Source organism: Pinus tabuliformis, chromosome 4_2 (genome assembly GCF_031772625.1).
Source record: "Pinus tabuliformis cultivar Carrire ecotype Pingquan chromosome 4_2, CPIR1, whole genome shotgun sequence".
In the NCBI taxonomy this organism is placed as follows: domain Eukaryota; kingdom Viridiplantae; phylum Streptophyta; class Pinopsida; order Pinales; family Pinaceae; genus Pinus; species Pinus tabuliformis.
The window spans coordinates 735,345,102-735,417,190 of NC_142304.1; the positions used below are offsets into that span (position 1 = coordinate 735,345,102).

General features: G+C 37.1%; 1 protein-coding gene across 1 annotated transcript; it reads right to left on the bottom strand.

Annotated features, from left to right (window-relative positions):
• Window positions 1–23,027: 23,027 nt before the first annotated feature.
• On the bottom strand, window positions 23,028–27,323 carry LOC149171708 (uncharacterized). Its single transcript, XM_089426060.1, has 2 exons — window positions 26,442–27,323; window positions 23,028–26,237 (listed from the first exon to the last, which is right to left on the bottom strand). The coding sequence occupies exons 1-2, from the start codon at window positions 27,321–27,323 to the stop codon at window positions 23,028–23,030; spliced, it is 4,092 nt and encodes a 1,363-aa protein (XP_089282186.1).
• Window positions 27,324–72,089: the final 44,766 nt, after the last annotated feature.

Sequence of the window (72,089 nt, forward strand, 5' to 3'; positions counted from 1 at the left end):
TTGTAGCCAAGGAAAAACTTAATTTATGGTGGATGAACCAATATTTCTAATGGGGCTCCTACTCCAAACTGTTTGAGGTCTAATTGGGACTTCACATCATGAAGACCCCCCTTGGTTGATGGATTTCCCACAGTGTCAACACAATATTAATAATTAAAATATTAATTATGTTGATAAACATGTCCATTTCATAATAAGCTTTTCAAAATTTTAATTTAATTATCAATAATTATTAGGTGGATGATAGAAATGTAACCTCGATGGAATTTGTCAGAATATTCATAATAGTATGCACAAAGCAAAGGTTAATATTTCTTCCCAAATTACTTATGCTCTTTTAATTATTTTTTCTCAAATTAATTAATCAAAGAAAATGTTATATGCATTAATAAGGCATGACATTGGCTCATGGTATTGCAACAAAAATTATTTACAAGTTAATAATCTCCATGGTAAAGTGAGAGTTAATCTCTATGTTTAAGAATAGGTATAAGTTAGATATTGTGTATGTGGCATTGATAAGTCATGACATTGGCTCATGGTATTGCAACAAAAATTATTTACAAGTTAATAATCTCCATGGTAAAGTGAGAGTTAATCTTTATGTTTAAGAATAGGTATAGTCTAACTTATAGACGAAATGACTTTTTCTGGTTAATTTTAACAAAAAACCCAGTAGATATACCCTAGGGGTTTTTAGGGTGGTTAATCCATTTATGCATTCAAAAATGTATTTTAAACAACAAAAAATTGCAATCCTGGTTGAAATTATATTGTTTGATTGTGGTGAAAATGACTATTTCATCTATAAGTTACATTACACCTTAAGAATATTGTTTAGCTTATATATTAATTTGTTTTAATAATAATAATAATTTAAATTAAAGTTAAAATTTAATTAGTTTTTATGATTTTTTTAATGTATCCTAATGGAAATGTTTCTATACTTATCATGAATTTGTGTTTATATTCATTTACTAGTAATTTAATTTATATGATTATGCTAATAAGTAATAATATTTATCCTATATCTAATTTAGAGGATTTCAACAACACTAGTGTGATAATTGCAAAGTTGTTTTCTACATACAAATATTAGGCGAAAATCCAATTGCATTCAAATGCCTTCTCCAAAATATTAACTTTACAAAAGGTAATTATGAGCTTACAACTAATTGATATACTATCACAACCACATTAGTAATGTGGTTGACATACGTCAAAGACATCATTTAATAAAAACTACATATTTATGAAGCTAAAGCCCTCGGTTTCTTTGTATTTTTTTATTATTATTGAAACTTCATATCTAAATTTCGGTACAGTGAATACTAATACAATCCTTAAGCCACAATAAAAACTTCTCTCAACATCAAAAAATATTAAAATCGAAAAAATTTACTAATTACCACAAACACAAAATCTAACTTAATAAAGAAAAATTCAAAATCCACGAAATTATGTTTCTCTTGGAATCAATATGATGGGCTCAAATTTTACTTTTTTGTTCAATTCTTCAAGGCTCTCTAAAAAGAAAACTGATTGCAATCTCTTAGTTGAAAATTGAAAGTTCCAAAATAAATACTCATTAATTCTCTAGCTATTCACATAAACACTTCATAAAGTGATGATGCCATGATATTTTAGAACATGTTTCTAATGAAAGTGCCTTACCAAAAAAAAGTGAGTGTCGTTAGCGATACCTTGAACCATACCTTTGATAACAACAATAGTGGCAACATCCTTTCTCTTGACAATCCACAAAGAGCCTTCTTCCATGCTAGAGAGTTTTCCCACAATCAATAGTATGTATTCAAATATCATAGACAAAAGGGAATGATTGACTGCACATGGAAAGAAGACAAAAGGGCCTCCCGTTTGTAAATATGAATACAATCTTCAAGCCCTGATTGAAACTTCTATCGACATCAAAAAATTCAAAATCGAAAAGATGTTACTAGTATTTGAATTACCATAAACACAAAATACAACTTCATAAAGCAAAATTCAAAATGAAAGAAATTATGTTGCTATTAGATTAACATAGGGCACCAAATACATATTGAACCCTAAGTGGAGTTGTGATAACATGTTCGCCTGTCGATTGAAAATTGAATTGGAATTTATCCGAAATCGGAATTGAAACACATAGCGGAAGAGAAATTCCAAGAGAGTGGAATGGAGTGGAAGCATTCACTTAACATGTGGAAAAATAAAAAGTAATTAAATTTAATTTGATATTGTTACATTTAAAACTAAAAAGTTATTCAAAAAATTTTGATATCATCTGTAAAATTGTGTATTAGAAGAAGAATATTCCTTTAAGATCATATCTTTTCCATCTACTTAATAAAAAATAAAAATTCTCCAACCCCAATTCCAATATAGACCAGCCTTTGGCCTAATGAAAGCTAATATTATTATTAAAATTTATAAAGCCTAATATTAATATCAATATAATTATGCTAGTAAAATTTAATATAAACTTGATCTTAATATTAATATTAAATGTTCCTCAATCGGGGTGTGAGCTCAATATCATGAGACATGCCCTTGCCCAACGTTCGATATGAAAATCCCGAGGCAATCTTCTACCACCCTCCACATGCACAAATCACATGGAGAGGTAGTTGTGCACATGGAGCTATTTAATGCCATCCCCAAAGGTGGTAGCGATATTATCAAGGTGTTGACTTTTGGATTTTTCCTCGGCAAGTTTGGTAAGTTTCATGTCTCTGTGTTCTGTTTGATTTGGGTCTGGTCTGAGCTACTCATCATCCTAGCGAAGCAGTCCCTCGTGAATCTTCATCGGGTGTTGGTTTAGTCTCTATTGGTTCAAGTCTCCTCTCACGGGTATGTTTTCAGTCCCAATTCTTGTATCCCTGCTCCTATGGCTTGCTATCTTTGTATGCTCATTTTTGGGGTGAATGGTGATGTTTTAAATTGGTGGGTGTGGAAGGAGACATATCTGGATTTCGTCATGATTGTGATAGAATTGTGTGAGGAGTCTATTTTTTACTGTGTTCCCATGTTAATGGTATATGGAATCTTATTGTCACGCATGGGTCTAGTCTATGGATCGCTCCTAGTTCTTTTACTGCATCTTCCCCCAACACAAAGGATTTCTTTATGGTATGCATATAACTGGGTTAAGCCTGGAACATTCATGGTTTTGGTATTTGAAAGATTTTGTTTATATTTACAGCCCCAAGATTATCGATAAAATTTGGGTTAATGTGTGGTTCGAGGACTTTGTTTCTTGTTGGTCACTTATCGACAGTAAGAAATTGAATTGGTTCCTATTTCCATGCTCGTCCTATTATATGGTTTCGTTGGCAGGTGTCTTGTTCTGGAGCAACCCCCAGAAGCTTCTTTCTCCTTTGTATAGACTTTGTTCACGTCGGCTTCCAGGGTTACAGTGAGTCTATCACAAGTCTTGCAATGACCTCAGCTACATGACTCATGCTGCCTTTAGTAAAGGAAAGGTAGCCTAGGGATCTCACGGCTGAGGTAAACAGAGGAAAACATCCCTTGCAAAAAATTAGCCCAGTGCATCAGGTCATACAATCCGTGGGCATAAGTCGGCCTCCCAAATCATTAATGAACTGGCCAAGGCATACCATTCGGGGAGTTCTACCTCGGTCAAACAACTCATTGAAGAATGGGAAGATGAGCTCAAACAGAAAGTAGATATTCTAGAAATTGATATGGGAAATTGGCAAACTCTGGTGTCAGAACTCGGTCACTCTCAAGGAAGATCCACCCAAGAAAAATAAAAGGTCATTTATATTGGATGATGAAGAGCCTACTAGCTAAAGCCCTGGAGCAGTTCCCAACAGGCATGTCTTCGTCTTCTCATGGGTACCCAAATTATAGTAAGGAGTTTCAGAAGATTCAAGTCCAATTGTTCGAGCAAAATGGTCGCCTCAGTCGCATCGAGCAACATATTCAATGTTATCCCTCAAACTGAGTTGCGAGGCTCTATTGTGAAGGAGCCTACTCCTGTTGACTCAACTGAAAATGAATAATGTGTTGGTGCACCCCTTGTTTTGGTTCTTTGTATGCAATAGTCTCATACATTTCAAAATGTTTAGAATTATGTTTATAGTTTTCTAGATTGTAGGAAGTATAAAGACACTCAGACTTATTTAGCGTGGCTTGCTAGATTCATTATCTTTTTCTTTTGTTTGGCTTATCACATCATTAGATGGTCAACAAACCTAGTTTCCAATGAGTAGGATAAGGCCACCTAACCATCTAGAATGTCGATGTAACCTACTTTTTTTTGTTATAGAAAATTAATAAAAAAGACTTACCAAACTTACAATAACAAATATTAATATTAAATACAAAACCTAATATTATTATTAAATTTATCAAGTATAATATTAATATTAATATTAAATTTAAAATTAAAATTAATATTTATATTCATATTAAACTTAATATTAGAATTAATTTTAAAAACCTAACATTAAAATAAATGTTAATGAAGCCAAATATTACAACCTCTTATCCTCATAAGTGTTCAATTATTAATGAAATAATTTAAACACATGATTTTGTTACCCTTGATTTCTTTTCCATACAACCAACCTGCCCTTGGATGCCCTCACCTCTTGCTTCGGCCAGGAATGAAATTGTTTCTAGGCACTCTTGCTTTCGCACCTCTCTACCTTGACTTATAATTGATTACCAACCGCTCCGAGCCTGTACTTATGTTCGGACCTACAACGACAAACAAAGACCTTATCATTTGAGACTCCATATATTGATAACATCTCATTTCATCTTCAAACATAGATAATGGACCAATATAACATCTTCTTTCATCTTCAATCATCCTATTAAATATAACATCTTTCATCTGCAATCATACCATTAAATATGTAATTAAGAAAAAACTTAAGGTTCTTTAAAAGAAAAACATTAAAATACCTATTTCCAATAGGAAATATTTAGATTTAAATTTAATTTTTTTGAATTCTCAACATTAAGTAATATTTTTTTAATAATTATTAAAAAAAAAATTGTAATAATTATTAAAATTATAAAGCATATTAGTAGACATCTAACAAATTTAGTTTTTACTATGAAAAAAATAAAAACTATAAATCATTTTTTATATAATAAGATATCTCCAAAATATCCAAACTTAACTCAGTCTCACACAATTTATTTAAATAAATAATTATTTCATTCAAAATTAAAATGGTCTGCTAACATGGCCGAGTAGAAATCCTAGGTTGGGTGTGGCTTGAATGCTGTCTCCCCTTCTTTCAGTCGAATCTGTCCTGCCCTTCGAGGAAAAGAAAATCACACTCGGTTCTGACTTTCCAGCTTCGGCGAGGCATCCTGAAATTTATCGATTCTATTCCTCTCCTCGACAAGCAGAAGCTGGCTCTTGGTTGTTGCTCCACCAGTTGATCCAATCACTTCCTTGGCTAAATTGCCAGAGTAAAATATTTCCACGGAAGGGCTAACGTTTTACGGAAAGGTCTTTAATATTAATAATTTAAAATAAATAAATAAACTAAACAAATTATTAGTTTAATTAAATATAAAATTAGAAATACAGTTTAAGTAGGTCTGTTGAGAGTATGTGTTTCTTTTTAAAATATGAGAAAATTTAAAATCAGATAAATAAAATATATATACATTTTTAAACTTTCTTACCCAATAAAATAGAATCGAATAAAAATAACTTAACAAATGACAAAATTATGATATTATAAAGTTAAATTATGATATTATAAAGTTTAAAACTAAAAATTTATTCAAAATAATTTAGATATCATTGGTCAAATTAATATTCTAAATCACATCTCATCCCACCTTTTAATAAAAAATCAAAATTCTGAAGAGAAACGCCAATAGAATGGAATCGAATGGAAGTGCCGCTTAACAAGCGACAAAATAATGACATTGTTAGGTTTGAAACCAAAAATTTATTCAAAATTTTTTAATATTATTGGTCAAATTAATATTCCAAATCACATCTCATCCACCCATTTAATAAAAAAATCAAAATTCTCCATTCTCAATTCCAATTCCAATTCCACTTCCACTTCCAGTATGCCAGATATAATTACAAGCACCAAAGATTAAGTCAATTGGTTGAATCGCATGAGTCTGAACAAACAGATGAACTATATCCGTGAATTCAGGAGCATTACATAAATAGTTATTATAATATAAATAGAAAATATCAAATATCAAATATGTCGGTGCATGGGCTGTTCCAAGTTTCGATACAAAGCCATGCGCGGCCCTCTCGCAAAGCCTCGGCGGAGCAAGTCAATTCATGATGGTCAGTTGCAAAAAAATGAACTGGTATTTCTTGATTCTCTAACTGCCTTGTCCTAGATTACGACTGCGACGCAGTTAAGGCGGGACCCTAGTAATGGCGTCTCAACTAAGTGTAAGAAAAGACGTCGTCGGTTGTGGGCAACGAGCAGCTCACCACACGCTGGATTTCTTAAGATCCAGCTGCTGCTAGTGACCTATAAACCTATATATTGTAGACCATTTTGTGATGACAACGTGGTGTGGATTTGAAAGGTCTAACCTAAACCTAAGCAATTATTAAACCATGGATCTCTGTTGTATGTGTTGTGCGTTAGTCTCAGCATTTGCTTGCGAAGATGGCCGCCTACTCGCAAATTTCTCCAAATTTCTCCATTGGCCAATCCAGTGTGAAGCACGTTGAGGGAAAACTGTAATGTATTTAGTGAGGACAATTTTTTTTGTTGCACAGGTTTACTTATAGCTTAATATGATGGATAAGGTTTGTTTTATAGTTCAATATGATGTGTAAAATTGTTTGTCTGTTTTTAAATATGAATTGAAATTTTATGCTAAAATAAAAATTATGAAAAATATAAAAATAAATAAATTAGAATAATTAAGAAAAATTTTAAATAGTATTGATTCATAAAAAAATTATAAGAAAAAATCAAATCTCTTTAAACTCAGATTAAATATTTTTTATAAATAATATTGACTGATAAAAATATTTTTTATAAATAATATTGACTCAAAAAATATTATGATGAAAAAAATTAAATCTATTTAAACTCAACTTAAAATCTAGACTAATATATAAACATATTGAAAACCAAAAATTTAACTTTTGCTATTTCCTCTATGGTCATTCCGTTAAGCCATGCGCAACCTTCAACTTTTGTTTTGTTTAATCATTTCAATGTTTTGACATTACCAGTTTTGTCAAAACGTTATCGATGAAAAGTTTAACCGCGTTCTAGAAGATGTGTATTCCAGCCCGGAGTGAATTCAATTGTTTTGTCATCGTAAGAATTGGTTATATTGGTCACATACACCTGAAAATGCTGTAATCTGCTTGGTTCAGCATATATCTTTTATTTTTGAATATACATTAAAGGGTGATGTTTTCTTTTTTAATAATATATATACATAATTTTTATTTTAATGAAAAGTGTTGGGAATTTTTCTGGTAAAATTTCAAAAACAAAATACACTGAACATAGAGACAATGTTCTGTTTTTTCTCCATGACTTTTAACAAAGGGAAGCTTAAAACATTTCTGAGAACAGAGTATTACACACCCATAATATCTTTGTATTCATGTAAAATTCTTGATACAAGATTCATCTTTTCTCCATGACTTTTAACAAAGGGAAGGTTAAAACATTTCTGAGAACAGAGTATTACACACCCATAATATCTTTGTATTCATTAAAGTAAAATTCTTGATACAAGATTCATCCTCTTTCACTCAGAGGGATTCACCAAAACATTTCAACAAAATTACTCTGTCTCCTTTATAAAAAAAAATTTACACAGTTGTGTGTAAATTTTGTTTACATTTACTGCTGTAAAAACCTTTTACATATACTGCTGTAAAAATAAAAATCACATTATGCACTTTGCATATTACAAAAAGCTTCCAGCACACAAGCCATTACATGCTCTGTTCTATTTCATTTCATCTTCGCACAGTTGTGCGGATCTCCTCTCACAATACAAAGTCAACAACCAAAAAAAATTAATCACGCTGCTGCGTATTTTCAAATTACATATTCTCAAAAGAAATACATACTGTCTTCGTCTTCGCCTTCGCCCGCGCACTGCTGTGCGTTCTACTGCGTCATTTCAGAATGGTCAACACACCTTACATTACAATGAGCAACACTCTTCTTATGCACTGCTGTGCATCTCAATAACAAGAGACTCTGGTAATTTTTGTTCGCACGAGTTGTGCGTTTCATTCCCTTTTCATTACATTTGCAAAATGAATACAAAACATTACATATACCAAAAAACAAAAAAACTTAACAGTACGTTGACTTTCCCATACCTTTCGTAAGTTAAAAAAAACAATAAAATTAAAACTCTTACCAATACTTCTACGAGCACAATTAATTCATTAAATTACTTTACAAGCAGTCAACCAAAATTTTTACGGCACGTCAAAATTTATTTGTCGCAGGTCGGAGATGTCCGTCAACCGTTGATCTGCCCTCAAGAAATCGAACGGTCGAGGTGAATATCGGAAGGCCTTTATCTGTTGAACGTTATGTCCCGATGGAGAGCTGCACGGGAAAACGTACAGAGTACACGCGTCCAAAACTGATTGCATCGGATGAGTTTGTACGAAAACCACCTGCAAACCAAAAGCGGTCCGATAAGGTAGTGGTTTTCGGGAATGGTTTTATGGTCGTCGTTTTAATGCTGCTGCACGGCAGGTTGAAATTAATATTTCAACACTCCCCTTTAATTTCAACTGTTGGGCATTCAGTCATACCCAAACACTTCCTCAAAAATTCAAAGCTTTTCTGATCCAATGGCTTTGTCAAAATGTCTGCTACCTGTTCCTGAGTCCTGCAATGTTGTAAAACAATTTCTCCATTGTTCACCAATTCCCTGATGTAATGATACTTTGTGTCAATGTGTTTTGTTCTCTTATGAAACACTGAATTCTTTGATAATGCAATAGCTGAGCTATTGTCACAAAAAATCACTGTTGCTTTTGCCTGCTCCTGGCCTAAGCTCCTTAACATTCTTCTCATCCAAACTGCTTGACATGCTGCTGTTGTAGCTGCCACATATTCAGCCTCTGCTGTAGACAATGCTACAATAGGCTGTTTCTTAGAAGCCCACAAAATGGGTCCTGAACCCATGTGAAAAACATAACCGGATGTGCTTTTCCGATCATCTACACTTTCAGTCCAATCACTACAGTGTATCCATCTAAATCTGAACATTCTGAGATCGTATATAAAATTCCAAACCTTTTAGTACCTTTAACATACCTCAGAATTCTTTTTGCTACCTACCAATGTGCTTCCTTTGACCTCTCCATGAATCTGGAAATTAAACTAACAGCAAACATTATGTCTGGCCTAGTTGCAGTCAAATACATAAGGCTGCCAACTATGCTCTTGTACACGCTAGAATCAAAAATCTTGCTGCTGTCCTCTTTGCTGAGTTTTAATCCCATCACTGTGGGACTGATTGCTGCCTTACACTCTTGCATATTAAATCTGCCCAACACTTCATTTACATATTTAGCTTGTGAGATGAAAATTCCATTTTCATTTTGATCTACTTCTATTCCTAAGAAGTATTTCAACAAACCCATGTCAGTCATTTCAAATTCCTCTTTCATGACTGTTTTGAAATTTTCAATGAGGTAATCATCATTACCTGTAAAAATAACATCATCAACATATAGCACAACAATTAAAATTTTACCATCTTTTTCTTTGATGTAGAGGGTGGGTTCTCCCTCACACTTCTCAAATCCTTTTTCCAGTAGATAGGAATCTATCCTACTTTACCATGCTCTTGGCACTTGCTTCAGCCCATAAAGAGCTTTCTTCAATCTGCACACTTTGTGCTCTTGGCCTTTCTTTTCATAGCCTAGAGGTTGTTCAATGTAAATCTCTTCCATTGACACTCCATTTAGGAATGCTGACTTCATGTCCATTTGATAAACTTTCCACTTGTTTTGAGCTGCTATGGATAGCACTGCTCTCACGGTTTCCATTCTTGCAACCGGTGCGAAAGTTTCTTCATAGTCTCTCCCATACTGCTGCTTGTATCCCTTGACAACCAGCCTTGCCTTGTGCCTTTCTATCTTGCCTTCAGCATTACTCTTGGTCTTGTAGACCCATTTGACTCCAATGACTTCTTTACCTTTTGGTAGCTCAACCAAATCCCATGTCTTGTTTCTCTCTATGGCATTCATCTCTTCATCCATAGCTTCTATCCATTTCTTATCTTTAATTGCATCTTTGAAATGAATAGGGTCATCAACATCACAATACGAAGCAAACAAGGAATTCATTCCTTCATCATAAATATCACTTAAATTTCCGAATTTCTTACCTCTTTCATTCGGTGTGCAAGTGCTTGAAGAAGCACTTGAATTTCCTCCTTGTGGTGTGCTTGGAGAAGCACTTTCATTTATCCTCAAGGGTGTTCCTTGCTGTCCTTGTGTTGGCGCTGCTGTTTGGGGATGTATTTCAGCCAACTCCTCATCATCTTCATCATGAGACAAATAGTTTTAACATTCACTGTTTTCTCTATTCTTCCATCCGAAGCTTCCTCCTCAATGAATTGAACATCTCTGCTCACAAAAAACTTCTTGGTGGATGGGATATACAACCTGTAAGCCTTGGATTCCTCACTGTATCCAATGAAAATACATTTCTCCCCTTTGCTGTCCAACTTCTTCCTTAGCTGATCTGGAATGTGTGCATAGGCCACACATCCAAAAACCTTCATGTGGGTGACTCCTTGCTTTCTCCCACTCCATGCTTCTTCCGGCACTTTGTTCATGACTGCTTTTGTAGGACAACTATTCAAAATATATACTACACAGTGTACAACTTCAACCCAATAATCATTTGGCAAATGCTTTGCCTTCAACATGCTCCTCGCCATATCCATGATGGTCCTATTCTTCCTTTCAGCAACTCCATTTTGCTGTAGAGTGTACCTTGCTGTAAATTGCTTGTGTATTCCATTTTCTCTACAAAACCATAGAAAGTCTTTGGAGATATAATCACCTCCTCTATCAGTTCTCAGAACTTTGATATGCGACATGCTTTGATTTTCTACAAGTGCTTTGTAATTTCGAAATTTTTCAAACACTTCACTTTTGTTATTTAGGAAGTAAACCCAAGTTTTTCTAGTAAAATCATCAATGAATGTTAGAAAATATTGGCTGCTTACTAATGATGGAGTTTGCATTGGTCCACATAAGTCTGAGTGAACAATCTCTAAGGGTGCCTTTGCCTTTATGCTTTTCCCTGATGGAAAACTTTCTCTATGTTGTTTCCCCAATATACAACCTTCACAAAGGTTGTCCAGTTTCTCTATCAATGGTAATCCTCTTACCATTCCTTTTCTACTCAACAAATTAAGACCTCCAAATTTGAGATGTCCAAATCTCAAGTGCCGCAACCAATTTTCATCCTTTGGTATGCTTTGGAAAGCCTCTTGGGTAACTGCTACAATTACTTCTTTGTTTTTCAAATCTGCCCTTATTCTGAGAGGGAACATCCTGTTCCTTGTCATCTTCACTTCAGCAATACATCGTTTGCTGGGTGCTCTATCCATGATGGTGCATACATCATTCACAAAGAAAACATTGTAACCTTTTTGAACAAGCTGTCCAATACTCAAGAGGTTACATCTCATTCCAGGAACATAGTAGACATCTGCTATGGTTTTCTTTTCACCTTTCTTTGTAAATATTTTAACTTCTCCTTTTCCCATAACAGAAATTTTGCTATCAGTTCCTAGTGTGACTTGTGATTTCACATTCTGATCTAAATTGGAAAACAAGGCTATGTTTCCTGTCATATGGTTGCTACAACCGGAATCTAGAAACCATATATCTTCACTATTTGTTTCAGCCATGTTACAAGCTAAAAGCACATTATCTTGGCTGATATTTTCTCTAGTGATATGTGCACTAGATCTATTACTCATATCATGCTGCTTCTTCCTACATTCACTGGCATAATACCCATATTTTTTACAATAATAACATTGGACATTGGATTTTTCATACCTTTGTCCTTGAGCATGATGTTGTCCACTTTGTTCGCTGCTGCCTTGGCCTTGGTTCTGATTTAGATTGCTGCCTCTTTCTTAAGCATTTGCTGGACTGTTCCTTCCACCTCTATTTTGGCTTCTGCCTCTTCCTCTCTTGTTTCCTCTGCCTTGACCTCTTCCTCTTCCAAAGGACATCTAGGTCTTGAAGGCTTGCTCTAGAGATGAGTTTTCATTTCTACTCAACCTCTGCTCATGTGTTATCAGTGATGCATGTAGTTCATCAATTGAAAAGTTTGAGAGATCATTTATCTCTTCTATGGTGGTGACAATCACATGGAACCTTGAGGGTAGGACTCTCAATACTTTTTCCACAATCCTCCTTTCTTCAAGAGTCTCTCCATGAGTCCTTATCTATGTGACCAGACCAATTACATGTGTGAAGAATGAGTCAATATTGTTTGACTCCTTCATGCTCAAATTCTCAAAATCTCTCCTCAGCAATTGTAGTTTTGCTGTCTTCACTTTCTCCATGCCTTGATAGGCTGTCTTGAGAGTTTTACATGCTTCTTTGGATGTCTTGGCTGCTGTTATCCTTGAAAACACACTCTGGTCCACTACTTGATACAAAAATACAAGGGCTTTTGAATCCTTCTTCCTATTGCTCTTCAACAGATCTTTCCCTGCCTGAGTTAACTTATTAAACTCATTTTCATTTGCTGGTTCTTCAAAACCATCTTCAACTAATTCCCATAGATCTTGAAAAGCAAACAGGGCTCTCATGGTTATTTCCCAATAATCATAGCTTTTCCCATTAAACTGTGGGAGCTGGGTATTAAACATACCCATACTAGTGCTTGTGCTGGCCATTCCTTGTATTCTAAGCTATGCTTCTAAATCCTTGACTGTGTATTTAAAACACTGATTGTTTCTTCAGCAGTAACACAAAGAAAACTTTGAGGAATACCTGGATTCTTTTGCCTGAGACTTCACTCTGCTGGAGAAGTTGTTGCAGCAAAAAAAATCCTTCCTTCAGCTTCTTTAACACCTTCAAAGAGCCTGGATCTGCTCTGATACCACTGTTGGGGATTTTTCTGGTAAAATCCCAAAAACAAAATAAACTGAACACAGAGACAATGCTCTATTTTTCTCCAGGATCTTTAACACAGGGAAGCTTAAAACATTTCTGAGAACAGAGTACTACACACCCATAATATCTTTGTATTCATTAAATTAAAATCATTGATACAAGATTCATCCTATTTTACTCAGAGGGATTCACCAAAACATTTCAACAAAATTACTCTGTCTCCTTTATAAAAAAAAATTTACACAGTTGTGTGTAAATTTTGTTTACATTTACTGCTGTAAAAACCTTTCACATATACTGATGTAAAAATCACATTATGCACTTTGCATATTACAAAATGCTTCTAGCACACAAGCCATTACATGCTCTGTTCTATTTCATTTCATCTTTGCACGGTTGTGCGGATCTCTTCTCACAATACAAAGTCAACAACAAAAAAAATTAATCACGCTGCTGCGTATTTTCAAATTACATATTCTGAAAAGAAATACATACTGTATTCATCTTTGCCTTCGCCCGCACACTGCTGTGCGTTCTACTGCATCATTTCAGAATGGTCAACACACCTTACATTACAATGAGCAACACTCTTCTTATGCACTGCTGTGCATCTCAATAACAAGAGACTCTTTTAATTTTTGTTCGCACAAGCTGTGGGTTTCATTCCCTTTTCATTACATTTGCAAAATGAATACAAAACATTACATATGCCAAAAAACAAAAAAACTTAGCAGTACGTTGACTTGCCCATACCTTTCGTAAATTAAAAAACAATAAAATTAAAACTCTTACCAATACTTCTACGAGCACAATTAATTCATTAAATTACTTTACCGGTGGTCAACCAAAATTTTTACGGCACGTCAAAATTTATTTGCTGCAGGTCTGAGATGTCCGTCAACCGTTGATCTGCCCTCAAGAAATCGAACGGTTGAGGTGAATATCGGAAGGCCTTTATCTATTGAACGTTATGTCTCGATGGAGAGCTGCATGGGAAAACGTACAAAGTACACGCGTCCAAAACTAATTGCATCGGATGAATTTGTACTAAAACCACTTACAAACCAAAAGTGGTCCGATAAGGTAGTGGTTTTCGGGAATGGTTTTATGGTCACCGTTTTAATGCTGCACAGCCGATTGAAATTAATATTTCAACAAAAAGCTACTTGTTTTTTATTTCCATAAAAAAATATGTGTATTTGTATGAGAGACGATATCCTTTAGTAACCATCAATTGCGATTAGCAGCAGCTTAATGATACTTTGAAACTGAAATGTGTTTTAAAATTATTGTTGCCTATTACTAGCGCAGAGAGAAGTGAGCATAATTAGACTTGAGTGATGGGAACTCAATTTTTCTGTAATTCACATGATTCTCTCACTCTTTTCCTAGTCTTTTGTTTTTAAAGTTTGCAATTCACATTATTCTCTCACTTTTTTCATACTCTTTTCTTTATCACCTAAATGCATTTCGAAATTTATTTTAAAGTTTAGAAAATTGGTGATAAAATGATATATTTATTAACTATAAAATAATAAAATATTATTGATATATTTAAATTTCTAAAAAATTTATATATGATTTTTATATTTTTAAAGATTGTTATTTTCAATATAATTTTTATATTTTTATTCTGAAAGTAAAGTATTCTATATTATTTTTTTAGTTAATTGAAAAAAAAATGAATATATCTTTTTTGAAAAAATCTTATAAAATTAGTCTATATTCAAATATTAGCTTTTAAAAAAAAAATTAAATACATATTTTTTTCTTAGAAAAAGTCTATATGCAAATATTAGCTCTTAAAAATTTTCATGTCTAAAAAATTCTAAAATTGATTCATGAAATTTTTAAGATTTTATCAAAAATATTGTATTTGTAATTTTTTTAGCTTAAATTTATCTTATCAAATATTAAGAACTCATTTTTAATATAGAATTTGAAAAAAATTGTTTAATAAACACCACATCTATAATGGCTCTTTACATAGAAGTATTTCTTACTTTTAATTTTATTAATATTTTAATGTTATAAATACTTATATAGATTTTTTTAACATGTTTAATTGTTATTTTTTTAATATTTTAATAATGGCATGCACATATATATAACTTAGTAACATAATTTATTGTATATAGTTGGCTTAAGAAAAACATAGAAAATGGGAAAATCTCATAGGAAAAAACTCCTCTCGAAAAGAGAGACAGATGACAATGCTTAAATCCCACAACGATCCAATGAAGAAAAAGAACATAAGCTCACTCTAATTTGGAAGTACTACAAACATAAAGATGAGAGAAAAGAAACCTCAATGAAATTGATTGATCTCTCAAGTAGGTGTTGCACAAGCACAAGAAAGGAAAGCATAAATAACTTCCTCGTAAATGCTTAAGAGACAATATGTGTTGGTAAAGAACCAAGATAACAGTTTTGAACAAAAGAAATACCATCAACTAGCAAATGAACAACGACGCATGTAAGTATGGAAATCTCAATCAAGCAAAGTATGACAAAACTCATGTAGATGTCTTAACATTGTCACCATCACACTTATCAAACACAATAAATGACAATAACATTATATGTGATCATATAACTTCCCCCCCACCCCTTCGGAAACTCAATTGAGGGAGGAGGAGGAATCAAAAACTTGTATCGTCATCAAGTTCCTACACTGAAACATGACATTATAAGAAATGAAAATCAACAAAAAGTAATATGGATGTTTTATGACTGCATCGCTGAGGAGACACAATGGTATGAAGTCCATAAACATATCTTCAAATGATTCAATGACCTTCCATCAATCCAACCACAATTGATAATAATGATAAAAATTGGTCAATGGTTCAACCTTTCTCATTATTTTTAAAATGATCTAAATGCATAAGTACCATGATTATCATTCGTAGGTAAACTCATATGAGAAAAAGGCATAGAATTTTATGTTCTAGGCTCAAATATTAGTGCAAAAATAGGAGGAAAACCATATACATCAACAACTTTTTCTTCTACAACAACATTTTTAGCCATCTTAACAGTCTAGTTAGCACAATCAGTAGGGGGTTGCTCTTCTAGAAATGTAATCTAAACTCCACCTACAACAAAATACACCTTCTCATATACCTTCCCACATTCCAAACAATCATATCTAGGAAGTGAGGGAGCAACTAAAAAATATCCAAGCCATGATTTAGATGTCTGCATTTTAGACGCAATAGGAACATAATTTCCATGTCCATTTTTCCCAAGTATTCCTCTGATATATCCCATTTTGCTCAATAGTTAGGATCCAATACCGATAATCTGTTTTTCAAAGTTGGGTGTAATAAGATAAGGTGATGAGTTATAATCATCAACACTAGCCTTCAAACAATCAACATCGTGAAGGGTGGAAGTAGGTGAGTCTGGTAGCTCAACAACAACAATATCCTTCTCAGCATTATGTAGGAAATTGATTTACTATTCAATTTTTTTGTGTTCACTCCCACAAGTACTGAATAGTATCATTTTTCTTAGTCAACCATAGCAATAATGCACCATGATCTTCTTTAAAAGTTTGATATTAATAAGCATTTCCATGGAGGACTTCTTCATAAAGCATTTCTAGGGAGAATTTTAAATAAGCAAACTTACTTATTAGTTGACCATTTTGATGGTCTAACTTGCAAATTTGTTTCTTCAAGATAATATTTTCTAAATCATAGAGAGACTTATCTTCCTCCTTCAAATCATCAATCAGAACAGTACTTTTGTAAAATTCATATACAATATTTTGCAAATACTTCCACATGGTTGAGTCCATATTACAAACCTTCTTGATTTTCTCAATGATAAAACACTGGAACAATTTGAAAATGTTGCATTATTTGATTGATAGCTACACTAAACTACAAGTGAAGGATTGAGTTAAAAACTTGATTAGTTTCCTACTTTTCAAAAAGTTCCCACAATGTTTTTCCAATTTTGATAACACTAAGTTGGAAAATGTGTTTCCACTAGCCATGAAAACAAAATTATGAAAAAACAAGGCTGATGGATGAATAGATCTACAATTGGTTTATTTGATCACCACAAGGGGATGCAAGCTATCCCCTCACCATCAATCAATACCAAAGGAAAAAATCATCACATGGAAAGTATGAAATTGTAAACCTGTCGTTGATTCCTATAAGCCACCACTAAAAAAATCTACCAGTATTTAAAGGTGGCAATGCCAGCTTCATCTAAAGAAAAACACCACATGTTGTTACTTTTGAAGCCTGCAAATACTAAAATGTGAGCAATAAGACAACAGATATTTGTCAAAATTAGTTCTCTAAGAAGTGGCGATTGTTACTTATTTTTCTCAAACTCTATCCGCAACCCACAAATAAAATATATATCTCCATGACCTATGTGCATAGTGAAGACAAAATCTATTTAGTATTAGATATAACTTTAGGATTTTGTGCTCCATCATAGTGGGAATAATTTTCACCCTTTATAGCCCATTTTTCTTTGACCATAAATTCTTGAAATTTCAAAATTTTGCTGGGATGATCCATGTGCAACTAAAGAAATGGGTAGACAACTCGAGCTAAGGAAACAGCATGATTTACACCAAGTTTCAAGCCACGAGCCTCATAAACTATGACACCCATAGATTCCACAACAATGGATTACACCACTAGTTCACTCTAGAAATTGTCCCAACAATTGTAATGATGATAAGATCATTAGAGTTTCCTAGCATGCCCAACATCTTGATTGAGAAAGGCCAAAAAAAAAAAAATCATGTTCAAAATTTGGTTCACTCTAGAAATTGTCCCAACAATTGTAATGATGATAGGATCATTAGAGTTTCCTAGCATGCCCAACATCTTGATTGAGAAAGGGCAAAAAAAAAAAAAAAAAAAAAAACATGTTCAAAATTTGGGTTACCGAAAAAAAGCTATTGGTTAAATTTAAGGCGACTGGTTCTTGCTTCAAATATACAACCATACAACAAACACATCCTTTTCCTTTCATATCTAGTCATTTAGGAAACATATATACATATATGAATCCAAAAAAAGTGATTATGCAATTTTTGTTGGTTCATTAATTTTGGGGATAATTTTTTGTCACATTTTGGTGTTTTGGCCATAGTTTGATAGAAGGTGACTGATGGAAAGTCACGGAGAAGGAAACCAATGAAGGAGAAGGAATTTGCTAAAATCTGGCAGTTGCGAAAGATCGGGTAGGGAAATCAGAGCGTACACGGTCACAACCGAGATGAAACGTTTATTAAATAGTAGAGGAACCAGTGGCAACTGAGAAATAGAGAGCTAGCCAATAAGGAAAGAGCAGAGTATCTAAGGAGAGAAATAAGTAGTCTAGGGACTTCTCTAAAAGCCTCTTTTATCTGAGATATGGGAGAATCTAAAGAACTCTTAGCTCAAGATCGAGACTAGTCAAGCTACCTTGTGAAGAAAATCAACCTGTTTATCCCCTTGCGCTAACAAGCTAATCAACTCTTCAACCAAGCCATGGTGACTCTCACACGTGGATATCCTCGAAAACCAAATCTAGAAAATTGAGGATGAATTGGGTAATACAAAAACTCTTCTCTGTGACCTTAAGCCACCAGTACAGGGCCACAGCTCCAGTTGATCAACATAGAGGTAAAAACTCAATAGAATTTCCTCTTGATGACACGACTTGCTCAATAAATAGTTGAACTCACAACAAAGTTCATAGATCAATGCAAGAACTCTCACAGGTCCATGGGAGGCGACTCTTACTCAGTATGCGCAATTCAAAATTGTAGCTATACAATCTATCCCATAGTTCATTCCTTCATTTGAAGGAACAAGCCAAGGAGGAGCAACACTGGTAAAAGCACTACAACAACACGAAACACCAACATCGCCAGCAAATAATTGACTTGAAGATGAGTCAATGAACTGTGGTTGGGGCTTGTTGGGTCCTTCGTTTTGGGGACAATTTTTTGTTGCATTTTGTTTTTTTTACCATATTTTTAGCAAAGGTGACCGATGGAAAGTCGTGGAGAAGGAAACTGGGGAAGGGGAGGAATCCACTAAACTATGGCAATTGTGAAAGATCAAGAAAGGAAATCAGGGCACACACAATCATAACCTGGCCAAAACATTTATTATACAGTAGAGGAACCAGTCGTAACCGAGAAGCAGAGGTAACCAAAAAGGAAATGTTGAAGCATCCGAGGAGAGAAATCAATTGTCGAGGTGAGCCCAGTGTTTAAAAGGCCAAAGGAAAGCTAGAATTGGAAAGAGAAGAGAGTATACTAAAATGTTGTTGCGGAGTGTATCAAGCCCGCATGATTCTGTAATGACCTGGCCATAGGCTGGACTATATTCTCTAGTCCTACCCTGTTGAGAAGCCCTCTAAGCATGAATGTAATCATGTAATGCTAACTGAACCTAATGAAAGAGAAATTTGTATGGCTGTTTGATGGAATATTTGTGTTGGTTTTATGTGACCCCTTTTAAAATTTTATTTTGAATGCATTTTTGAATTCTCTATTCGTTTGAATGCTTTAGTTGTTATCTTCTGCAATGATTATTAGTTTAATGAGTATTTGTATCCTTGTGCAATTTCTCTTGACACTTGGATCCAATCCCTTAACCATGTAATTTTGTGGCGCGCTTAGGGTGAGATACCTTATTCTTCTTGAGTAAGGAGAAAATGGTAGTGCTATGCTAGACTATGAAGGACACTTCATTGGCCTCTGTGCCCCAACCCAAGGTCTCAACATGACCACAATTTTTCAGCAACAATGCTAAAAAACAAGTAACAAGAAATGAAAGATAAATACACTTTTATAAGTAAAACCTCATTAAGATTTATTAAAATATATCGAAAAGATTAAAAATTAAAATTCAACATGGAAGGAAACTCTTGCTCTGATACCATGTAAGAGTGTTTGATATTACCCAAAATATATCAAAAATACATAGAGAAGCCCTTCATTTATAGCAATGGAGGATGCTCAGCTTCAGTGAAAGATAACTATGACAAATAGGTAAATAAGAACTCCTACTTAAGACAACAACACAAAACACTTAGCTCGTTGGAAAAGTGGGCACTAGAAAATACCAACATTAATAATGCCATGGGATTGGATGAAAGAAACTCACATGTGTGATTCTATGAGAGTTGAAGACGAAAATGACTTTCTTTTAGATTGTCCATCCTATACTCACATTCAATCTGACTTTCAAAATATCTATCACACTACCAATATTTCAACCTTTTAACTCAACAAAACTATGATGACCTGGTAACACATCTCTCATTGTATTTTAGCATATAAATAATATATTAAAGAATTTTAACTAATCTCTTACCATTTTAAAGTTTAATAGCCCCTATAAATATTAATAAATATTAACCATCATTATTATTATATATATTTCACGTGTATAATTATATATATATATATATAGATAATTAATTAATTATAATTTTATTAAAGGCTCATAATAAATTTGTTTCTAACATTTTTCTTTAACATATTTTATATTTTATAATTTAAATTTTTACGTAATTATATATAATAAATTTTTTCCCCAAAAATTATTTATAATATATAGCATCGTCTAATTAATAGATAAAATTGATTTTTTTTTTAATCAAATTAATAACATTATCTAGAAATTTTTAAGAGTCATAATTTTAAATTGTTTCATTTGGGAAATTCAACCATCCAAAAGTTTTCAAGTTAAATTCATTTATACTTTCACAAAAATATTTTGAATAACTAAAAATCACACTAATATCACCAGATTTTGGGAAAATGACATTTTTATCTATTTATTAAATTATACTCCTATCAAATTTCTTAAATCAATTTATTATTTTTTAATTAATGAGATATTATATTTTTCACTATTAAAATATATTTTTTAATATCTTTCCTGCACTGAACTCTTTGCGCAATGATGGTTTACTTAAAACCATGTATAAAATCATACATAAATAAAATAATAATTTAGAACAGTTATTAATACGAATTTGTTTACACCTGTTGGAGACAACGGTTCCCTTTCCTCGACGCGCTCAGCAGTTTTTCTGATATAAACGGTTCCACCGACTAACGTTGTGTGGTTTTAGGTTGGCCACCATATTGAACTTTTGCTCTATGTAGCAATTTCCCAACGTGTAGTTTAGTTGGGCCCCACAAAAGTAGTGGGGTTTTCCCTTTTGTCCATGTACTAATTATGAAACAATATGGGTGAGCGTGACTAAACGTAGATATTAGATGATTCGAAAGGAAAATATCATTTTCAGTTGGTGAGCAAGTGGGCCCATCAACATCAATATTTATTTATATTTGAGTGGTAAGTTTGCATTATAAGAAGATATTTATAGTTTTGTTGGTTTCAAATAGTGATTTAAAAAAAAAAAAGTTAAAGTGTATATATGTTAATATAAATAATATTTTTTTTTTTCTACGTAAAGACTATCTAATTCATATATTAACTGTACAAACCAAAATTACAAACTGTGAGGCAAGTCTTCCAGGGCTTATGATAGCTCTCTGGGAACCAAAAAACAAAAAACTGATGATTCCCAAACTGGGAAAGCCTTCACAAAATTAAACTGACCAAGGCCTGATATAACGCTCCCACGCAGGGGCAGCACCAGACTTCATAAGCCAAACCAGAAGGTATATGACTGAGCAACCCGACAAAATTAAAATTGGGAATTGACCCATTGAACTTGAGACCCGACCCGTGTCCAAAGCAAAAACCAACAGGCGAATAGGTAAGCCACCACGTCCAGCCATCAAAACGAAAGCGCAAGAGAGAATTACCCGTGTCATTTTTGATTTTTTCGCTGAGTTGAGGAAGAGGGAAGGAACGCGAAGAAGGCGTCAGCTTCTTCTGCAAGGCTGGGATCCTCCACGATGTACGCCCAGCCTTCTCCCTCTGGTGTATCCCACATTTTGCGCCATGTCTCGTCTGAAATCCCCTGAGGGGCTGGTCCCACCGGAGGAAACGACCCATGCTGACCAGCCTCAGACGCTGGTGGCTCCAAAGCGGAGCTGTGTTCCCCTGCCTCCGGTGATCCTTGGGCGAGTTCTTTACCTTTGCCTTCTGCTTGCTTCTGCTGCAGGTCTTGAGGGGCAGATTCCCCATTTCCTTCCAGAGTTCTGGAGAACATAATTGAGATATGGGCACTAAGCCCTGGGTAGCTCTCCGTCCTTGGCAGTGTGAAAATCGTTGAGCCAAAGGAAGGAAGTTCTGATTTGTTCTCCTCAGCACATCCAACCTCCAAAAACTGGCTAATTGGAAGTGGAGTGGCTTTGGCTCTTCGATGGCAGTAGCAGCAACAGCAGTGGTGATGCTCATCCACTGCTGGAGCTCGCGAGGAAGAGCCTCTAGCTGGACCTCTTCTGCTCGGCTGTCTCTGACGGAGTCTGGCCATGGAGAACCTGACTCTGCTCTTGTTTGAGTGCAGGTGGGCGCGGAATCGAAGACTGAACCAGTAACCTCCCAACTCGTTCTCTGATGCCCAATTTCCCCTCTGAAACCCGCTCCTTGGTGGCTCGGTGGACCGATTCCGGTTCTCACCCTGCAGCTGAGCCAAGTGCTTCCGGCTACAAGACCAGCCACCAGAGAGGCTATGGCTGCGATAGCAATCACCAGACACCCGACGCTGAAGGGAATGGAGCTGCCATCGCCTCGGCTCTCTGCAATTCTTGCTTTCCTCACAATCACTCGACAGACATTCTCTGCACCCTTCATTGCTGTGGTTATGCTCTGCCTCAGGCTCTCGATACAGGCGTGCATTAAGTGCCCTGTGCAACCCCATAAACCTACCGCCCTCACCATCACCATTAACTTCATTAAACGCAGCAGAGGGATCGTTTACACGGCTGACGGCTTCATATGGGGGCCGTATCGTTTACACGGGGCAGCCCATGCATGGCATGTGGCATGCCCCTTGCTGCTGTCCTGCCACCCGCATCCGGGGTCTCTTTGTCCCTATGGATGAGATTCTCACATTCCAACTTCCTTTGATTGGTTGGGATAATGTTCAGGTGTCCCTCAAGGAAGGCCTTATCTGAATCAACCCCTATGTTGGCAAGAAGATCAGCCACTTTATTACCTTCCCTTTTAGTGTGATTGAAAGAGATAGCATTGTAGTTGCTAATTTCCTCCGCCATGCTGCTGAGTCTGGCCTCTAGTCTCCAACTATTGGCTATTTTCCTAGCTTTCGACCCATTCTGGATCCGAATAGCCATGTTTATTAGTATTTGGGAGTCCCCCTCCACAATCAGTGGTCGAAGATTATGTCTTCTAGCAGTAAGTATTCCTTGCCACATCCCTTCCAACTCTGCTGAATTATTGGTGTCCCAACCTAGGTTGCCAAAGTAGAGTTGTTGCAGAGTTCCTAGGTGATCCCTGATGACCCCTCCGAATCCTGCAGGACCTGGATTACCCTTGGAAGCGCCATCAAAATTTAGTTTGTATGAATAGAGAGGCGGGGCTTCCCAATTCACCTTGTCCTTGTCATTGTTATTTGCTGCTTGCTGAGAGGTTGGTTCTTGGTTCAATTGCAGTCCCCAGTTAGATAATATGTTTTTCTCATTATCATCCGTTGGGAGATCTTGTTGGGTCCAGGATTTCAGTGACAAGGTTTCTTGGATGTTGGCGTGCATGCTGTTCCATATGTCCTCCCTATTCAAGCTGCTATTTTTGAAAATGCGCCTATTCCGTTCCTTCCAAATGTTCCAAAGGAGAAAACCAGGAATTAGGTTCCACAGATGATTAAGCAAGCCACTTTTGTAAGGACTTTTAGACCATTGCCTTATGGTGTTTATTACGCTTCCTATTTCTCTGCAGCGCCTTTGACTCCTAAACTCAGTCTTCTCCCATAGATGAGTAGCAAGCGGACATGAGTCTAGAAGATGCTGTAAAGTTTCCTCATGCTGAAAGCAGTTGTGGCAAACTGAGGGTCCATGGAAGTTGCGTTTTTGCAATTTATCCCATGTGAGAATTTTCCTATGTCCCACTAGCCATAGAAAGTGATTGATTTTGGGCCAGGTTTTGAAACTCCAAATCCTGGACCATAGAGGATCAGGTTTGACTGGAGGGTCTTCCAAAAGATTGTAGGCTTCAGAGGTGGAGTAAGCGCCCTTGGAGAGGTAGCCCCATCTGAGGATATCATCACTGATATTGAGCTTAATTCTTCTTTTTGCCAATTCAGTTCTAAGGGCTTCTGCTTCCTGCGGCACGTTGGTGGTGATTATTTGGCTGCTGTCGAGCCATATTCTGAAGCCGCTGCCTGTGTTCGAACTCCAGAATTGGTGGACTTTTTCTTGCTGTTGCTCTTGCCTTTCTGGAATAATAGCTGCTGGTAGTGCACTGGATAATTTGGGGAGTTGGTTCCAATCATCTTGCCAGAATCTGGCATGCTGACCATTCCTTACTTCCCAGAAACTATGTTTCTGAATTAATTGATGGTGCTGCTTGGCCGCATTCCAAATGAGTGAACCTGGACTTGTGGGAGTAAGTCGTATAAGCTCTGCAGGAGGCATATTGTTGGTGTACTTGGCAATCCAAATTCTGGCCCATGGTTTGTCCGGATTTGTTAGCCATTGCCACCAGATTTTGGCGGTCATGATGATATTGCTGTGTTCAGGGTCTCGGAGTCCAATTCCACCTTTGTGCTTGGGCTTGCTGGTGGTATCCCATTTGACAAGCGCCCATTTATGGTTGGTAGCAGAACTTCCCCAAAGAAAATTGCGCTGTAAGTTTCTCAGCCTTTTCAGAACCCATTTTGGAGCAGCTAGGATTGAGAACAAGTAAAGGGGCATGGCTTGAAGGATGGCTTTGAGGAGCACTGCTCTGCTTGCTAAGTTGAGGGAGCGGTGTGTCCATTGATTCAATTTGCCTTCCATTTTCTCAATAAGACGTCTCCAAGCTGGCTGCTTTATGGTGGAGGCGGTGAGAGGCGCTCCTAGGTAAGTGGAAGGAAGAGAGGCCGATTGAAAACCCAGGATGCGAGAGACAGCCCGTTTGACAGAGGGAGGAGTATGGAAGAAGAAAATTTCGGATTTTGTGCTATTGATTTGGGTGCCCGAAGCATTGGAGAAGTCATTAAGCAACGATTTCAGACAGGAGGCTTCCTGAGCAGAGGGATGGCCGTACAGCATGGTGTCATCCACAAACTGCTGGTGGGTGGCAGCCGGGGAGTTGTGGATTGAGATACCCCGGATGAGATTATCGTGCCTGGCTTGCATGATGTGCCGACCTAGGCCCTCCGCCATTATGACAAATAAGAAGGGGGATAAAGGATCCCCTTGCCTGATGCCTCTGGAGGGCTTGAAGGGGCGGGAAGGCAGCCCATTGACGAGAATGGAGAAGTGAGAGGAGGAGATGAGGCTCATTATCCATCTTACCCAAGTGGCACAGAATCCAAAGGCTTTCAGCATGTTCTGTATATATTCCCAGCTGAGTTTGTCAAAAGCCTTGGATAGGTCCAGCTTGAGTAGCATGCCCGCTTTTTTGGAGAGCTTGAGAGAGTGAAGGATCTCATGGGAGAGCATTATACCGTCCATTATTTGTCGGCCTTCCACATAGCCTGATTGCTCAGGTGAGATGATTTGAGGGAGAAGGGGCTTGAGCCTATTGGCTATGACTTTGGTAATGACTTTATAGAGAACATTGCAAAGGGCTATGGGCCTGAATTTGTCAGGGGTGATGGAGTTCTCTTCTTTAGGAATAAGAGTGATGAAGGTAGAGTTTAACGAGGGTAGCATCCATCGAAGGGCGCGAGATTCCTCCACAATTTGCCAGATCTCTACCTTAGTCATATCCCAGAAAGCATGAAAAAAATCAGTGGTAAAGCCATCAGGACCAGGAGCCTTACCTTCTTTAAGCTGTGCCATTGCTTCGTCCACCTCGTGGCTGAGAATCGGGCTCATGAGCAGATCGTTTTGCTCTTCCGTTATTAGTCTTGGAATATTGCGCGTGATTTTCGCTATAGCTGCCGTCCGATCCCCTGTTTGTTCTTGGTGGACGTGTTTGAAATGATTAAGGAGGGTTTCCTCAATTTTCTCATGCTCCTCCTCTTTACCTCCTGCTTGGTTCTGGATGAATGAGATCTTGTTGTGCATTCTTCGTTGCACTGTGGTGTTGTGGAAGAATTTGGTATTACGCTCTCCTTCTTTGAGCCATCTCACCCTTGATTTCTGTTTCCAATAAATTTCTTCTTGTTTTCTTCTTTCCTCAAGTTGATTGTAGATGCGCTTTTCTTCTTCTAGTGTAGCCTCTGTATGCCCTGAATTGATGACCTCCTGGTGTAGAAGCTTGAGCTCCTGATTTAGATGTTGCTGGGCTTCGAAGATGTTACCAAAGGTCTCCTTATTCCATTGTTTGAGGTGACTTTTTAGGTACCTTAACTTCTGCTGGAGAATGAACATTTTGGTGCCTTCTGGAGGAACAAAGGAGGCCCAAGTAGTTTTGACGAAGTCCTTGAATGCCGGGTGGGTAAGCCAGAATTTTTCAAATCGAAATGGCCTCCTGGTGCTGCTCCCTGGTCTTTGCCATTGCAGGGCGATTGGCCAGTGATCCGATCCAGAGTGAGCCAGTATCTCCACACTGAAATCTCCCCCAATGTGCACTGCGTTGTCCGATAACAGGAATCGGTCCAACTTGGAGGCAATCTGTTGCTTCCCTTTCCTGTGATTGCTCCAAGTATAGGTACCATTACAAAAGGGCATATCAATAAGGGAGGCATTTAGGATGAAGTCCTTAAAGTGTTCCACTTCGGGTTCCAATCTGGTTCTGCCCCCTGTTTTGTCCTCTAGTCGGGTGATCATGTTGAAATCTCCCGCCACAATCCAGAGAGGATGTTGTCTATTGTTGCTGAGAGCCTCGATGGTGTCGAGGAGTAATTTTTTATTGCCTCCATCCTGTGGGAAGTAAACATTGGATAAGTTTCCATGTACCTGAGTGCCTATGATGTGAAAGGTTGCCTGAATAAGATGGTGGCCTGCATGAAAGTCCGATAGAGTTATAGCTTGAGTGTTCCAGGCTATGGCAAGACCTCCCGAGGCTCCTGTCGCATCCACGGCCACAGAATGGCATCCTGGCCAGGCTTTGGAGAGTATTCGCCCTAGAGTATCGCTATTACATTTGGTTTCTTGAAAAAAGCATATGTGCGGCTTCTCCATTTTTATCATGTTTTTGAGCATCCTGTATTTTGCAGGGCCGTTAAGGCCTCTAAGATTCCAGGAAATGAGCTTCATTGATAACTAGGTTGAGAGGGGCTGAAGTATTTCGTAAGCTTCGCATAGTGGCCTGAATCCACTAGGACTTCTCCAAGCTCTATTGTTCTTTGCAGTACTGTTTTCCTTCCTCTCTTTTTAAAATCCTTTGGGCGCAATCTGCCATCCCAGGTACTTCCCGCTTGAATCCCTAACTGCTGTTGTTGGTAGACTTTGGAGATAACCATCTCCAACTTTTCTAGGTCAGTTTCAGCAATGGATTCAAAGGCCCTTTTCCTGCATGCTAACTCTAGTTCATTGATGTCCAGTCCGTGAAGATCCACGTTTTCAGCTTCTTCCTCCATTATTTCTATGACACTGTTGTCCTCCTGTACAGGCTCTGAAGTCTGGGTCGATTTTTGTTTCCCGTCTATCTCCATAAGCTTGGGTATAATCACCAGATCCTCCTGATTTCTAGATAAAATGTTGGGTATGATGATAGGGGTTTTTATGATGGGGGGGGGGAGGAGGGAGGGGGGTGGCTTGAGGAGGATGGATGGTCAGATTTGCTGGGATTTTCCATGGGTCGATCTTCCGGAATATTGTTGAGGATTTCAAAACTGTTCTTGGAAGCTTGGTCTTTGAGGTTGTTCGGTTGAGACTTCTGCCCATTGGCATTCTTCCGGTGCGATCGCCTTCTGCTGGTTACCTTGGTGAACCCATCATGATTTGGCTTGGCATTGGGGTTCTGTGACAGATCTGGGGTATTTAGCGGACAATCCCTGAATAAATGCCCCAGAGCATGGCATCTTCTACAACGGAATGGCACATGTTCGTAGTCCAGGGGCTGGGTCCATTCCTCATCCCAGTGGGAGAGTGTTATCGACTCTGGCAGCGCTTCATTCAACCTTATAAAGACACATATGCGTGCATATGATATGAATCTGCGGGTTTTGGTTTCTTCAGCTGTCCTAATGTACTCTCCCACTCCATTTCCAATTCTTCTTAGTGAATCTTCGTCCCAATATTCATCAGGGAGTCCATATAACCGGATCCAAACTGGTGCCCAGGTTAGGTCTTCTTTATCTGGGTTGAATCTGGGTTTCCAGTCTCGCATGTACAGTCCTGCAGCGTTGAAGAAGTGTGGGCCTGTACCTAGCACCCTGAGTTTGTCTTCCACACAGTAGAAGATGACTGTGAAGAAGCCCTTCGGCCCTAGTTGTAGCTGCACATCTCCCTTTGGTTTCCATTTGGCAGCTATCCAACCAGAGAGGGCTCTTTCTGTTGGCCATAAACCTATAAATTTTCCTATAATTGCATGCTCTTTCATAAATTCTATTCTAGCATTTACCAGGTGCCCTTGTAGTTCGATTCTGGGCCTCTCTGCGGCTACAGGTTTGCAGGTGGCTGAGGTGGCCTTTGGCATTTCTTCTTTATCATTTCTCTTTTCGTCCCGTGGTTCTTTTCCCTGATCTGGCCGAGCTTCTGTATTGCTATTTCCTTGCCCTGTGGCCTGTTCATTGTTTATGACGTCTTTGCTAACCGAACCGAACATGAGATACGGTTCCTTCTCTGTCTGCATTGGGGAGGGCCCTGGCGCCCCCCCTGTGGTATTTCCATAGCGCCGGACCTGCGCAGTGCGGAGGCGATGCGGTTACTGTGCTTGGAAGGTGTCAGGGATTGCAGTAGGGGCTACAGTCCGTGGCGCCATCACGGGTTACAGAGGAACCCTAAATTCTTGCAGAGCTCGAGCCTCCAAAAATGTTAATATAAATAATATTAATTACATTATAATATTTTATTAGTTGTTTTATTTTTGTGATAAAATTTTTATGTTTATTGTTTCTTAGATAAATTAAGCTAAACAATAGGTAATAGCTACTATGTAGCCTTTGTTTATATTTTAGTGGTCATGAAGATATGTTGATTGTGTTAAGTGTTTACTTCGGTGTCATATATTTGAGTATTCCCAAAAGCATGATGTCGATGATGATACTATATAAGATGGAGCGAAATGAGTTGTCAAAATAGTATTTGAAATGGATATTATCTATGCTAAAATGTAGTTTTGTAGTATGAGTGTAGAACTTTTTATAATTAAGTTTATAGGGGCTTCTTAATTATCAATTATTATCATGTTATGTAGTATTTTGTAAATTATGAAATTAAGGTTTAGATCTCAGTGAATTAACTCACCAAAAAATGAAAAAGTATTTATAATTAATTAAAAGCTAAACATATTTTTTTTAAGTTTTGGTATAATTTAAAATTATTTTTTATTAGTGATTTTCTTTGAATATAAGTATATAGGCTAATGACTCAAAACCTAAAGTTATTTAGTAAGAGTGGAACTGTCATCCTTATAAACCATAAGCATGTCATTTGAAATGACCGAATTTTATTTACACATGAAGAAGTTTTTTGCATGTAAAGGTTTTGAGATTGTACAACAAATACTACATGGCTAGTCCTTAGTGTTGTAATCTTTTCATTATTTTGAAAAAAAAGTAAATCTCATAATAGGTCAAGAGGATCTTGGATATTAAACTAATATGAAGGCTACAATTTTATATTACATAAATAAATCTCATATATATATATATATATATATATATATATATATATATATATATATATAGATATAATACATTTACCATGAATTAGAAAACAATTACAGTTCTTTAACCAAAGCTACATAACCAAGGGCTAAACCACCACACACCACAAAATCACTAAAGGAAAAACCATGTGTTGAATAGCACAAAAAATGGATGTAAAAAATGACAATTTTTTTTCAAAGGAACTACACCTATTCCCTGGCATATGTGATTTTTTGCTCCACTATATCTAATGCAATGTACAACACATGGAGGTAATTGTGAAAATAATATAACGCATACCAAACATTCTTCCACTTGTTTTTCCATTACACACAGAGAGTGATAGTGGTACATGATAAAAAAATCAAGTAAATTTTTCCATTGTTTCTCTACTCCAAGAGAACTTCTCAGTGCCCATATATTCTATTAATGAGTGTGCAACATTCATCAATGTATCCATCTTCACCAACAACACTTTTTTTTCTTCAACCATATATTTCATAAAGTGATATTGAACATCAATATGCTTTATCCTAGAATGATACATTGTGTTCTTCATTAGGAAGATTACACTCTGACTATCATAATCTATTCTCATAACGTGTTTTACTGACCCAATACCTAAACAAAATCTCTATAACCATATTGTTTTCATATTTGCATGAGTGGTTGTCATGTACTTTACTTCTATACTTGAGAGTGTCACTATAGACTATCTATTTTTTATTGAATTGGTTTCTCCTATAATAGGTAAACACATACACTTTTGTTGATCTTATACAATCCAAATCTCCAACCTAGTTTGCATCAGTAAAGTCATGTATGTCGAACGCTTTGTAAAATCAAATGCTTCCTTTGTATTACACCCATAACCATTCATGCCACACAAGTACCTGAAAACCGTATTTACTTTTGTTTAGTGCTCCTTCCCCGATTTTGACATATGCTTACTCATTTCTCCCATTTCATGTGTAATGTTCAGTGTATTATATACCATTGCATACATCAAACTTCCAACCACATTGGAATATGGAACAAGCGACATGTCCTCTACCTATTCTTGTGTCTTGGGACACTTTTCTACATATAACATTGCACCTGTAGTAGTGGGAATCTTTACTAGTTTACATTCCTACATATTAAACCTATGTAATATTGTTTCAAAATATTTCCTTTGATTTGATTTTAATTTTCATGCCCAAAATTGAATTTGTAGCACCAAGATATTTTATGTGAAATTTAGAGACCATTTGAGTTTTTACTTCATGGATGATTTCCTTTCCATTTCCAATCAACAACATATCATCCACCTGCAACACTATATAAAAAATACAAACACCAACTAATTTGAAATACACATAGTAATCCAGTTTTCTCCTTGTGAAGCCAAGTCCCAATATATAAGAATCAAATTTTTAAAACCACATCCTTAGTGATTGCTTCCACCCATACAAGGACTTTATAAGTTGGCATACCAACTCTTTTTTTCCTTTACCAACAAAAACTTCTTGCTACTTCATGTAGATTTATTCTTGCAAATCATAGTGTCAGACTATTATCTTTGCATCCATTTGTTCTACATCAAAATAAAAAGCTCATATCGTATCAATAACTCAAGTGAGGGAGGAGGGGGAATAAACAACTTGTATCGTCATAAAATTCCTACACTGAAACATGACATTATGAGCAACAAAAACCAACAAAAAATAATATGGATGTTTTATGACTACATAACTGAGGAGACCCAATGGTATGAAGTCCATAAACATATCTTCAATGATTCAATGACCTTCCATCAATCCAACCACAATTGATATTAATGATCACAATTGGTCAATGGTTTAACCTTTCTCATTATTTTTAAAATGATCTAAATGCATAAGTACCAAGTTTATCATTCCTAGGTGTTGATGCCCCGAAAATCGTTGTATCAACATTGGGGGATAACCACCTGGTCCGGACCTTAATACAACTCCTTTTCTGTTTGGGATGGTGGCTCCGACTGGATATAATGGGACCAGTTTCCCAATAATGAATAAAAGGGGATGGATGAGTGATTGGTTTCTAATAAATGATAATGAGTGGATGACTTAATCTAACAGTGAAAACATAAATGACTATTCTATCCCGGGAAGCTTCTATTCTTTTAAGTGCAACGCTTGATGATCTATGTTCATTGATAGGCATATAGATGACTCTACACAATAAACATAGACATTCATTCACTTAATGATTTCTTTGTTCAAATAGTTGAACAAAGTGATTAACAAAACATTGTTACACTTATCCTTTTATATTACCGATACATGTATGATAAAAGAAAAGCATGTTGTAAACATCCAGTAGTGGAAATTGTAAAGAATGTTGTTAAAAACACATGCATATATCCGATAATAGCAAGAGTGATCAAACAACAATTCACATAAACAGAATGAACTCAGACATAGATAGTAGTACCATATGAGCTGCAAATCATTCCCAACATCAATCGCTATTTGAATTCCTTCTTCTGACTCAGAAATACTTTTAAATAAAGGTAGTAGTGCACATCCACATAAAAGCTTCGTTATCAAAATTGGAATAATTGGCCCAGTCTTTATAAAAAATATGCCTGAAGTACAGTAGTGCAACTTCAGGTTTAAGTCATATACAAAAACTTACGACCCTTTCCAATGCATTGAAAGGGTCTATAAATACTTGATTAAAACTAACTAACTATGAAATTAAAATCCTACTTAATTGGTACAACTTGATTTGGAGTATCTTCCTCATAGCAATTTAGCAGTCGGCAGCATGATTCATCACTTTGGTTGTTTGCCTTTCGACCTGAGTTGGCATATTGCTGGCATTGGTTCCACTTCTGGAGGTCGGTTGAGACAAGAATTGAGTTGAGCAGCATAAGTGGCATCTTGTATATCGGGAATGATACACCCGATTGCATCTCTCAAGCACTTGAGGGCGGCTCTCTGGATGTATGGTTTTAATAGGAACAACCAATAGGTGTCCCAAGTCAAACTGTTAATTCCTGCGATCAATCTCCCATTCTTCTCCAGCTCTTGATAACATGACTGCTCCAATGTTTTAGCCGATAGTAATTTACTTGGGGTACATTGAGAGATCATGTTAGATAAGTAGAGAGTATCATTAATCAATTCAACCAAATTACTTGTGGTTAACTTGCATATGGAAACTGCTCTCTCTGCCTTCATTAACTGGGACTGGCATTCCATAAATAGGATCTCTTTATGGGATTCTAAGATTTTTGGCAAATTAGCTACCTGTCCCTCATTAGTGTCTTGCCACTCAAGAAAATTGGTCAAGGTCTCATCGGCCTGCTCCAAGTCTGTTCTAGCATCAACCGATTTATCAATTATTGATGCTGTTATGTCACATAAGGGTTCTGCTTGAGCGATTTTTTGACATAACAACCTTATTTGTGTTACCAATGCTTTGTTAATCTGTTGTGCTTCTGCTCTGAACTCTGCAGGCTACGGAAGATTCTTGGACTTTTCTATTTGGGCTGATAATTGAGCAATTTGCTCATCTTTAGATTTCCCCATCTGTTCATGCACTGCTTTCAATTTTGCCAACGCTTCCGACAGCTCTTTCTGCTTTTGAATTGCACTTGAATCAATTCTTTGTTTCTCTTCCTGCAATTGTTTATTCAATTGATTGTTTATTTGTTGCTGTGTAGACAACTGTTGTTCGAGTTGCTCTGCTTTCTGCTGTGCCTCCGATAACTGTGCTTGTAGCGAGGTGATTGCTTGGTCCTTTTCTCTTAACAGATTAGTCACTTCTGATGCCTTGTCCATGGTGGCTGCCGAATAGGCTCCAGCATATTGGGATAATTTTGTAAGGTCAACAGAAGGATCAAACTCCTCTTTCCAAACCACATTGGCTGTCACTATTTGTTCAGGGAATAGGGAAGGTTGATCAGTCCTTCTCCTTTTTCGCTGTCGTTTTACTACAGCCCTATGCTTTGGGCTGTAAAAGACATCCAATGGAGGTATTCCTCCACTTGCAAAACGATTTAATCTGAATGATCCTTGGGAATTATCTCTATTCCTGTAGAAGGGGGTAGGCCGCTGGTTCCACTTGGAACCTCTTTTGATGTTGTATCCTGTGTGTTAGCCGCTTTAGATGTATCAGCTTCCTTTGAGCTCTCAAGATTGCTTATGATTGAGTCGAATTGCTGCCATTCCTGGAGCAATTTCGGGTCAATCTGGGCATCTACATTCACGTCTGTGCTACTCTGCTCCTGCTCTTTCCTCTGCACTTCCTCCTACTCTTTTGTTTGGATTTCTCCAGCAATTTCTGATGTAGCAGGAGGTCGTTGTTCACGCTCGCTTGATTGTGTCATCGAGGTTGTTGCTAACAGATCTAGAGGTAGAGTTTGCAACCTCTGTTCTCTAAGTCTGTTAAATTCAACTAACCCATCGTCATGGTATCTCATTCTGGCTAGTGATTGAACCTGGAATAGCGACTCGGCTGAGGAGAATAGGTCATCAAACTCATCATATTTATGGTCAAATTTAGTGAGTTTTTCCTGTTTAAGCGCATTGTAGGCTACTTTGTTTGGATCAAATCGCCTATTAGGAAGAGTGGCGAGATTCAGTGCCTTAATCTTATCTGCTTCTTTCTCTGCATGTTTATAGTCATGCAGAGCGTAAACACCACATCTTAGAGGAAAGGGAGGCCAAACCTACTTCTTTTTATTCCTTAGAGTCTGTGTAACTCCTTCGGATGTAATCTGATATGCTACCTCTCGAGCTAACAGTTTGTCGGGTGTATACAAAGGGAGGACATGAGGCTTGGCATGACTGCCGAAAACTCTTACATAGGTGAATTTTTCTTCTCTGAACCATCTCCCTATGGCTGTCAAGTCAATCTCCGCTTGTGAGGAAATCTTAGGAGCAGGTTTGTCAAAAATGGCATAGTGAATGGGTAACATAAAACCATTGCAAACTTGATATAAATGGTGTTTATAGTGGGCTTTCCATAACTTCTGGTGGTATATATGAATGGGCATGGGGTCTTGTGGAGTCCATCTCCACCCCAACATAGGAAATTCGGAATTAAAACACAGGGTGTCCAAGATGTAGGCACTATAGTAAAATGGGGGAATGAACCTTTCAGTAACGCGGGATTTGTTTCTGAATTCAAGAACTGCTGTTGCTAACTTATCAGACAGTATATTTCCCCAATCCATTATTTCACTATTGCATGCTGCTTCCATTAAAAGTACCATCTCTATAGTGAAGTTTGAGGAATCATGTAACCCCCACAACCTACACATCATTACTCCGGCATAACAATAAGGAGAACACAAGGAATCAACAGAGTACTTACCCGAAGACTCATGCTTGTGTTTTGCTGGGTTTTGTCTCCAATCCCGTATGGGTTCTGATTCAATTTCGTTTTCTTTTCTGAATTTCTCCAGGAATGCTTTGCTGTACTTCTTCTCCAGTGCAGGCAAATGGTAAATTTGCCTCAAATCATCAGGTTGAAATGAGCCGAAGACTCTCCCGTCCATGGTGCAAAATGTCCTGTTTGTGATTGGGATTTCTTCAATTGCCCATCTCACCACATCTGTATATGGGAAAAAATTTTCTTGGGCCGCTATCCGATGAAGGTAAGAGTCGGCTAAATCCTTTAGAGTAGCATCAGACTTCCAGGTCAGGTCTGCTGTGGCTTGCACTATTGTTACCTGAGGCTCTTCAGCTTCAATCAGATTGTAGATGCTCAGCCAAGTAGTTTTACTGAGTCCTAGACATGTGGTGTCCGATATCAGTCCCTTTTTGCTTGGTCCGGGATCGGCAATGTGTTGTCCTGTAACTGCCGAAGCGGAAGTTGTTCCAGTTTTCTTAGATTTCTTCCCCATTTGGCTTGAATTTGCTGCTTCGGAAGAGCTCTGCACAGGAGAGAAAATGAATGTAATGCAGAGAATTGGTGGCGCAAACCAAATATGAACGAGATATATTAATCAATGAATAATGGAGGATTAACTTAAGGTGGCCGCGGATACAATCTCTGAAGATATTTTAGCCTTACTGTTTCATTAAATGGTCGTTTAAACCTGTCAATCCTTTAAATGCTCATCATATCGTTTATTGGCCGAATGATTCATTTAAGCGTAGCTTTGATGTTTTGGCAGTTGAGCGTAAGTGAATCACTATCGGGAAGAGAAAGGCCTTTAATACTAAATAAACATAATATATCCCAACCTTATCAATCTTTTTTGAAATCTGCGCTTAGCTTTATCGCAATCGGCGATCGGGGGAATGCTTAAGTTGTTATATTGGTGTCCTTTCGAAATCCCCGATCGCCGATAGCAATATCGCCAATTTGCATCCGGAGTTTTAAATGAGGGCTTTAGATGCATGCATGGTACATCCCCGATCGTCGATAGCGATATCGCATCGGAGCGAAGAGGGGCCTTTTGTTATGATCGTTGGCCTTCCCGATATCCAATAGCCATTTGTGTATTGTCGCATCGGGGAAAACCAATGGGTCTTATGTTATGCATCCTTTATTATTGCGATATGCGATCGTGCGATTGCTTTATCGCAATAATAAAGGATTATTCATTCTTTATTATAGGACCGATTAAGTGATTTAAAAAGGTTTATAATGTTTTATTTCTTTTCGGACCTTTTTAATAATGATAAGTTGATACCAATTTAAATGAAAAGGGACCCATTTCATATTATAGTTTTGAAAATAAAAATTTTATGAAATGGGGGGTTGTTGTAGAGCACAACACTAGGTAAACTCCTCTGACACAAAGGTGTATAATTTTATTTTTTAGGCTCAAATATAAGTGCAAAAATATACAACAACAAATTTTTCTTCCAAAACAACATTTTTAGCCATCTTAACAATCTAGTTAGCACAATCAGCAGGGGGTTTCTCTTCTAGAAATGTAACCCGAACTTCACCTACAACAAAATACACCTTCTCATCCACCATCCCATATTTCAAACGATCATATGTAGGAAGTGAGGGGGCAACTAGAAAATATCCAAGACATGATTTAAATTTTTTCACTTTAGACACAATAGGAACATAATTTGGATTTCCATTTTTCCCAAGTATTCCTCTAATATATCCCATTTTTCTCAATAGTTAGGATCCAATACCAATAGTTCGTTTTTCAATGTTCGGTTTAATAAGCTAAGGTGATGAGTTATAATCATCAACACTAGGCTTCAAACAATCGACATCATGAAGGGTGGAAGTAGGTGAGTCTGGTAGCTCAACAAAAACAATATCCTTCTCAACATTATGTAGGAAATTGACTTACTATTCAATTTTTTTGTGTCCACTCCCACAAGTACTGAATAGTATCATTTTTCTTAGTCAACCATAGCAATAATGCACCATGATCTTCTTTCAAAGTTTGATATTAATAAAAAACAAACTGTCTTCTTAAGGAGGGGCAACTTCTTCATAAAGCATTTCCATGGAGGATTTTAAATAAGGAAACTTACTTATTAGTTGACCATTTTGATGGTCTAACTTGGAAATTTTGTTTCTTCAAGATAATATTTTCTAAATCATAGACAGATTCATCTTCCTCCTTCAAATCATCAATAAGGTGTGTCTTATTCTAAAATTCATATACAATATTTTGGAAATACTTCCACATGGTTGAGTCCATATTATCAACCTTCTTGATTTTCTTAGTGATAAAATGTATTATTAATATTATTAAGCAAAAAATGTATTATTAATATTTTTTTAGTTAACCTTTAGAGTTATCACTGCTTTCCTCCTACACTACTATCCTCCTATTTAAAAGAAACAAGCTATCCTCTAATAAATAATAATCATATTAAATGGATAATATTAATAAATATTTTTATTAAAGAAATTGATAATATTAATAAATTATCATTAAAATATAGAGAAATAAAATATTTTAATAATATTTATAAATTATTAAAATATAATGAAATAAAATATTTTAATTTTAAATTATTCCCAATAGCTAGTTTTCAAGCGAATATATTATATTTAATAACTCAACCCCTAAAAAATAATATTATATAAATTAATTATTTTTATATAAAATTATATGAATTGATATCATTAAATTATTATTTTATAATACCGAAATTAAATAATTAATTATTACATAACAACTAGTTTCTAACTAAATATTGAATAATTAAAAAGATAATTATGAATTCAAGCTTCTGTGATCTATATCAAGTTTTTGAGAAGTTTTTTTAAAATAATATTTTACCTTCCTCAGTAACGAATTTACCAATGGCTAATTTTTAACCGTTAACGACAAGGATGCATCCATGGCAACTATGCATCCATGCTATTTATTCATTGAGATTGATTGATTTCTCACCTTGTCATGAGGATGAACCACATTAGTTGGTTCGAAACGTCGACCAAATCTTAATGATGTGATTAATCCGAAAAACTTATATCTACATTATAGATCACAAAAATAAAAAATCTTAGATCTAACATCATGTAGAGATTTTTAAAAATCATAATTTTAAATTGCTTTGTCTGGAAAGTTCAAGCATCCGAAAATTTTCAAATTGAAATCATTTATATTTTTAATAACAAAAAATCACACTAATATCACCAACTTATGTAAAAATAACATTTTTATCTATTAATTAAATTACACACTTATGATATTTATTAAATCACTTTATTATTTTTTAATTAATTAGATATCATATTTTTTCACTATTAAAATATATTTTTCAATATCTTCCCCCAGTGAACTCTTTGCGCAAGGATGGTTTACTTAAAACCATGTATAAAATCATACATAAATAAAATAATAATTTAGAACAGCTATTAATAGATTTTTTTTTTCTAACCTGGCCCACCTGTTGGAGACAACGGTTCGCTTTCCTCGACGCGCTCAACAGTTTTTGTGATATAAACGTTTCCACCGACTAACGTTGTGTGGTTTTAAGTTGGCCACCATATTGAACTTTTGCTCTATGCAGCAATTTTCCAACGTGTTGTTTAGTTGGGCCCTACAAAAGTAGTGGGGTTTTCCTTTTTATCCATCTACTCATTATGAAACGATGTGGGTGAACGTGACTAAACGTAGATATTAGATGATTCGAAAGGAATCGGCGAGCAAGTGGGCGCATCATCAATATTTATTTATATTTTAGTCGCATGTGTGTATTATAGGAAGATATTAGATGATTCGAAAGGAATTGGCGAGCAAGTGGGGGCATCATCAACATTTATTTATATTTTAGTGGCAGGTGTGTATTATAGGAAGATAGGTGTGTATTATAGCAAGATAGTTGTAATTCTGTTGATTATATATATATAATATGGTTATATATATATATATAAAAGTAATATTAGTTAATTATATTTTTAAATTTTTGTGATGATATTTAACATTACAAATTTTTATTAATTGTTTTATTTTTGCGATGAAATTTTTATGTTTATTCTTTTTTAGTTTAGTTAAATTATATTTAAAGTATGTTACAAGTACTAGTTACTATGCAACTTTTGTTTATATTTTAGTGGTCATGAAGATAGATTGTTTGTACTAAGCGTTTAATTGAGTGTTTTATATTTGAGTATTCCCAAAATCATGATGTCCATCATGAAACTCTATAAGATGGAGTGAAATGAGTTGTTTAAATAATATTTGAAATGGATATTCTATGCTAAAATGTAGTTTTGTAGTATAATTGTAGAACTTTTTATAATTAAGTTTATAGGGGAGGCTTAATTAGAAATTGTATCATGTTATGTAGTATTTTGTAAATTATGAAATTCAAGTTTGAGAGCTCTACTAAATTAAGTCACCAAAAAACGAAAAAGTATTTGTAATTAATTAAAAGCTAAACAATTTTTTTAAAGTTTTGGTATAATTTACAGTTATTTTTTATTGATAATTTTCTCTGAATATAAGTATATAGGTTAATGACTCAAACCTAATGTTATTTAGTAAGAGTGGAATTCTCATCCTTATAAACCACCAACATGTCATTTCCAATAATCGAGTTTTATTTACACATGAGGAATTTTTTGCATGTAAAGGTCTTGAGATTGTACAACAAATAATGCATGGGTAGTATTAGTGTTGTAAGCTTTTCATTATTTTGAAAAAAGAAAAAAAATCTCATAATAGTGCAAGAGGATCTTGGATATTAAACTAATATGGAGGCTACAATTTTATATTACATACACACACACACACACACCATGAATTAAAACACAATCATAGTTCTTTAACCAAAGCTACATAACCAAGGGTTAAACCACCACGCACCACAAAATCACTAAAGAAAAATCCATGTGCTGAATAGCACAAAAAATGGATGCAAAAAATAACAAATTTTTTCCGAAGGAACTAGCCTTATTCCTCAAACATAGGTGATTTTTCTCCGCTACATGTAACACAATGTAAAACGCGTGGAGGTAAGAATGCAAATAATATAACACATACCAAACATTCTTTCACTTGTTTTTTCCATTACACACAGAGAGTCATAGTGGTACATGATAAAAAATTCAAGGATATAATTCCATTGTTTCTCTATTCCAATAGAATTTCTCAGTGCCCACATATTTTATTAATGAGTATGCAACATTCATCAAAGTATCCATCTCTACCAACAACATTTTTTTTCTTTAACCATATATTTCATAAAGTGATATTGAGCATCAATATGCTTTATCTTAGAATGATACATTGTGTTCTTCACTAGGAGGATTACACTCTGACTATCATAATCTATCCTCCCAACTTGTTGTACCAACCCAATACCTAAACAAAATCTCTATAACCATATTGTTTCCATATTTGCATGAGTGGTTGTCATTTACTTTACTTCTATACTTGAGAGTGTCATTATAGACTATCTATTGTTTTTCCAATGGATTGCTCCTATAATAGGTTAAGCACATACCCTTTTGTTGATCTTCTATGATCCAAGTCTCCAACCTAGTTTGCAACCGCAAATCCATGTATGTCAAATCAAATGCTTGCTTAGTATCACACCCATAACCATTCATGCCACACAAATACTTGAAAACCCTATCTACTTTTCTTTAGTGCTGCTTCCCTGGTTTTGACATATGCTTTCTCATTTCTCCCATTGTATGTGTAATGTTTGGTGTATTATATGCCATTGCATACATCAAACTTACAACCACATTAGAATATGGAACAAGGGACATGTCCTCTTCCTCTTCTTGTGTCTTGGGACACTTTTCTAAAGATAACATTACACTTATAGTAATGGGGATCTTTACTAGTTTACATTCCTACATTTTAAACCTATGTAATATTGCTTCAAAATATTTCCTTTTATTTGATTAGAGTTTCTTGTTTTCTCGATCTCTTTTAATTTTCATGGCCAAAATTAAATTTTCACCACCAACATCTTTTATGTGAAATTTAGAGACCATTTGAGTTTTCACTTCATGAATGATTTCCTTTCCATTTCCAATCAACAACATAACATCCACATGCAACACTATATAAAAAAGAAGATCACCAACTAATTTGAAATACACATAGTAATGCACTTTGCTCCTTGTGAAGCCAAGTTCCAATATATAAGCATCAAATTTTTAAAACCACATCCTTAGTGATTTCTTTGACCCATACAAGGACTTTTTAAGCTTGCATACCAACTCTTTTCTTCCTTTACCATCAAAACCTTCCTGCTACTTCATGTAGATTTCTTCTTCCAAATCATAGTGTAGGACAATTATCTTCACATCCATTTGTTCTGCATCAAAATCAAAAGCACTGACAATAAATAAGCAAACTCTAATAAAGTTGACTTCCCAACAAGATAACTCATGAAAGTTAATTCCCTATACTTAGGAATAATCTTTTGCTACTAACTAAGCTTTCTAGAGTTGCCACTCTTCCTTCTACATTCAAATTCTTCTTAAATAACCATTTTCTAGTACCAATGGTATTAATTGCAAATAGAAATTCCACTCTATCCAAAGCCTTATTTTTTAATAAGGTTGTCATTTTTTCAACCATGGCCTTTTGGAGGAGTTTTTCATCCTTTGAATCCACTACCTTCCTAATAGTTTTAGGATCATCATCAATAATAAACAAAGAAAAACTTGAATGCAAATTAGGTGGATTATATCTTCCCATTTTCCTTATTTCTTGAACTAATCTCCTCAATACTAGACCATATAGTTATGCTTCTTCTTATTCACGTTCTTTCATAGAATCTGAATCGCCATCTTTCAACTCAAACTGAAACGTTTCTTCCTTTTTTTCTCCCTTGGGAAAACTTCATGTTTGAGAATATCTTTGATTTCTATAAACACCAAATCTCTACTATACCTAACTTTCTTAGTTTCTAGGTTCTAAATCTTCTAACCTTTTAAACCATTTCTATAACCAATAAAGATATACAATTGATTTTTTCTATCTAGCTTACACCTATTCTCCTTTAGAACATGTACATAAGCATCATAACCAAATATCCTAAGATGTTTAAGAGAGATTTTATTATTAGTCCATACCTCCTGTGGAGGTTTTATTAACATTACATAAGCATGCTCCTTTCTTTCTCCATTAGTGTCCTATTCATCCCTTTTGCAACTCTTTTTCATTGGGTTGTGTATGGAGTAGTATTTTGTCTTGCTGTGTCAGAATTCTTTCAGAAATGTTAAAATTAACTCATGAGAAATTCCCCACCATTATCTTTCCTCAACACCTTAATTTTCTTCCCTTTCTTATTTTTCACAAGAGACATAAAGTCTTTGAATTTGTCAAAAACTTATCATTTCTTCGTGAAGAAATAAATCCATGTATTCCTTGAGAATTCATCTAGAGACATAGTACATAGATTTACACAATGATGGAATTGGCATAAGTCCAAAAACATCGTTATGCACCAATTGTAATATTCCCTCTCACTCTGCACAATTAGGGGAATATTTACTTGAATCTACTTCCCATATAAATAGTGTTCACATAAATCAAAATGGAGACATAAATTGGAAATAACTTCTACCATAGCATCAACATGTAGTACTTGATAGTTTTTTCTCTAGAGTCTGCATGAGTTTTTCATTATTCTGCTCCTCCCACGAACAATGGAATTGTTGCATCCCTCACTAACAATTATTGCCAACATATTATATATATTTTCTATCTGAACTCCCCACAGAAACACCATTACTCCTTGAACCATCATGTACACATCCTTTTCAAACATTGTTTTTATGCTTAAAACACTCATCTTGCTTATAGAAATCAAATTTCTAACCAATCTTGTGATGTGTAAAACACCAAGGAGTGTCCTAATCCTTCTAGCCATGAGCTTCAACTTGACTTTTCCTTATCTTATGATCTTGGTAGTTGAGTCATATCCTAAGAAAAAATCACCACCATCATATATTTCATACTCATACAACCACTCCCTATGAGGAATCACATGAGAGGATGCACTTGAGTCGATAAACAGTGACTCATGATCTACATGTGTACTTAAACAAGCCAAATACACACCCCATCTTTCATGTGAGGAGGTTATTTCTTCTATATAAGGAGCATCATCATATCTCTTCCCTTTTTTTGCAATTTTGGATTTACAATAATTTTTGTAATTCCCTTCTTTTCCACATTTCTAACACACCATTAGGAATTTTCTTGGATATTTAGATGTTCTACTGTATTTAGACCACCCACATGGACTTATTTATATTTATATTATGGGAGAATCATCTTAGAGACAAAAAATTTGTATTTTGACTTCCATATGTTTCTATTCATCTCCTTTCATAATGAGGACGAGACAATATTGTTGAAATTTAAAGTTTTTGCATTATTACCTATGGAAATAACCAAACTATCTCATGAATTTGGTAAAGAACACAACAAAATGATAAACTTATCTTCATTTGAGTTATTACTATCAATAGATAATAGTTGAATTACCAGAGTATTGAAGCAATTCAAATGCTCCATTATCGAGTCTCCATGCTTCATCTTCAGGTTATACAAGTTCTCCCATAGGAACAATTTCTTCAACTTGGTATTAGACTGACACAAAACCCCTAACATGTTCCCTAATGCCTTTTCTGTAGCTTCTCCCAAAACATTCAACAATATTAAATTTGAGAGACACAATGGCATTGTGTTCTTTGCCTTTCAATCCAACTTAGTTCAATATTCTATTGAAACATTTTTGGTGCAACAACAAGATCTATGTGATAAACTGACCTTTGCGCACCAATAAATCTTCCATTTTGATCTTTCATAACTCAAAACTCTACCCATTAAATTTCTCAATTTCTATCTTTGAATTACTTGTTGTTTAATTTCACCACACAATTGATTCTATAGATATCCCACTGTAATATGGTCTACCATAGGCGCTGGTTCGAATAAGATAATTATATTATATCTCATCCATATTGATGCTCTCAAATCATAAAAAAAAGAGGAATCATCTTAGAGGACCATTGTTATCAGCGTGTCCTAATTTCTAAAATTAGGGTTTTAAACCATATATAGGTAGTTTGATGCATTTCCCAAAGTTTTTTTGAGGTCAAAAAAATTCTCTCTTAAGAAAGAACCTTCTCCACTTTTCTACACTCAAACACCTTTCCAATGACACAAGAAAGACCTAAAATGGATTTTGTATGCAAAAGATGCATTTAGAAGTTGCAATGTCAACCTCATTACACATGAAAAATGGCCTAGCCACATGAACATGATGAAGAAGACTGTATAAGGGTCATAATTCTAACTCTAGTTAAGAATTGAAGGAGTCAAACCTAATCACCAGTATGCTATCAAATTGTGTTATAACTGGGTGCATTCTTTTTTAGTGCATTTTGTCCCATAGTTGAGCAAAGTAGCTATGAGAGGGAGAGAGAGAGAGACACTATCAAATTGTGTTATAACTAGGTCCAATATTTTTTAGTGCATTTTGTTCTGTATATGAGCAAAGTAGTTGAGAGAGAGAGAGAGAGAGAGATATTTTTCTATAGCATCCCATGAGAATCATGTCTCACTCTATTTTACTTGAGAGAGAGAGAGAGAGTGAGAGAGTTTTTTCTATAGCATCCCATGAGAATCATGTCTCACTCTATTTTACTTTTGAGAGAGAGAGAGAGAGAGAGAGAGAGAGAGAGAGAGAGAGAGAGAGAGAGAGAGTTTTTTCTATAGCATCCCATGAGAATCATGTCTCACTCTATTTTACTTGCATGCATTTCCATTTAGATAAAGCGAGAGAAAAGAAAATTCACCTTTCAACTCTATTTTCTATCATAAATCCAAGAATATAAGGAAAATTGAGTTCATAGTATAAACTTTGGAATATCAATATATTTTATCAAATTAGTTGTGAAAAAGTATTTGGTGAAATTTCCACAAAAAATTATAGATCGTATTGGCATCGAAGTGGTATCATTTGGGTATATTGTGGAGAGTTCCAGTGGATCTAGATAGATTAAGTACAAATTCATAAATCCCTAAACATTTCCAACAAATCCATTAATAACCTTTGAGATCTAGAAGAAGATATATTTCCAAGGCTAGAAGAGAGGGTCACATATATTAGCTATAATATGAGCCTCCTCATGGTGGCTCTAAAGAATAATATTGGAATAAGAGAATATCGATGTTCCAACTTAGAGGTTAGATAAAAGGAAAATTGGGGGATGAAGAAGAACTAGAGAAAAATTCTAAGAGAGAACCCAAAAAAGAAAAACCTAGTTCAAGTTCCATGAACCATTGATAGTCTCTATTTAAGATGGAAGTAGAGGTTGAGATCAAGTAGCATCAAGGTTATATTGACATTTTCAAATTAAATCCTCGGTTGTAGTAATTAGAATTTTATTTTAGTTTCCATCACATAGAGTAAGAACATAAAATTTATTTCACCTATTTGAAACTAGAAGGCCATGCCCTAACCTAGTGGGAAAGACACACATAAACACTAAGACTGAAGGAGGATCCTTTAGTAAATAAGTTGGAGTATTTAAAAACTCTCATAACGTCCCAATTCTACCCTATTACGTATGTAGAGGAACATTGGATTTGGTGGCATGATTTCATGTAGATATAGGGGTAGAGTGTACATGAGTACACCAAAAAAATTTGGAAGATGGAAATAATCCTAGGTAACTCTCCTAAGAACCTAGGCATACTCAAGTATTCTGAGCATCTACACTGCTAGCACTCTCTGATTTTCCTAGGCTAAGGAGGCAAATGACTGTTGTAAATAATACTGAGAGGGGGGGTGAATCAGTATTATCTACAACAATTTAATAAATCTTCCTTATTTGATCTTTGAATTATTTTTGCATGTCAGTACCATAAAATAATGAGCATGAACAAAGAAAACAGATAGTCACACCAAAGAACACAAGATGTAAGGTGGAAACCCAATGTGGGTGAAAACCACCTGCTGCAATATGTCTTTATCTTCTTTCAAATTAGAAACTCCTTTTACAATGATTTTGTACTGGTGCAGTCCTTTACCAGTACGCAGGCTGCAACCTGCAGAGAGCTACAACTCTCTCTCTCGTTTTCCAGTCTTCTCCTGGAAGGGAGCTACAACCCCCTACTTCTTTTCATAAAGCATCAAATGATCATCAAGTACATCACAGTTACAGTCCACTACAGTTATCAGATCAGTAATAACAGAACTAACCCAGAACACCTTATCAACAGAGAAATTCAATCAACAGAACATCTTAAGACAGAGACGCAGTTTTCCCTTCTGTGGCTTGCGACCAGACACAATTAACCTTCCACTCTGATGCGTCCACACGCAGAGATCCTTCTGCTGCACTGCGTGCCCACGCACTGTTCCTTGAACTGCACTGCGTCCTGTTGCTGTAGGGACGCACCCAGAAACACTATCGCGCCGCGTACTTTGCTGCAGAGACGCACCTAGAAATGCTATCGCGCCGCGTCCTTTTGCTCCAGGGACGCACCTGAACCTTAGTCGCCCTGCGTCCCAACGCAGATCTCCTGTTACTGCACTGCGTCCCGGACGCACCTGAACCCTTCTGCGCCTGCGTCCCGCCGCACCTGAACCCTTCTGCGCCTGCGTCCCGGCGCACCTGAACCCTTACTGCACCTGCGTACCTCCGGGCATAGATGATTTCAAGACTTCAAGAGTAACCCAAACAGTTAGATCTACAGATCTGATCATGCGCCAAAGAGATCTCAGTCTTTCAGAAGATTCGCCTTTTTAGATCTAGACCAGATCTAGCCTCATAAGATATTCAACCAAAGACATACACAAACCAAATGATCTCCTTTGCTTTATATAGGCAAGCTCCTCCTCAAAACATGGAACAATACCACGAGCCGACACCATAGTAACACAATACCGTCGGCTAGATACCAAGAGTAAAACACAAGAAACCCCCACGTGTGCTTTTATCTGCCTTAAAAAGTGTGCACTGGGTGGACGCACCTCCTGAACGGCTGGCCTGCGTCTCTGGACGCGGCTTCTGCATGGTGTACCTGCGGGTACGCATCTTCTGAACTGATTTCCTGCGTCCTTCTTTGTTTTCAATAAAAAGAGAGCCTTTCCATGGGAGTTGCCATCAAGTACAACATCTGTAACATATATAGCCATTCCTGAAACGTAATGCCAACAATCTCCCCCTTTGGACTTGATGGCAACCTCACAAAATTTGCTTCATTCTCCCCCTTTGACATCAAGGGCAAAGGGTATGCTCCCCCTAAGATCATGTTCCCCCTGAACCAGATTTGCAACAAAGAACCATAATCCTCAATGAAAGAGATAGAGACATATTGCAGCTATTTCCAAGATCTCCTTCTGACCATCCTCCATAATGCCAACAATGCATTATGTGCTCCCCCTGAACCTGTACCATCAATCAGAAAAGGTTCAACAATAAGATGATGCATCAACAACCCCCAGCTTTTGCCTGAGGTATTCAAAAGTGTCTCTGGGCAAGGGTTTGGTGAGAATATCAGCAACTTGTTCCTTAGAAGGAACATACTCCAACTTGACCTTCTGTTCAAGCACTTGTTCCCGGAGAAAATGATACTTGATTGGTATGTGCTTGGTTTTTGAATGCATAACCGGATTCTTTGAGATGCTGATTGCACTTGTGTTATCACATAAGATGGGGATAGGTGGTGTACAAGTGATTTGAAAATCCTGCAAAGTCTGCATCATCCAAAGGAGTTGGGTGCAACAAGATGCAGCAGCAACATATTCCGCTTCAGCTGTAGACAAGGCAATCGAACATTGTTTCTTGCTGAACCAAGATACCAGTCTGGAACCCATAAAGAATGCACCACCACTTGTGCTTTTCCTGTCATCCACGCTTCCGGCCCAATCTGCATCTGTATAAGCATGAAGTGTAAGATCTGTATCTCTAGGATACCATAAGCCATAATTTTGAGTCCCTTGAAGATATTTGAAAATTCTCTTCACTGCCTGTAGATGAGTCTCCTTCGGATTTGCCTGAAATCTTCCAACTATTCCAACTGCATGCATGATATTCGGTCGGGTACCTGTCAAATAAAGTAAACTTCCAATCATAGATCTGTAGGTTGGTTGATGTACTGCTGCAGATTCATCATTTGCACTGAGACTACATCCTGTGACCATGGGTGTACATACTGGTTTTGCATCTTCCATGCCATATTTCTTCAAAATCTGTTTGAGATACTTGGTTTGAGATAAAAAGATTCCTCCTTCTTTTTGTTGGATTTGCAAACCAAGGAAATATGTCAGTTCTCCTAGCAAAGACATTTCAAATTCTTTCTGCATGACCGAGGCAAAGTTTTGACTCATAGCTTCTTCATTGCTCCCAAAAATAATGTCATCTACATACACAACAAGTATTAGCAATTTGTCATTTTCAACTTTTATATAAAGATTGCTATCTGCTGATCCTTTTGAAAAACCTTGTTGATGAAGATATTTGTCCAAACGGTAGTACCAAGCCCTTGGAGCTTGTTTGAGACCATAGAGAGCCTTTTTCAATCTGCATACAAGATTTGGATCATTTCCAAGAATGAATCCATCTGGCTGTTCAATGTACACTTCTTCTTCCAAGTCTCCATTTAGAAAGGCTGATTTCACGTCCATTTGAAATACTTTGAAGTTTTGAAAACTTGAGAGAGCAAGAAACATTCGGATGGCCTCAAGTCTTGCAACAGGAGCAAAGGTTTCTTCAAAGTCTATCCCTTCTTGCTGCGCATATCCTTTACAAACAAGTCTGGCTTTGTTTCTAATTACTTCTCCATTTTCATTCAATTTGTTTTTGAAGACCCATTTAGTCCCGATAACATTCTTATCTTTTGGTCTAGGAACCAGCTCCCAAGTGTTATTCTTTTCGATTTGCTCAAGTTCTTCATCCATTGCTTTCACCCAACATTCATCTTTGCATGCTTCTTTCACATTTTGTGGTTCAGTCGAGGAGAGTAATGCCAAATAGCTTGAAGCTTCTGCAACTGTTCTTCTAGTTTGTACACCTGCTTCTTTTTGTCCCATAATCTGAGATTCTGGATGGTTCTTCTGAACATATCTGGATGGAGTCTTTTCTTCTATTCTTGTTTGCTCCTCTGGTTCTTCTTGAGGTTATTCTTCTTCATCATTTTGTTTTTTAGGGTAGCCTTCATCTTCTTCGATGTCTTCACGATGTAATTGCCTATGAATGTATCCCTTCTCATCAACCACTACATCAATGCTGTCAACAATTCTGCCAAGTCTTTTATTGTAGCATTTGTATGCTTTGCTATATGGAGAGTAACCAAGAAGAATGCCTTCATCTGCTCTAGGTTCAAGTTTGCCAAGCTGCTCATCAGTATTCTTGATATAGCATTTGCTCCCAAAGATTTTGAAGTGCTTTACTGAAGGAGTTCTACCACTCCAGAGCTCATGAGGAGTTTGAGTGCTGTTCACCCGGACATTTGTTTTGTTGAGAATAACAACCGCAGCATGTGCAGCTTCACCCCAGAAAGTTGCGGGAGTTCCTGATTCATCAAGCATAGCACGAGCCATTTGTTGGATTGTTCTGTTCATTCTTTCAACAACTCCATTTTGCTGAGGAGTTCTAGCTGTAGAGAATTCTCTCCTTATCCCATGTTCATCACAGAAATCGAAAAATTCATTTGAAGTAAATTCCCCACCTCTGTCGGATCTGAGGCACTTAATTTTGTGACCTGATTCATTTTCAACCAAGGCTTTGAAAGATTTGAATTTTTCGAATGCTTCATCTTTGTGCTTCATAAGTCCTAACCAGACAAACCTGGAGAAATCGTCAATGAATAATATCAAGTATTCTTCTCCTCGAGGTGTCCTTTTTCTGAAGGGACCGCATGTATCTGTATGTACTAGCTCAAGAGGCATGCTAGCTGATCCTTCTTTCTCTGGAAAGTTAGTCCGGGTTTGTTTTCCAAACTGACATGATTTGGATATGGTGTTGTCAGGAATTTTGATATCTGGAAGATCGCGAACTGCCTGATATTTGCATGCTTTCCTTATTTGTGAGAAGCTTAGATGTCCCAACCTTCGATGCCATAACCAGTGCTCTTCATCCTTGCTCAGATAGCATTGTTGTTGTCCTTCTTCAAATATGTACAGATTATTTGGAGTTCTTTTGCCTTTGAGCATTGTTTTACCTGTATCAAGATCACGAACAAGACATCCATTTGATCTGAATATAACCTCGGTTCTTTGATCACACATCTGGCTGACACTTAGAAGATTATGCTTCAATCCATCAACATACAAAACATTTCCAGCCTTGACCTTTTCTTTTAACTGAGCAATGCCTTTTCCTTTTATAGTTGCAGGAGTATCATTTCCAAAAGAGACTTTCTTTCCCTTTTCTAAAGTAGAATAAGACTCAAGTTTTTCTTTATCACCTGTCATATGCTTCGAACATCCACTGTCAATATACCATAGATTTTCCTGTCCCTCTGCATAAAATGCTATCCCACATCTTTCCGTTTGAGGTTCCTTTATTCTCCATGTTTTGGTGCTTGAGGCTTGTTCCTTTTTCTGCTCTTGTTCCTTTTCCTGCTGAAACCTGCTCCTGCATTCAGAGTCTTCATGACCAAAATTATTGCAAATAGAACATTCAACTTCATTTTCAAGAACCGAAAAGTTGTTATAGGTCCTTTTTGTAATCCCTGTCATACTTCTTTGTTTTTGAGCTTCCCTAGTCATGATTGTTTTATATGCAACACATTGAGCTGCTTTGTGACCAAAGTTATGGCAAGAAAAGCATTGTCCATTGAAGAAGCTTCTGCGGTTATTGAATCTACCAGCCAACTGATTGTAATTTCTATTTTCATCTATTCTTGAACCAAACTGAGAAGATTTTACCTATGGCTGGTTGTAGCTTTTGTTCACCCTTAAGATGGATTGCCCCTGATAGTTTCTGTTTGTAATACGTCCCTGCTTTACCTGATGATCTTCATTGTTCTTTTGCTCATTTCTTCTTGCCGCATCAAGATAACTTTTTGAGGTGGATGCTTGAGAGGTTTCTCCATTATAACCCAGACCTGTCTTGTTTAGAGGGGACCGCTGCACATTGATAATCTCATCCAAAGTTTCAGATCCTTTGACAAACTTAAGATTAATAGCTTTTGTTTTCTCAATCTCTTTTCTAAGACCAACAATTTCACCTTCTAGTTTTTCAAGGTGTTTTTCCTTTTCATCAATTTGAAATTGTAGAGTATCAATGATCACATTATTTTCTTCTATACATCTCTTGAGTCTAGTAATTTCATCATAAAGGTTATCCACATCTACAGCATCCATATAATCATCATCTTCAAATGCCATTAACAACTTATATTTATTACCTTGTTCATCTTCATCACTGTTTGATAAACCATCACTATCTTCATGGGTGTAGTAGCTTTTCTTATTTGCACCTTGTTTCTTGTTCCATCTAGCAGGTTCCTTTCCTTTATCCTTATAAGGACATTTTGCAGCATAATGACCTACTCTTCCACAAGCAAAGCATTTAAAAGGCAGCTTACCTCTGAACCTTCCAGAACCCCTTTGAAGATTTCTGACAAAATTTGATTCTTCTTCCTCTTCTTCTGGAACATGGCTTGCTTCATAATAATCTTCTTTGCCTGATGCCTTGAAAGCAGCTTCCCTTCTGTCTGATGGACCTCCCTTTCTCATTTCATAAGCAGTTAGAATTCCATGTAGCTGAGACATAGTGAGAATTCGTAGATTTTCCTTTTCTTCTATAGCAGATACTTTAGATTCAAATTTGGGGGACAATGATCTTAGAACCTTTTCAACCACTATAGCCTCTCTTATTTCTTCACCCAAATTTTTCATACAATTAACAATCTCATCTACCCGAAGAAAATAGTTAGCCACACTTTCATCATTATACATCTTGAGAGTCTCATACTGAATCCTGAGAGTTTGAAGTTTAGCACGCTTTACCTGTTCATCTCCTTCATAGCTTGTGACAATTTTGTCCCATATCTCTTTTGCGGATTTGTAGTGCATTACCTTCATGAATTCCGTTTGGGATATACATCCTAACAGAGTACTGATTGCTTTTGCATTTGTTTCATACTTCTTTTTCTCTGCTGGATCTGTAGGAGTAGCTGAAGGAAAAGCGTAGCCTGTTTCTACAATGTCCCAAACTTCTGTACCAAGAGATTGAAGATATGCAGTAACTCTTACCTTCCAATAATTGAAGTTTGTCCCATCAAAAACCGGTGGCCTGATTGATGCTTCTCTCTCGTAGTTGCTCATGATGAACGATCTACCTTCAAGCGATCAAGCTTCTCTGAAGGACCTGCTCTGATCCCAATTGTTGTAAATAATACTGAGAGGGGGGGTGAATCAGTATTATCTACAACAATTTAATAAATCTTCCTTATTTGATCTTTGAATTATTTTTGCATGTCAGTACCATAAAATAATGAGCATGAACAAAGAAAATAGATAGTCACACCAAAGAACACAAAATGTAAGGTGGAAACCCAATGTGGGTGAAAACCACCTGCTGCAATATGTCTCTATCTTCTTTCAAATTAGAAACTCCTTTTACAATGATTTTGTACTGGTGCAGTCCTTTACCAGTACGCAGGCTGCAACCTGCAGAGAGCTACAACTCTCTCTCTCGTTCTCCAGTCTTCTCCTGGAAGGGAGCTACAACCCCCTACTTCTTTTCATAAAGCATCAAATGATCATCAAGTACATCACAGTTACATTCCACTACAGTTATCAGATCAATAATAACAGAACTAACCCAGAACACCTTATCAACAGAGAAATTCAATCAACAGAACATCTTAAGACAGAGACGCAGTTTTCCCTTCTGTGGCCTGCGACCGGACGCAGTTAACCTTCTGCTCCGATGCGTCCACACGCAGAGATCCTTCTGCTGCACTGCGTGCCCACGCACTGTTCCTTGAACTGCACTGCCTCCTGTTGCTGTAGGGACGCACCCAGAAACACTATCGCGCCACGTACTTTGCTGCAGAGACGCACCTAGAAATGCTATCGCGCCGCGTCCTTTTGCTCCAGGGACGCACTTGAACCTTAGTCACCCTCTGTCCCAACGCAGATCTCCTGTTACTGCACTGCGTCCCGGACGCACCTGAACCCTTCTGCGCCTGCGTCCCGCCGCACCTGAACCCTTCTGTGCCTGCGTCCCGGCGCACCTGAACCCTTACTGCACCTGCGTACCTCCGGGCATAGATGATTTCAGGACTTCAAGAGTAACCCAAACAGTCAGATCTACAGATCTGATCATGCGCCAAAGAGATCTCAGTCTTTCAGAAGATTCTCCTTTTTAGATCTAGACCAGATCTAGCCTCATAAGATATTCAACCAAAGACATACACAAACCAAATGATCTCCTTTGCTTTATATAGGCAAGCTCCTCCTCAAAACATGGAACAATACCACGAGCCGACACCATAGTAACACAGTACCGTCGGCTAGATACCAAGAGTAAAACACAAGAAACCCCCACGTGTGCTTTTATCTGCCTTAAAAAGTGTGCACTGGGTGGACGCACCTCCTGAACGGCTGGCCTGCGTCTATGGACGCGGCTTCTACATGGTGTACCTGCGGGTACGCATCTTTTGAACTGATTTCCTGCGTCCTTCTTTGTTTTCAATAAAAAGAGAGCCTTGCCATGGGAGTTGCCATCAAGTGCAACATCTGTAACATATATAGCCATTCCTGAAACATAATGCCAACAATGACAAAGGTAACCACAAACCACTTTAGGCCAGAGTCTAGCTCTTCTAGCCTAGAGAGGGATCTCTCACTTACTTTACTAAAGAAATAAGATATTAGTGTAAGTAGTAAGCTCAAAAGGGCTTTGAGTTTAGAGATCTATTGATGAGAAAGGGAGGAAAATCATTGGTCATAGAGTCATTATCAAAATCTAATTTAGGTCTAGTGAGATGATGGGAAAATAGAGGGTTTATCCATAGGGGCGAGGTAGGCAGCTTTGGTGGTGTTTTTAGATTAAATTGTTGTAGTAGTTGAAATAATAAACAGTCTAGGATAAACAAATTAGAGAATCAAACAATAGATGAATTCTATAATGTTGTTCTAAAGCTGGAAACATAAATAACTTGGCAAACTAATGAAAGCATCATTTAGGATGAATTTTGAATCAATCATCTGGTTTTTTCCAAGAACGAAAGAAGTACATTAAAGGTATGAAAACACATAAGATAACTCAAAAATAAAAGGAGCACAAGCCACAAAGATTATGACACAAGAATCCCAGCAAATCACTTGCTATTTCATTCATTCACTCGCAAAAAATCTTCAAAATTATAGTACTCAAGAAGTTTTCTCTCTAAATGCAACCAATAGAACCTTTACAATTATTTTCCTATCCTTATACACCATCCATGATTCGATCTCCTATCCTAGGTGGTCAAATTCATTCACTAAAACTAATTTTATTTAAATACATTCAAAATCTAGTGCATATACTTAAAAATAAGAACTATTTTCCCTGTAGCCAATCCAAGTTTAAAACATCACTAACTTAAAATACTGACCAATAAACATCAAATATAATCCCTAGGATTATTTTCCATCTATTTACATGCTCCAAACTATTACTAGAGGTAAGACATTTGAATTTTAAGACAAAATATGGCTAACTATCAAGACTCCTAGTGCCCTTAGGTAGATTCATAGCAAAAAATGTGTCTTCCATGCTTGATATGGTTTCAACCTCTATCCAACAAAATGGAGCAATTGGGTATACCTGAAATGCCCCCATGATGGTGGTCATCCTCTTGAGAAAGTTTCAAAACACCTGTAGAACTCCCTTTGGCTTGTACCCGACTTATGCAGTGTATTGTATTTTTTCGCAGCGCCTTTACAAACTAAAAACCTGATGCCCTTTACCTCCATGTGGAATGCTGGAAACCTCAGAATAAGTGTAACACCTGCCTTCCACATTTACCCAAGCAACCATCTAGCTAGGGTAAACATGTGACGAGAAGCCACTATGATAGGAAGTGGAACTGAGGGAAACACACCATACAAACATTCAACATCAGCTCCTAGACCCTCAAGAACAAATCCAATACTTTAGACAACTTGTCCTTGGGTCCCACTAACTTTTGGACAACTTAAGCCTTAGCCGCTCTCATGCGATAGTCATGAAAACATCTATAAACCAAAAGTCGCTCTCACAGGCTTGTCTTCCAGTGACCAGAGACTAAATTTGTCATTGCTATGGCAACAACCATGAGATTTGAGCCACTTTTTCAAGGACTAGAGCCCAGGTCACTACCTAGAATTGAACCATCTCTTCAGAATAGTAAAATAACATGGAAATGATAGTATTAAAGGAAATACTTGCTTAAGACCTTCACTGCCTACTATCAAACACTTAGAAAATATGCAACATACAAGTGTAAATAACAGATTCATCATAAAGCATTGTATCCTTATCAATTTCGTTGTCATTCCATCCATTAGGTCATAGATACATTGTTAATTCATTTACAAGTAAAAACATGATGAGCGCCATACATAGTTGTTGTCATAAAACATATACATAACCAACATAATAGGGACATAAATATCAATGAAATCACAACCATATACACCATATATAATCCATCATACTACTCATTGAAATACGAGGAGAAATAATCTTTCATTAATTATGAAAAATCCAAACCCGGGATGGGACTTCCAGGTTCCACCCGACTATAGAATGGTTGAGCCAAATCTCTCTTCAACCATTCACCACCGTGCTATATTCCAAGCATGAATGTGGTATCTCATAGAACAAATCAATCAAAAACCATCTAGGGGTTCTAGAGGCCATCCATCTCAACCCATCAAACAATGATTCTACCTCACAGTCGGACATCACCAAAACCATCATCCGATTGGTCTCTATCCCAACCTTCTAGGGCTCCAGATTGTTTGTTCCAATTCGGATCCTAGGACTAGTAACTCAACCCACGACTGTTGCTAGGCTCTAGAGTGTTTGTCCAACCGAGGCTCCAAGACTAGTAAGTCAACCCAAAACTGCTACCGGGCTTCTAGAGCATTTGTCTAACCAGGGATTCTAGGACTAGTAACTCAACCCACCAAGGGCTTCCAGAGCGTTTTTCCAACCAAGGCTTCTAGGACTAATAAATCAACCCAAGTTGTTACAGAGCTTCCAGAGAATTTTTCCAACCAAAGCTACATGACTAGTAACTCAACCCAAGCCATTACAGGGATTCTGAAGCATTTTTCTAACCAAGGCTTCAAGGAACTAATACCTCAACCCAAGCTATGGAAACATGAGAACCAAGCATAAAAAAACAAGGAAATAAACCCACAATATTCATGGCTATCCAGGAAATGGCAAGGCTAGGCAAATCCACTATCAATCTAGACAATCCTCCATGCCAGTGACAGATCATAACCAAGAAACCACATGCATGCCAAAACTAGTGAGGAAAACATACATGAACCTGAGTACCTGCAAGAAAAATTGTTGTAGTTTCTGATCCCGATGCCCTCTTGTACTTTCCTTCTCTTCCTTTGCCTTCTTGATCCAAAAATCCAAGTATGCCACACCCTCCAAGAGTACTCCAAGAAAACTCTAAAGTATCCAAGAGTATCAGAGAGAGAGAATAGAAGAAAGCTCCACAAAACCCGTCAAAAGCTTACCAACTGATCCTCAGAAGCCTTTTTGTGAATGAGGACTCTATTTTCTTCATTTTCCATTATTTTCCTTCATTTTCCTCCTCACATGCAACCTATGACCTTTCACCTCAATTTTCTACTAATTTCCATTATTTTCATAAATAAATGCCAATTAATGCCTCATGCCTTTCTAAAACCTTAACCATTGCCTATTCCAATTTCATTAGCCATAATAAACCAAATAAACACCTATTAGGATGTTTCCCCCACCATTCACCTTGGAATACATGTCCAATCACAGTGGCCTTATATATTTTTACATGGATTTTTAACCAAGGATGGTACAACAACTACAAGAACCTTCATACAAACCACTCATGACAACAAAAACCTTAAACTTCACTACCCCATACCTATCAACTTTACATATGGAAACCACAATAAGCTCCTTACTGCAATTCTACTATTTTTCATCAAAACTTATCTTTGAGCCAAAAATGAAGTTTTTAGAGCTAGGTTGAAGTTTCTTGTTGGAGTACTAGCCTCTACCAGCAAGTCCAACTTAAATCTCTTCCTTTTTCTTCTAGATTCTCTGACTTTAGTAACATTTTCTTCACCAATCTAAGTCTTCTTTTCAGGACCAGGTTTTACATATATAAATTCTTCACTTTCCTATGTAGAGGCAAGGTCCACTTCAGTTTATGTTTAGCATTATCAAGGGCTAGAAAAACAACCTATACATGTCCAAAAAAGCCAACTTATCCTTATAGTCTCTCTCTTCAATTTGATTTACATGATATTGTATTCTTTCAATTTGTTCTAGTGGGTCCTCAAACTTATTTTTCCCATCAAGGAACCTATGATCTGTCTTGAGAGTTACCTCTATTTGCATTTTCTCTTTGGTAGCAAACCTAGTTCTAGACCTCCTTGGCTGCTCAACTACATTTTTCAACTCTTCTACATCAATAGCCATTTTACCATTGTTTTCAGTAACATGAGCCAACGTTTCCTTTGAGGGATTTTCTCTTCTAGGCTAGATAGCTTCTTGAGACACTTTACATCTAAGCTACATGCTCTCTTATTGAAAATAAGTTATGGTCACATGTGACTTGTCTAACCGATCGTGTAATCCTTTGATTTGATGGTCTTTTTCATCAATTTGCACCTCCTTTTCATTTCTGTATGATCCCATGACTTGAGTTGGTGATGATGGAAGAGCCACAAGTAGTCTCTTAGTAGCAACTTTTCCTCTTGGTATCCTTACCACCTTCTCTATCTGAGGGTAAACTTGTAGTTTCTTAGCACTTTTCTTAGCATCCAGTTTTCCTTGGGTCAAAGGTTTCTTGATTGAGCTTATTGTAGGTGAAATTTCCTTAATCGTCACTAAAGGAGTGTTTTTCCTAGTCCATTGACTATTTGAAGACTGTGCTGCCCAACTTGAAGAGACTAATAAATCCTGCCATGTCTCCTCTCTCTTTCCAAGCTCCTTCAAGACCAACAACTTAGTCAATGAAAAATGAAATAAGTTGGCTTCCACATGACATATTTTTGTCTGCTCGATCAACCATTTTACATAAACTCCTAAACAAATAATAGGGAAGCCTCATAACTTTCTTGCCAGTGAAATGAATTAAGAGCCTGATGTGGCAGTGATGAACTCTACTTAATATTCTGTCACATGTAAACTTTGGATTACCTCTAGAAGCTTTCCATGATGGTCCTGTAAATAATTTATAGGAATAAATGAACCATACCTTTTCCTATGTTTAGGCTTGAGCAAATCCATAAAGGCAACCAAATCAAAATCCATTCCTTTGAACCACTCCTCTCCACCTAAACGAATCTCAATGTCCTTAGATATTGTGTGGACTGAAAATGGAAAGGTTAGGCTTCCCATCTTTGCTTTTAGATCATAACCCTGAATTTTCTCACAAAACTTCATGCACCCTACTTGTTTAAAGACCATCTTAATGGCTCGATACAAATTAATATTTATGATTTCCTGTGGTTCATAATGCACAATAGCTCCTCCTTTGTGTTTTTTATCCTCACGAGTTGACATAATTGTCACTTTTGTAGCAATGAATTATATAGGGTTATGACCACTTTGTTTGAGAAAAAATGGAGGTGTTATGGCTTTCAAACTTTGTGATGAGGTTTTCAAAAAATATCAAGAAAATACACCACGAATCACATGCAAACTTGTCTCGAGCGAACCCTTATAGGATCCAAATCTTATACTTGTTGGCAATTAATTAAATTAGGGACAGTAATAGCGCTATAGGCCTGAAATGTAGTGCAGAGGAAAATTGAACTTTAAACACCTTTAGGCATGGGTTTTGGAAGGAAATAAACTTTGATACAATATTAAGACCAAGGCATAAATTGCATGCAAGGATTACACAATGGAAAAAGGTAAATTGGCAGCTTAGAAAAAGAGGTGTGACCCACTGTGTGGATTCACAACGCTTCTAGATGAAAACACAATGCTGGATTAGGAGAAAACGTAGTGCACCAAAAACAAATCGTTGAATAAATTTTCACTTTTATAGGTGTTGATGAATTATGCTAGTTTCTATTTACAAATTGATAGTTTATTTTAAACTAAGGAAAAATAAAACCCTGAGTTTGCACCTATAAAGAGAGATTTAACACTGACATGCAAGAAGGTTAGGGATGTCTGAACTCGTAGCACTCCTGCCACTATTTCGCAGTGACCAAATCAACTGAAGCAAATCTTGCAAGTTGTGAAGAAAAAAGTGTTGTGGGATGAAGAAAATAGATCAATTTACATGCGTAATAACCTGAAGTAGGAAAGAAAGCGTTGATCATGATTTCTGATGGATAATCGTGAATTTGCAGTGATTTCCAGATTCACAGCACCTGGGAAGTGAGAAGGAATTTGCTCATAACCGTTACCTCCTTTATTGAGATCACATGATTTCCTTCTTGAAATGACATCCCAACCGACATCAAAGGCTCCAAATCTGTGTCGAACCATTTCATGATTCCTTTAATGTAACATTGGCTATTTTTTTCGGTGGGCTACTAATCATGACTTAAAATGAGACCAACAACTCCTAATGACCAAAGACTTGTAACATGATCATGTACCTCCTTCTAAGTGACTCAAGAATTTTTATGATTTCACTTTGTAAGGATAAAGAATAATTTAAACATTAGACTCGGTTAAATGAAAAACTTTCCATGATACACAACCTAGACCTAAACTTCTTGGAACAATAAAAGTCAAGAGATTATGACTATCATTTTATAATTTGACCTTATATACATAGTAATATTAAAATTACCAAGATCCCTAGATATAGGACACTAACATAGGCTCCATTGGGGATGACATTCTCCTTGTGAGGTGCCAAGAACAGTGTAGAATGGTAGCCTTATCCATTGGGTGTTTTATTTGACCTTTAATCAACTAAAACTGACTTGACTAATCATAACTTGACTAACTAATAAATTATTACCTATGGTAGAAACTCATTAGAAACTCACAGCCTTCACTCTAGGCTTCAATCTATGATGACAACCACCCACACCTGTAGGAATGAAATAAAGATGATATATAAAATGATGTTGTTAAACTAGTTGGACTAAGGTGAAGTAATGCTTGAGTAGTTTGCCATTAACAGGCCCTCCAACAAGTAATTCCCCTATTAGATCATTCAACATATATGCATTAGTTCCAAGAAAAGCTTCAATTTTGTAATGCCCCTTCCACAAACTGTCGATTTTTCCATGTTTTCCCTTTTCCTCATTCCTAGCATCCCATTTCAACACAAGGTCATTAGTTTTAAAGTCATTAACTTTCACCCTCCTATCATGAATTCTTTTGATCTTGTCCTAGATTAGACGATTTTTATTGTAGACTTCTTCTCTAGTCTTATGCAATTGTATCATTTGATTTATCCTTCTCTGCACATCATTTGATTCTACTTCTGTTTCCTGCAATAATTTCAGCACTAGAACCCCTAGGGAAGTAGGAAAAACAACATCAACTCCATAAACCAATTGGAAAGGTGACATTCCAATGGATTTTTTGGTACTTACCATGTCTTCCCATAAAGAATTGATTAACTTCTATGCCAATATTTATTTTTCTCCTATAATTTTTCTTTTTGTGATATTGACTAAACTCTTGTTAGAGGACTCCACAAAGCCATTGCCTTGTGGATAATAGGCAGTAGAATGTCCAAGAACTATATGATATTTATTGCAGAAACCAATCATATTTTTAGATTTAAATGCAACAACATTATCAGTAATGATTTTAGGAGGACAACCAAACCTCGAAAGAATATTACCTTCCATGAATTGGATAATTACTGAGTTTGTGGCCTGCCTAGTCAAAACTATTTCTCTCCATTTAGTGAAGTAATATGTGGTTGTTAAAATCCACTTGTGTTGAGATGAAGAACTTGGATGAAGTCCAATCCCCAATGATGTCCAATCCCCATTGCTAGAAAGGTAACTCTACTGAAATATGCTTCAAAGGCAAAGTTAAAAGTTTCTTCTTCCCTTCAAAAATCTGACACTGATGACAACTAGAGACCCCTTTTTCACATCAGAAAACGTTGTAGGCCAGTAGAAACCATCTATCAAGATTTTATATGTTGTGGTCTTTCAAAAACTATTCCCTCCACAATCACATTTATGAAACTCTTCCATTATCCTATCTGCCTCATATTCTAACAAATAATTCAACAATATTCGTCATGGGTCTTTCCAAGATAAAGGCTGCTCTAGAATGAAGAATTTAACAGCCTTTAATTTGAGAAATCTCACCTTTGTCTTAGTCAAACTAGGTGGAGCTTGTAAATGCTACAAAACATAAATGATATATATATACCAGGGAGAATAAATGAGCCTTTCTGATACCGGTTGGAGTAATTATTTTTCATTGTCTTGAGCAGCAATGAAATTGATGTCTAATGCATGCAAATTTGATTCAACCATCAATTTGGCTAACCCATTACCATTTATAAGTTTAGTGGGATTGATTTCAATATCATACTACAACATAAAAGCTACCCACTTAACTCTCTTTCCTTCTGGGTTGGTCTGAGTGACAATGTCCTTTACCACAACACTAGCAACAAAAGCATTGATGTGAGAATGTAAAATGTACACTCTCAAATATTTTAAAGCCTTCGCCAAGAAAAAATCTTGCTTTTCTATGATGTTATATTTCAAAGAAACATATCATAAACCCATACTAAAAAATACTATGGGCTGCTCATGGTCCTCTCAGATTTTTTCATTAATACTATTGCAATAGTGTGCTCTAAGGCAAAAGAGAAAATAATGAAATATTTTGTGTAGTCAGGACTAGCCAAAATAGGAGCACGAGTTAAGGCAGACTTTACCTCATTGAATGACCTTTTTGTTTCAAAAATCCACTTCATCTCACCTGTATTTCCTCAACATATTGGTGATAAATCTTAAAATTTTAGCCAAATTTGGAATAAATAGCCTCAAGAAGTTAATTCTCTGAAGAAAAGACTACACGTCCTTCTTATTTCTTGGGATATCAATCTTTTGAATTTCCTTAATCCTGTTGGGGTCAATTTTGATGCCATCTTTTGAAATTATGTGACAAGGCAACTTACCCTCCTCCATTCCTAAAAAAGACTTTTTGGGTTCAAAGATATTCCATACTTCTTGAATTCTCAAAGACAATTCTCAAATGTTGCAAATGATCTTCTAAAAATTTAGAAAACACAGTAATATCATCAACGTAAATAACAATAAACTTAACCTTCTCATCTGCAAAAGAAATTTCCACAACCCTTTTGTCGCACGGAATAAGTCGATCTTGCGGACAAGATAGACCTTCCTAGAATCTAAAGAAGACCTAATGACAAGCAAACCAACCAGACACTATCTTTCTCTAAATATGCTTTGACAAACAATAGCAAACAACTGTTTTTAGGGCCTACCTTAGGTCCAACGCAAGCTTGTGGATGCCCTCACTTCTTTGATCCAAATGAGCTCCTTTTCGGGAATCTGCAAACACAAACAAGGCAAACAAATTAAATAGCACCTGAAAAGCCAATTGCATAAAACATATTTAACATGAAAGTCAAGGAGTCCATGAAACAAATAACATAAGATACTTGTTGAGAAAAATGAGTTTGATTGTATTAATTCAAAAGAAGAAGAACTTTACAACCTTTGCCTTGACACTGTACAAGCTCCTCCCAGGGTCCAGCAAGAAGTCTCCTCTACTTTGACAAGTTTCACTCACTCCCCAATGAAGCCAAAAGGATGTGTGATCTCTCCTCTTAAGCTCAACTAGGGAGTCTTGATTTCACCAGCATTTACCCTAAAAAATGTTCAGCTTCTAACCTCCCTAGCAACCAGCCCAATACCTGTATTTATAGTGCAATGGAGGGAGGTTACTAGGTCCTCCTTCAAAGGGATAAAGCCCTCCTTCAAAGGGATAGCTCCTCTCATCAAGGGATTAGCTCCTTCTCTTTTGGGATGCATGAACCACCTCAGAGCGAACAATCCACGTCAAAATTCCTTCTAGAAACCTCTAGAATTAACCCGAAGTGAGTTTTTTAAGATAAAACTTGTGCCTTTTGACTTTCACAGGAGTCCACACCTACACCGTTAGGGACAGAGCGGGCAGGTCTGCAGTTTTTGTACACAGAAGGTGCGGGACCGCAGGTGACCGTGAGAGAACGTGCGGAACCAGAGTTACATTGATTTTTAATATCTTTCTCTCATTTCCAAAGCTTGATTTGAAGATCTGAGGTCTGAGACTTGCTTAGGAGGACAGTACAAGTGAGGATAGACTCATACTGACTGCAAATAATCATGGTGACGATATTTTTGTGTAACAGATTGCCCCCTAAAGTGCGAAGTCTGTAGTAGATGAGGATTTCTTATCATTTAGGAAGAGTGAAGTACTTTATCATTTCGAGGATCATCTTGTGGAGAACCCGGTTGGAACCTGTAAAAACATTCAATGTAAAATATATATATGAGATCATATCATTGCTGAGGTAGGAATTCCCATGCTCAGATCAAAACTGACTAGAAAACTAACTACTACTCTGATACAGGAATGATCTTGTAAAACATCACAAGTATAGATTCATGTGGACACAGTATGGATGCAACCATCTGTTTATGAATAGTCCATTATATAATGAATACAAAATTCCTCGCAGCCTGGATTGTGGAAACTAGATCCAGGGTCTTCATTCCTACTTCCCGAAACAGTACGATTCTATCCATGCGAATGAATGTGTTGATGTCGAACATGGTAGAAACCACTTGATTACCAGTCAATGATGTAAACTGTTAACAAGTGTGAGAGAAACCACCAGTGATGTCAATGGCTCTCAAAGTACCCAGTACAATCCATGAGATGCGAATAAATGTGTTGATGTCGAACATGTCACAGAATCCTTTGATCGAAAGTCAATGATGTAAACTGTCGTCAAAGGCGAGAAACCTACCATTGAGGCATGCAGACTTCAAGGTACTGACGATTCCTAGATCATCTTTCTAGATAATGAGCTAATGTCGTTAGAAAGCGATCCATCGTAGGCAAGCCCACAACACGAAATCGTAGATCAAGTTGAAGAAATTTAGTTGCAAGGACTGACTCAGGGATGGTCAAGATGGATGACAAATATTTTTCAAATGAATGGCTTATTGGTAGTGACCTCTTGAACACATAACGACACGACAGATGGCTTGGTGACAATTGACCCAAAGTTAATACCCAGAAACCGGTTGAAGACTTTCAATGTGGTTTGATCAACTGTTAGGCAAAGGATTTCCCAACCCAGGCGAATAAAAGTGTCGTGTTCAAGAGTGGTTACAAAGTATGACAAACAGGCTCATTTTTCTCTCTTTTCCCCCACCATTTCTGGCAAGTACCTCTTTGTTTTTAACAAGCTTGAGGAGGATAAAATTTGCTTGATTATAAGCTCATCCTCTGGATGAGTCAAACTTAGTTTAAATTCGAACCCTAAGAAGGAGTGGTTCGTTCCTGTTTTTAATTGAACAGGTCCTTTACTGTGAAATTTTAACAAGTCCAGTATAGGAAAAACTCGGCGTTTTTCAATTTTAGAGAGTCTGAAAAAACTTAAGAAAACTCTAGGGTTGATCTTTTTCGTAAATTTGTGACTCCCAAGCCCGAAAAAGTATAAAATAATACTTGAGAGAACCACTTGATCTTTTACGACCAAGGAGTACTTTTCCTCATTAGTGCCCTCGACCCGAAAAAGTAAAAAAGCGATCAATGACACGTCGTTTTATAACCAATATCGAATTTGAAACGACAAAAATCCAGCAATCTTTTCATGTTTTTACGGTCGGAAAAGAGATGTAAGTGGACCGTCTTTTAATTCCACTTTAACGAGTATAAAAGAAACACTCGGAAATCTTTTCATGTTTTAGGAGTCAGAAAAGAGCTTAAAGATGACTCTACATGTTTTTCGGTTGAAAATGATAGATTTCACCTAAATAATCCTTTATTCTGCACAAAAACACAACATTACTCATACCTGTTTGAAATGGATAAAAATGTCGCAAAATACCCTTTCAAAGTGAAACATAAAAAAATTTACAATTTATTTACTCAAAAAACTTATAAAAAGGGCCTTTGTCAATTCATTTTTACCGTTTGAGTTTGGGTGAGAAAATAGTGCTTTTGCTCAGAAAACTTCCCGTGAAGATTGCGGAAAATCCAACCGTCGGAATCAAATGCCGTCTTCTCCAGGTAATCCACATCATCCCACTCTTCATTTTTAACCATTTAATTTTTTGTTTTAGTCCTTTATTTCATTTTTGGGAGGGTTTTTAGGCGCAAAATCCGCGCGCGGGGGCCCGCAGGTTTACCATTGCGGGCCTGCGGACCCCGACTTTTTCTCCATTGGGAAAAAGCTCGGGGTCCGCACCTTCTGTGTAGACAAAGTGCAGTCCCACGCACTGTGTCTAACCCGGAGGGTGCGTACCCCACCGCAAGGGTTTTGAACCCAAAAATTCTCAAAAATGGACCACACAAAATATTTTCTAGCATTTTAATTTGTCTTTATACTTGATGCAGAGAGTACATCATGCTAGATTGGCGTGAACGAGAGCATGACGACATGGATGCTGCTGCATGGAATCACCAGCCTTCACTTGATGCTTTGAGGGTGTGCAGATTGTACAAATTCTGGGCCATTCCTGGCATGAGGGCTCAGGTGGATTTCTTACAATGGCTGGTTGACAGATGGAGCATACTGGACCAGTGCTTTTTCATCGGCGGCCACCAGCTCGAAATCGAGCTGGTGGACATATATTTCTTGACTGGTTTTCCTAAGAGAGGCGAAGACTTGACTCTACACGGGACTAGGCCAGGTGGCCAGTCTGTTGATAGCCTCCGGCTAGAGTACTGCAACAGCCAGGCTAGAGACAAAGGGATAGACATAAAGACGATAGCCCGTCCTGAGCTCATGGTGATTGCATTCACTGTCACCAGACTTTGCAGAACTGCCGCATTACATATTGCCACTGGATCCCAGATGCGTATGCCAGTTGATTGCTTTCGCGGCACCATCTTCAACTGGTGCGATGCCGTGTTGGCCAATGTGAAATGCCAACTAACCAGGGCCAAGAACGGACGACTAAATACCTTTGGTTATGGGGCTTTGGTCATGAGTTTTGGCCTGGAGGGGGTTCCTATGCTGATCCCACAGCACCTTACTGTTGGAGCTGGGCTTCCTCGAGAGCCCAAACTGATGCGATGGGTCGCAGTCATGGCCCGTCACCCAGATGAGAGGACAGAGGTTGCTTGATTCAAACCTGAGTATTTCCAATGGCTGGAAAACTAGGTCTTTTCTATTCAAGGCTTCCCTTACGCTGGGATAGATTTTCGTGGTGACCCAGACATGGTTCTTCCACCAGGAGAGCAGTGGGACGAATAAGGTAAAATCCTTTTCAACATTTTTCCTATTTTAATTTTTTATTTCTCCATCGTCTCAAAACTGATAGTAAAAAATTTTAAAATGCAGATGTGGGTCCACAGCGACCAGCCGCTCTCCGGCCTTTCGAGAGGAGACAACTAGTTGCACCCGCTCCAGCCCCACAGGACGAATCAGCAGAGGTTTTGGCCGAGTTGGAGGGTCATCTCGAGCGCTTGATAGGAGATATTCCTGAGACCACTATAGACGACATTCCTCGTCGACTTCATTGCTATGTGATTGGGGTCCCGGGACCTTTTAGGAGGTTCCTTTGCAAGGTGGCTCGTGCAGTGGTTTCTTATAGAGATCATCACCAGTGACAGGATGATCGCCTATTGTGGGCACATGTGACATTTTTGTTTTTTGTACTTATCATTTTTGCCGATCATAAGGTGTTTTTCAACCTATGATCGAGGACGATGTATTTTTTGACACACTCCTATATATATACATATATCACTATTACCGGCTTATCTTGTAAATCATGTTATGGAATGGTTTTAAATTTACATGTATGATTATTGCAAATGTCTATTTAACATTCGAGAAGCAATTGCATCTGCTAATGTATTTAAAGATCTCAGAATATGCTGATATTCAATGTAATCAAATTCACGTTCCAAGAGACGCACTCTCAAAAATAATCTTAATAACACTAGATTTCTAATGGTATACACTCTATTAAGCTGTAATACAACGAGTTCAGAATCTAACCTCACTATCATACTCCGAATCCCAAATGAAATAGATTCAGATAATAACTCAATCACTGCACTATACTCGGCAATGTTGTTCATTGTTTGACCGAGGCTTACCCCATGCATAGATATTAACTCGTCAGAGGGTGAATAGATAACCCAAGCTGCGGAAGAGATGTTCTGTGTATTACGACAAGCACCATCAGCGAAACCAATGTATGTTTGGAGAGGCATCGACATCTGCAATATCAAGAGTAAAACCAAGATAAGCAGGAATAATGACGAAAAAACACTCTCTAAGCTAAGCACACTGTTTAAACTAAAACACACCAGCTAGAAAGAAAAACTATCCTAACTAAATCTCCATACCCATTCTTTTAAGCATAATACCTCTTCAAGTAAAGGCCATTTCTGGGTTTACCCAAAGAGTCCCCATCAAAGTCTACCAATTCATAGGCCCCTTTGGCTAGCTTTCGCTTGACAATATAGGGACCATGCCACATAGGAATGAATTTTCCAGTGCCTAATTTATCATTAGCTTGATCATAAACTAAGACTAGATCTCCTTTCGAAAAATTTCGAGGGGTCACATTTCGATCATACTGAGCTTTCATCCGTTTTGCGTGAGTCTCGATCGCCAATGCAGCATCATGTTGATTCTCATCTAATTGAGCCAAGTATAACAAACGCTTTTCCTCTTTGGAAGTGGCTGGAAGTAACTCGATGGCCATTTGCAGTGATGGGATTTTGCATTCAATGGGTAACACGACTTCCAAACCATAGACTAGTTGGAAAGGAGTAAACCCTGTTGATGTTTTTACTGAAGTTCGGTACGCCCAAAGCGCTGAAAATAGCATGTTGTGCCAATTCAACTGATGAATCCCAATGATTCGTCAGATCATGATAACTAAAACTTTGTTGATGGACTCAACCAGACCATTCGCTTGTGGATAATAAGGGGTTGAACTATCGTGACGTAAACCAAGCTGGCCTGTAAGTTCGGTCATCATAACGTTTCGAAAATGACACCCATGATCAGTGATTATCGCTTGTGGGACACTAAACCTAGCAATTATATGATTGAACATGAAAATTGCAGTTGTCTTGCCGTCTGCCTCGAATGTAGGCATCGCCTCGGCCCACTTAGTAAAATAATCTACCGCAAGGATGATATACGCATGCCCCCCGGCCGAGTGAGGGTTACATGTAATAAAATCGATACCCCATTTGGCAAAAGGACCAATGGCAATTATAGGGTGGAGAGAAGCAGGTGGAGCGCACATCTTACGATCAAAAATCTGGCAGTTGTGTCATTTTCAGACCGTCGTAATACAATCTTTAAATAAAGACGACCAGAAGTAGCCAACGCGCAATATCTTTTGGGCTGTGGCAAACCCAGACATATGATCGCCACACGGTCCAGAGTGACAGTCATTTAGAACCCTTTCAGCTTCCTTGTGAGTTAAACAATGTCGAAAAACAGAATCCGCACCACGACGATAAAGAGTATCTCCAATAATCCTGAATTGTTGGGACTGGAATTGAATTTTTCGACGTTTTGACCTTGAAATTTCTGGCCGAAAGGATTGGGTCTGGATATAAATGATGATATCCCCATACCACGGATCTAAAGTGCTGATTAGAAACAAGGATTCGTCCGCAATGGGCTCCTCCGCCGCAGTTTCCATGTTAGCACGCAGGAAGTCACACATTAACTCCGCAAAAACTAAAGATTTCTTAGACTTAGATTTTTCGAATTCCAAGTCGAACTCTTGCAGGATAACGATCCATTTAGAGTACTTGCCCCCTAGCAATTGCTTTGTCAAAATGTAGATCATAGGGTTGCAATCCTAAATTACCGTAGTTTTACGTAGTAGAATGTAGTGACGGAAACGTTGGACAGTTTGAACGACTGCCAATGCCAATTTCTCCACATGTGAGCATTTTAGCTCAGTTGGATTTAAAGTTCGACTGAGGTAATATATCACATGTTCCGTTCCGAATTCATCTTCCTGAACTAAGACCATTCCAATGGTGGAATGAGAGGCGATGAGATACAAGAAGTAATCCTGGTTGTAATTGGGAGGATGCAACAACGGTGCATGGGTCAATGTGTGTTTGAGTGCATCAAAAGATTTCTGAGCTATCTCATCCCAATAGAATTGTTTGTTTTGCTTCAACAACCAGGTAAAACCCTTTGTAACTTCGGCGTAGTTAGGAATGAATCATTGTAAAAATTTTGCTTTCCCCTGCAAACTTTGGAGTTGGCGAAGACTCAAAGGAGGAGGAAATTTGATGATAGCTTCAACCTTTGAGGGATCAATGTGAATGCCGGCTTTCGAAACTACAAATCCCAGGAATCGACCCGTTTCTATATAGAAGACACATTTGTGTGGGTTCAACCGAATACGATAATGCCTACACCTCATAAAGATTGCTCGTAAATGGACGAGGTGATCAGCTCGATGTAATGAATGAGCAGGCAAGTCATCGAGATAGGGTTGCACAATGTGCTTGATGTCATGAAATGCATAAGACATCGCCCTTTGAAACATTGCTCCGGCATTCTTAAGCCCAAAAGGTAATTTGCAATAAGCAAATGTCCCCCATGGACAAATGAAAGCCATTTTTGGTTGGTCGGCAGGTAGAATATTGATTTGATTGTACCCGGAAAAACCGTCCATAAAGGAGAATATTTTGCTGCCGGCACAAGCATCAATGATTTGATCGATATAGGGAGTTGGGTAATTGTCTTTTGGACAGGCTCGATTAATGTCCCTATAGTCGATGCATATTCTTATTGTTCCCTACTTTTTGTTAACCGGAACAATATTCGATACCCAATCCATTAACGGGATCGGATAAATGAAACCTGCTTTCAATAGTTTTTCAACTTCTCCTTTAATTGCAGCAGCTTTTTGTGGGTGAATCTGACGCAAACGTTGCCGGACAGGTTTAGCGTCCGGGTAAGTCTTGATTTCATGAACAACAATCGCGGTATCAATTCCTAGCATTTCCTCATAGGACCAGGCAAACACGTCGCGAAATTCTTGAAATAGGGCCTTATATAATTGAATTTCGTCATCTGTACACGAGGCACCTATATGAATAATCTCAACAATTCCGGGCTTAACCGAAATGTCAATAGGAATAGTTTGAGAGATGTTTCTCAAATTTAACTCTGAATCGGGATGTTTCATTGGATTCTGAGGTTCCTTGACATATTCAGTTGTAAAAATTGATGAGAAATTATTTTCAAAACGATCATCCTCAGGTAAAAATGAAGATCTGTGATGGAGATCTTCCCACGGTAAATCATCTACACATAGGGTTTCACGAATTTTCTCATCAGAGTGAACAAGTTCAGAAAACGTAGTTAAATCTGAGGTTGATGTGAAAAGTGATTCCTCACGGACCACATTCATTAAGTCATTTTCGGTTGAACATGGGTCGGCAAAAGACTGCACGGCTTCATAGGCAATTTCATATGGACTCAAAGGCATGACATTACCAAACGAGTCTATCTCAAATTCAGAAGGGATGATCCAAGGATCATCATAAATAATGGTGTCTGATGTAATCATATGAATGGTTGCAAATGAAGATGATGCGTTTATTGGAGGAAAAGGAAAAGTTCCCAGTAAACCTGCATCATTAACTAATCCTACTCCAACATCCTTATATGGGATAGTCGTTTTACCAACATGCTGAATACTCTCTGAAGAGGCTAGATCGGATGAAAAGTACGCCAGCTGGTCTATTGTTACGATCTTTCCATTGTGTGGAAACTTTATTACTTGAAAGGTCGATGAAACGACCGCTGTAATAGCGTAAGACCAACTTCGACCCAAGAGAAGGTTGTAATCTAGAGGGGCATCAACCACTTCCACATCTAGACTAACGGTTTTTCCTTCAACCCCTATAGGCAAATCCTATAGAATGCCAAAAGGATGAAACCCACGGCCATCAAAGGCCTTTAGAATTGTCGGGGATTGATTTACCGAAGGAGAACCAAGCGATCTCCAACACTGTATCGACATAATACACGTTGAGGCTCCCTCATCAATTACAGTCCGATGAATAGGCCTTTTTTTGACTATCACTAGAATCTGGAAAGCCATTTGATGAGGCAAACGTGGTGTACTATTTTCTAGATCGAAAATTATTAGGTTCGGGTCCTGAAGATCAACAGCTCCTATAGCCGACAAAAGTAATTTACGTTTTGCTGGGCATGATTGCAGCACTTCCAAAGCCGACATTGCTGAGGGTGAAATAGCTAAATCCTCAACAATGTTATAATTCTGAGCCGCTCTCGCATGTGGATTGAAAGATG

Coding starts and splice junctions, on each gene's coding strand:
- LOC149171708 (XM_089426060.1), bottom strand. CDS start 27,323: ATGGAGAAGCCGCACATATGCTTTTTTCAAGAAACCAAATGTAATAGC. Junction 26,238..26,441: donor TCAAGCTTCTACACCAGGAG/GTCATCAATTCA, acceptor TCATTCATCCAG/AACCAAGCAGGAGGTAAAGA.